The sequence below is a fragment of the Hemibagrus wyckioides genome, linkage group LG20 (assembly GCF_019097595.1).
Source record: "Hemibagrus wyckioides isolate EC202008001 linkage group LG20, SWU_Hwy_1.0, whole genome shotgun sequence".
NCBI lineage: Eukaryota > Metazoa > Chordata > Actinopteri > Siluriformes > Bagridae > Hemibagrus > Hemibagrus wyckioides.
Window position 1 is genome coordinate 14,710,740 of NC_080729.1, and position 72,089 is coordinate 14,782,828.

The 72,089-nt window shown below is 39.9% G+C and overlaps 3 protein-coding genes across 4 annotated transcripts; all 3 read left to right on the forward strand.

The window, feature by feature from the left end:
* Positions 1-4,609: 4,609 nt before the first annotated feature.
* ralbp1 (ralA binding protein 1) lies at positions 4,610-16,733 on the forward strand. 2 transcript variants are annotated; one of them, XM_058418848.1, is made up of 10 exons: positions 4,610-4,734; positions 6,474-6,809; positions 10,237-10,674; positions 11,248-11,597; positions 12,088-12,249; positions 12,617-12,748; positions 13,125-13,235; positions 13,467-13,588; positions 14,975-15,095; positions 15,247-16,733. In XM_058418848.1, the coding sequence occupies exons 2-10, from the start codon at positions 6,560-6,562 to the stop codon at positions 15,577-15,579; spliced, it is 2,019 nt and encodes a 672-aa protein (XP_058274831.1). In that variant the 5' UTR covers positions 4,610-4,734; positions 6,474-6,559; the 3' UTR covers positions 15,580-16,733. The 2 variants fall into 2 exon arrangements, with proteins under 2 accessions (XP_058274831.1, XP_058274832.1); XM_058418849.1 differs by having other exon boundaries at positions 4,669-4,734; positions 6,478-6,809.
* Positions 16,734-18,618: 1,885 nt separating this feature from the next.
* Positions 18,619-28,536, forward strand: rab31 (RAB31, member RAS oncogene family). Its single transcript, XM_058418652.1, has 7 exons — positions 18,619-18,835; positions 20,404-20,483; positions 22,477-22,558; positions 23,603-23,674; positions 24,680-24,786; positions 25,217-25,326; positions 25,554-28,536. Exons 1-7 carry the CDS (start codon positions 18,800-18,802, stop codon positions 25,649-25,651), a joined length of 585 nt encoding a protein of 194 aa, XP_058274635.1. The 5' UTR covers positions 18,619-18,799; the 3' UTR covers positions 25,652-28,536.
* Positions 28,537-42,758: 14,222 nt separating this feature from the next.
* LOC131370638 (C2 calcium-dependent domain-containing protein 4C) lies at positions 42,759-48,448 on the forward strand. Its single transcript, XM_058418023.1, has 2 exons — positions 42,759-42,926; positions 44,965-48,448. Exon 2 carries the CDS (start codon positions 45,001-45,003, stop codon positions 46,270-46,272), a length of 1,272 nt encoding a protein of 423 aa, XP_058274006.1. The 5' UTR covers positions 42,759-42,926; positions 44,965-45,000; the 3' UTR covers positions 46,273-48,448.
* The last annotated feature ends 23,641 nt before the right edge of the window (positions 48,449-72,089 follow it).

The window sequence follows — 72,089 nt, forward strand, 5'->3', positions numbered from 1 at the left end:
AGAATGGTGGTTACTGAGTTGATGGGAGATGAGGGAGGGACACAGATAGTTGTGAGTTGAGGAGTTGAACAGCCCTGGAAACACAGGTTGTTCTCCTTCGTCCTACAGCTGGGGCATCGTAGCCGTCGTCCTGATGGGAGCCACTCAAATGCATGGAACAGGACATGAGAGGAGTCCTGTAAGATCCTGCCAGCTGACCTCAGTGACTGCTGCTCACAGAGGGTGGAGAGGGCTCTGGCTGGTAGTCCAATATTTCCGGAACACACCTTATCTGTTTTCTGCAGACGAGTTCTATTTTGGAGACTAATACAATGACACCAACATACAGTATGAAAGAGAAGGTGAGTACACTTTCAATGAAGGAATAGTAGAATGTTTGGGGTATGGCCCTGCTGACTCCAAATGAGTCTAGTAGTGTAATGAGTTTAGTTTCCTCAGAAGATACTGCCGCTGTTGGCATTTCCTGAGGATCTCCCCTGGGTTGGAGGCGAATCGCAGCAGCTGTCTTGACGATCTCCATCGATCTTCCATGGATGGTTGTGGTGACTGCTGCAGCCAATTCCCACTGCTTTTTGGAAAACGTCACCACCATCTCTTTGATCTTTTCCATGTTTGTTTGCAAACAGCAGCTGTCACACCACTCCACAAACTCTTGCAGGGCTGAGCCATGGTGCTATATTGGTCCTGAAAGCAGAGACAGGAGAACCGTGTTGTCAGCAAACTTGACCAGGTGACAGTTTGTCTGGGAGCCTCTGCAGTCATCAGTGTAGAGAATGAAAAGCTGCGTTGAGAGGACACAGCCCTGTGGGGAGCCAGTTGAGGTGTGAAGGAGTCCAGAAAAGGTGTTATTGACCAAAACTCTCTGCGTTCGGTTGGTGAGAAAATCGATTATCCACAGGATGAGCTGGTCATCTAATTGGAAATGGCTGGAGAGATTCCGGGCCAGAATATGGGGCTGTAAAGTGTTAAATGCTGCAGAAAAATCTGCAAATAGAAGTCTAGCTGAAGTATTGGGGAGTTCCAGGTGCTTGTAAATGGTGTCTATGATGAATACCTTGACATCATCAACTCCCCTGCCAGTGCGATATGCAAACCGCAGAGGGTCAATCAGTGAGTCCATCATTACTGATGATGTGATTCTTGAGGACGCTCTCTATTGTCTTCATCACCAGAGAGGTGAGGGCCATGGGGCGGAGGTCATTCAGGGCTTTAATGGTACCACCTTTCTTTGGGATAACAGTGGAGTATTTCCACAGCTTGGGGACTGTATTGCAGGCCAAGATGGAACTATCAGAGATGGAATTGGACGGATTGTCTCATTTTACTTTGTACTGCATCAGCTATATATGGTTCAGCAACATCAGCAATAAAAGCTTCTTGACTTGACTTTTCTGGACACTTTGCATCTATTCTGCAAAGTTTTACTACACTGCTCTCCTACAGCCTCAAAAAGTTTTTTCTGCATCCCAGAGTCCTACAATGCTCAATGCATTTGCACAAACTGAAGCTTCGAGGTAATATCGAGGGCTTTTGATTTCCCCAAAATCTATTTTTTATGCTTTAAACTTCAAAAAAAAAATGGAGGCTTTCTTCAATTGAACATCAGACAGACTTTTGAATAGAATTTATGAGCCGAACTATAGATCTGAAGACGCTAAGACACCAATGGCTTTAGCCTTTAGATCATTTTTTTTTATCATTACAGCTGTAACAATAATAACAACAACAACAACAGCATTTAAATAGGGAGCTAGAAATATTCAGAATCCTGAATACTAAATACTCAGGACATTGGACTTTATGTTCATTATTACAGTTCTTTTTCCTGTTTATTTCCATTTTAAAATAGTTACCAGATTTTTACTGTGGTCTCAGACTTTTGGCCCTCTGTATATATATATATATATATATATATATATATATATATATTTGGAAATAAACAGGAAAAAGAACTGTGATAATGAACATAAAGTCCAATGTTCTGAATATTTCTATATTTCTAGCTCCCTATTTCAATGCTGTTGTTGTTGTTGTATATATATATATATATATATATATATATATATATATATATATATATATATATATTATTCATGGCAAATTTATGCTGGTATTAGAATCTGTGCATTCTACTGGAAATATGTATAATGAATAAATGAGTGAATAAATTCCTCTCTACAGTAGTGGTGTGTTCAAGCATTAAGCATAAAGCATAATAGCACAGTATGAGAGTAGCTCCAAGTTTTGTTCCACATCATGATATTATGATGGTTTCATAGTTGCTCTATATAAACGCATAGTAATAAGATATTAATGGGAAACACGACAGGGCTGTGCGATGGTGTTACTAATTGAAAGTTGAATATTTACATGTAATAAAATGCCCTGTAATATTTTATTTGATGCGACAATGCAAAAGTAGAGGTTGCAGGGAACCTGGAGTCAATCCCAGGGGTCTTGGGGGACAAGAAGGGGACACCCTGGAAGGGGTGCCAATCATCTCTCTCTCTCTCTCTCTCTCTCTCTCTCACACACACACACACTCACACACACACAGAATGGACAATTCAGGGATGGCAATCAGCCTACAGCACAATGTCTCTGAACTGGGAAAGGAAACCAGAGTAAACCCAATAACTTCCATCCCCAGAGGAATGAGGCAAACGTGATGAATATCATCACTGTGCCTCCACAATATTTTAATATTTATTAATTTATTAATTAAGGAGTAGCATCAACATTTTGGCCAGTTTATAGTTATGTTTAGCTTAGCTCTTGTTAGCATTACATTACATCAGCTCCAAGCAGACATCCTCTCAGTAGCCTTAAAGCTCTGGTTTAAATCTGTCTTACATCAAGATGATACTCAAGTTAAATATGCAGTGTTAAATATATAATTAAATTATATACTTATATAACCAAATATTCAGTTTTATCTTTTATCAATGCAGGTATGTCTAGACCCCTGTTGTTTTGTTGTAGTTGTTTTGTTTTTTGTTTTTTTGCACAGAAAATATACTTTCTTGACCCACTTTCTTCTTAGTTCATAAAGATATTTATGAACAGAATCTAGGTTAGGATGTTTTTCCCCAGACATGAATGAGTCTTCAGATCATGAGCCATTCAGTAGTTTGAGGTTCTGACTGCTGTACAGATATGTGGCTCAGTGCTTCCATCTGCTGGTTATGTGTGTAAGACCAGGTGACATATTATTCAGTCTTTAACTATACAGCTGGGGTGAACTTGTGTCTGTTGTGGTCTTCTGCTTTTGTAGCACATCCAACACAAGGTTTGACACATTGTGCATTCTGAGATACTTTACTGATTGGTTAATATAGAAGCTCAAACCGGTGTGGCCATTTTCCACTGACTGCTCTCATTAACAAGGCATTTCTGCCTGCAGATTGATGTGAAGAATGTTGGGCATGAAAATTCCAGAAGTTTCTGAAATACTCAAACCAGATTGTCTGGCACTGCCATCCATGCCATGGGGAAAGTCACTGAGATCACATTTTACTCTGTTCTGGTGTTTGATGTGGAACCAAGCTGAAGCTCTTGATCGGTATCTGCATGATACTGCATTATGCATTTCACTGCTGCCACATGATTGGCTAATTGAATAATTGCATGAGTGAACAGGTGCAAAGGTGTTCCTGATAAAAATGAATAAGACAAAAAAAAACAAATGCATCTTGTTATGTTAAACAGAAGTCTTCTTTCCTGTGGCAGTAAACAGTGACATTTACAATAGACTAACAGTGGAGACTATTAAATACAGTAAACATGTAAACTGTTAGAAGACTTAGTAGTAGTAGAACTACGAGGAGGAGAAAGAGTAGTAGTAGTAGTAGTAATATTAGTAGTAGTTGTTGTTGTTCAGGATAAGGGTGTGTGCCAAAAGCCATAAATGTAAATGTGGCTGGTATCCTTTAACTGCCATTTTTGCATTTACACTACATTGCCAAAAGTTTTGGGACACCCCTCCAAATCTTTGAATTCAAGGTGTTTTTCAGGGGTTGGGCTTTTTCATGTTAAGTCAGTCTAAGTTTCAGACATACACTATATTGGCAAACGTTTTGGGACACCCCTCTAAATCATTGAGTTCAGAGGTTCGGCCTGGCCAATTAGCTCCAGTGAAAGGAACACTTAATGTGTTCTATCAGGTTAAGGTCAGGACTCTGTGCAGGCCAGTCAAGTTCCTCCACACCAAATTCGCTCATCCAGGTCTTTATGGACCTTGCTTTGTGCACTGGTGTGCAGTCATGTTGGAACAGGAAGGGGTCATCCCCAAACTGTTCCCACAAAGTTGGGAGCATGAAATTGTCTGAAATGTCTTGGTATGCTGAAGCATTAAGAGTTTCTTTCACTGGAACTAAGGGGGCCAAGCCCAACCCCTGAAAAACAACACCTGAATGGAGGGGTGTCCCAAGACTTTTGGCAACATAGTGTATATGTTTATACGTGTGTGTGTGTGGGATCTGAGGTATTCAAGTATTACGATTTATTCAACATTACTGTCATGTACACATTTTTATTTTGCTTTTATCTGGATTTCCTCTTATGCCATAGACTGTTAAAAGCCGAGAAGATATTAGACGGATTTCAGAGGGCGAGCTGTAGCCATTACCTACATTACCCAGAGTTCAAAACAGACGCAAACTGCGCAAACTCGCGTCGGAGCTGGCACGAAAACACGGCAACAGGAAGCAGCTCTGTGAAAATGACTCCTAGCAGGTTGGTGCAGGAAATTAATTCAGGATCTTTCATTATGTTTGTGGACGGATCGTGCGCTTTATTTGCCCTTGTTTATGTGCGAGTTTTGGTCTCGTATTGGCTCTCAGAGCTGCCACTGGATATTTAACACACATCCTTCACAGGGCTTTGTGAACTAGCTCAGCTAACTGACCAACACTTAGCCAGTTAGCATAGAGGGCTAGCTGTGTAGCAAAGAAAAATAACACATTAGAAATGGTGCTGAGACTGTAAAAGGTCATTTGGAATATTTCTGTATTATCTCAAAAGCTCATTAAGAATGTAACCCTGATTAACTTGGCACCTAAAGTCAATGAGAGCGTTATATCGCTTCACTTCCTTCGTGTCTGCTTGTTATAATGACATGTATGGTATTTGATTATATACATTAGCGAGAATAGCGTTCTCATTAGCGTTATTATAGTCGTTTAACGTAAACATGATTGTCTTCGATCTGTTGTATTTAATTTATTTGGTCCAGTTCATGACAAAGAGACTTGACAGGTCTGTTAACTGCCCAGTCGTGCGGAAATGATGTACAGAGTTCGCCAAGTGTTTCCAGGCGAAAGTGGCTAATGCACGCTAATAAAAGGCGCTGGACATCGCTGGATGACGTTATAGACTCATTTGCATATTCAAATGAGTCAAATCATCTTTATCAAGAATGCAGACACAAAAAAGGTAGTGGTAGTGAATAGTAAATAAATAGACATGGAAAAAGATGGAATAACATGCTTTTATTTCTTATAGATACAGACAAGTGAAGAACAATTAATTGTGTAGGCGGGACAGACAGTGGGGATCGGTGATTGGTTGTTGTAAATAATGGTGGTCAGTGATTGGTTGTAGGGAACAGTGGTGTTCAGGGATAAGTCATTGAGGAACAATGTTAATTAGGGATTGGTTTTTGGGCAGACTCGTGTGCAGCGATGGCTTGTTGGGAACAATGTTGGCTTAGGGCAGGGGTGTCCAATCTTATCCGCAAAGGGCCGGTGTGGGTGCAGGTTTTCATTCCAACTGAGCAGAAGCCACACCTGAGTCCACTGAAAGCCAAGATCAGTTGATGAGCCAGTTGGAATCAGGTGTAGCTTCTGCTTAGTTGGAATGAAAGCCTGCACCCACACCGGCCCTTTCTGGATAAGATTGGACACCCCTGGCTTAGGGGATGTGGAAGTGTTTAGGGTGTTGGACTACTTGTTGGAAGGTCGTCAGTTCAGATCCCAGGTTCACCAAGCTGCCACTCATGGGCCCTTGAGCAAGGCCCTTAACTCTCAATTGCTCAGTTTATGTATATTAAATGTGATTAATAATTTCAGTATATGAAATGTGGTAGCTTAGTGGTTAAGGCATTGGGCTAGTAAACAGAAGGTTATGATTTTGAATCCCGGGTACATTAAGCTGCCACTGCTGGGCCCCTGGGCCCCTGAGCAAGGCCATTAACCCTCAATTGTTCAGATGGATTAAAAAAGTGAGAGAAAGTCAATCTGGATAAGGGCCAAATGCCTGAAATGTAATGTTGTACCACACCCACACATTGGGTACAGTTGTGATTAATGATTGGCCATGTACTTTGTTTTTTTTTGGTTTTTTTTAAATAAGTTGCTGCAAGTTTGAAACTTTGTTCTCTGTCCGGTGATATAAATATTATCATTAAACTGAAATATTATCATAACATTTCATATGCATAAAATTGATTCTTCATGTTCAATTTACTGTTTCAGATAGTATGGAGAGGTAACCCGTCTTCAGAGTGCCACCGAGAGCAGGGCAGCGTGCCGTGATCAGCCAATAGGAAAGCGGCAGGGCGATGACGGAGTGCTTCCTTCCACCCAATAGCAGCCCTGCAGAGCAGCGGCGAGGGGCGGAGCATCAGAGTGGCGTGCCTCGGACCCCCAGCTCAGAGGAAATCAGCCCCACTAAATTCCCAGGACTGTACCGTACGGGAGAGCCGTCGCCACCGCATGACGGACACCACCATGAGCCACCTGACGCCGCCTCTGATGATGATAAGGAGCACGGCAAGAAGAAGAACAAGTTTAAGAAAAAGGAGAAACGAAGTACGAGATTTTTTTTTCTTATTTCTGTCTTTGCTGGTTTTCTTGTAAGTTGATATTTAAAAAGAAGCCAAAAGAGTAGATATCACTGGCACTCAGACATAAAGGTACTTGATGGTATTTTCCATTGCTAGGATGGTACCAGTAAAATGTGTACATGTTTTCTACCCTTAGAATGGATCTTTTTTTTTACCAGGGAAGACTTTTAATTACCTTTAAAGTTATATCAGTGGTACTAAAAGGATCTTAAATTATTTTAAGTATAACGTTATCACTTTCAGTAAAAAAAGAAAACATAAGTAAAGATACAAATGATGTCTTCTTGTTATCACCCCAGGAAAACTGCTCAGTACCTTTATTTGTGAGAGTGAAGATGGAGCTTAGCACTAGTAATGAGACTAGATTTTAAAAAATATTATTTTACATTTATTTTATTGCTTTTAAATGCTTTGATTTTTTAATGATATGATTTTTAATCATGCTAATATTATAATATTAGTTTATTATAATAAATTTTTATTATAGTTTATTATAATAATAGTTTATTTATAAAACTAATATAAATATTAGTTCATTACATATTTAAATATGTACACCGATCAGGCATAACATTATGAGCAGTGACAGGTGAAGTGAATAACACTGATGATCTCCTCATCATGGCACCTGTTAGTGGGTGGGATATATTAGGCAGCAAGTGAACATTTTGTCCTCAAAGTTGATGTGCTAGAAGCAGGAGAAATGGGCAAGCGTAAGGATTTGAGCGAGTTTGATGAAGGGCCAAATTGTGATGGCTAGACCACTGGATCAGAGCATCTCCAGAACTGCAGCTCTTGCGGGGTGTTCCCGGTCTGCAGTGGTCAGTATCTATCAAAAGTGGTCCTAGGAAGGAACAGTGGTGAACTGGCGATGCACATGGCTGGCACGTGTGATCCGATCCAACAGACGAGCTACTGTTACTCAAATTGCTGAAGAAGTTAATGCTGGTTCTGATAGAAAGGTGTCAGAATACACAGTATATAAGGGTCAGGGCTGTCTTGGCAGCAAAACGGACACCAACACAATATTAGACAGGTGGTCATAATGTTATACCTGGTCAGTGTATATATTTTTGTGTCCTCCCCTCCCCTGATTTCTGCACTGGTCAGGATGTTATTATGTGTGAGAGTTCACACCTCAGCACACTCACATGTTTCCTGTTGGGCACAATTTTCCACACTAAACTAGAGATTATGTGAACACTTGTATGGGAAAAACAAAACCTGAAATGAGTTCACAGCTGCTTTTCGTTTTATTTCAGTTAGCCAGCTTCCCCCACATAGCAATCAGCTAGTGCTTTCAGCTAATACTATTTAGCTACCTAGCTAAATCTATTTCCCCTTCAGCGGTAGTTATTTAAATTTTAGCTGCTAGCCAAGCGATATACTTAGATTCTTACTTAGATAAGAATTTTATAATTGAAGGTAAACCAAACAGTACACGCTAGCTAAGATGAAGTGAACTATTCTATTGTCTAAACTAATAGCCTGGTTTCCGAAGTAAGAAACGGAACTAAAAATGAACAATTCTTTAGAGGTTTCCTTTCCTTGTAATAGTTTTCTCTTGCTCATTACATTTCTGAGGAAAACAATACACTTTCCGCTCATATTATCTAACACTACATCAGTGCATTCTGTCTAAAATTGTGAAATTTTTGTTAGCCATAAGCATAGCTTCAAGCATTCAAGCATAGCGTTCATAGCTTCAAGCAGCTGATAAATGATTGACAAATCTATAAATCTGAGGACTTTTTACATATTATTTAATATATATCATTATACAACCATATCATTATGTTTTAGGCAGTTTGGATCATAACAGATAGATAGTTATTAGCAATGCAAATTTGTTTCGTCAGTTATCTTTTACTGGATTTAGCTTTAGCGTTCATTGGTGAAAGGTTACTACTGTGTGTGATTTTGGGGTTGTACATCTCTTTCTTTCTTTTTTAAACTCTTTTCATACCTCTCCTTTTATGCTTTAAGTAAATTTAATAGTTTGTGTTTTATGTACTTTATCTCAAGTAAAGATTTTTTTACCACAGTACTTTTGAGAAGAATGTTTTCTTTAACCTCAGTCAAGGTTATTAGCAAGCTAGCTTTATGACAATATGATACCCATTATTTAGCCTCGTGGGCTGTTAGATTTTTTAGTAAACCTGCAATCAGCAAGCTACGTAGCATCAGGCTATTGCAAAACTAAGACAAGGTTGCAAATGAGCTAGCTAATTTTAGGCTCTTATGTTAAACTGCAGCCAAGCTAGCAGGCTAGGTAAAATTGGATTGCAATTTTGGGATTAAAGCCTCCTTTAGCTTTAGCTTCCCCAGTATAGGAGGTTGTTAAAAAACTAGCAATCATTAAACTAGGTATAATCAGGTTTTCTAGCAAGTGTTAGCGTTCACACTCCATTTTACCATTATGTGAGAGGAATACAGGGTGGGGATTCATTTCATGTGTCACACGCAGATCATATGCAAACCTTGGCCTTCTGCCTTTTTGTGGTATTGAATGTGAATAATGATCACAGTGTAGGTTATGATATTAATATTATAATTGTGGAGCGGAACTTGAGTAAGCCTAAAGTTTAGCTCTTAATCTTGACACAGAATTAGCTTATTAATGCAGACTAAAGTTAGTCAGATTCTCAGATTTTAAGTGTCCGGTTCTCTTTCTGCTTTGGATCAGTTCAGCGATTCCCTAACAGCTATCATCCTTTGTAATTGTATTTCACAGAATAAGAACATTTGATGTGTGATGTACTCCACATTGTGTGTCAGATTTTACTCTACAGCTCTGGAGAGAGTACACTGTTTTCCATCCACTAGCTATATTTAGCCAGCCTATTGCAGGGAAGCAGGAAGTGATGGACAGTTTGAGGATGCACCCTGTCAGTCCCTGTCCTCTGTGGGTGTGTATCTGTGGCAGAGCAACGCCTCTGTTTGACTCTAAAGCTCTCTAAGGAGACCGGCTCATAAGTGCTAGCTGATGGGCTCTGATCGCTGTTATGAGCGCAGTTACTGAGAGTACACTCTGCAAAGTAGGTGTCATGGCTCCATAGATGGAGTGCTAAATAGAGAGCGGGTACAGTAGTCTCCCAGGGAATAGTGCTAAATTGTGAGCTGACCTCATTTAAGCGTGTGTTTTTTTTTTTTTATCATCTCCCCTCCATCCTTTCTTTCTTTCTTTCTTTCTTTCTTTCTTTTTTTGGTCATGGCTAACCTTGAGGAAGATTGGCTGGAGGAGAGAGAGGAGGTGGCATGGGATATTTTTCACAGTTTTTTTTATAATCTGCTGGATTGCTTATTGTGGTATCAGGTCTGTAGAGGAGAATGTGAGTTTTGACTCTCTTTCTCTTCTTTCATTTGCTTTCCTTTTGCTTTTCTTTTTCTAGCTGAGGGCTACGCCGCCTTCCAGGAGGATAGCTCAGCTGACGAAGCCGAGAGCCCGTCCAAGATGAAGCGCTCCAAAGGCATCCACGTGTTCAAGAAGCCCAGCTTCTCCAAGAAGAAGGAGAAGGACTTTAAAGTGAAGGAAAAAGGCCCCAAAGAGGAGAAGGCCAAGGACAAGAAGTCCAAGGACTTGACCGCAGCTGATGTGGTCAAGCAGTGGAAGGAGAAGAAGAAGAAGAAAAAGCCAAGCACTGCAGAACCAGAGCCCGTTGCAGTGGAGACTCCAGCTACAGTCAGACCCATTTTTGGTGCACCGTTAGCTGAAGCAGTGAGGAGGACTGCTCTGTACGACGGAATCCAGCTGCCGGCCGTTTTCCGCGAGTGTATTGACTACATCGAGAACTACGGCATGAAGTGTGAAGGCATCTACCGTGTCTCTGGTAAGCTGCATCTATTCATGGAAGCATAATTAGCAACAAGCAGACTTTAATTCCTGAAAGCAGTTTCTCAATATTGCTGATAAGTTAACAAATACAACTGAGCAGCTTTAGTCAAATCCTCAGACTAATTTTATACTGTAGGTCATCCGACATTTGTTAGAGCGTAAATATTAAATATTAGAGTTTAAAATGCATATTAGTTCTCGAGTGGTGCAACAGAATCCCGTGTACACTATCATTAGGGCTTGACATGTTTGAATTCCTACAATGTCATAGCCACCCATGTCCAGGAGTCTTAAGAATTACAGCTGGTCATGCTTTCTAGGTGTGAGGCATGGCCATTACTCTCTCTCATGCCCATGTATGTGTAAGAGGGCAGATAGCGCTTTCCTCGAAGACGTAGCTTTGCGTGTCTCTGAGAAAGCATACAAATGCCTTTACTCTTCCTGTTCAGTAGCTGTTGCGAGTCTAGAGAAGAGCTAGCTTGTTTAGCGAACTAGTGCCAACTCATGTACTATGTTTATGTTAAGCAACGTCTGCTAGAAATCTTGACCCTTTTCACTTTCTGAGCAGGAATGAAGTCGAAAGTGGACGAGCTGAAGGCGGCATATGACCGGGAGGAGTGCCCGTGCCTGGAGGAGTACGAGCCACACACTGTGGCCAGCCTAATGAAGCAGTACCTGCGAGAGCTGCCCGACAACCTCCTAGGCCGAGATCTGGCACCGCGATTCGAGGATGCTTGCGGACGCTCCAGCGAGGCAGAGAAGCTGCACGAGTTCCAGCGGCTGCTGGCTGAGGTTCCTGACGGAAGCAGGCTGCTCTTGTCATGGCTCATCACTCATATGGACCACGTGATCGCCCGTGAGGCAGACACCAAGATGAACATCCAGAACATCTCCATTGTCCTCAATCCCACTGTGCAGGTTAGAGTTAACAACTGATGTTTTAAAAATCATTTTTAAAAAAAGTTATTTTCTACACTTATAATTATCATGAAGATATCTTCCATGGCTTAAACACGGGGCCAGGGTCAGATATTTCTCTTCTAACAAAGCTAGTTTTACTCCTGAATCTGCACTTGTATAGACTTGCATGTTGTCATTTAATATGTTTTCATGCAAGAAAAAATCCCTGTCAGTGCATCTTGTTATCATGAGAAACACATCTCGTTATTACGTAGATAAAATATCTTGTTACTTAGGAGGTTTATCAGTGTGTGAAACAAGGATCTTCTTTAACTTAACTTCTTTGACAGATTGTTCTGTTATAAGAGGAATGAAGCCCTTTGGGACATGATATTATTGGAAATAATAGAAGTTTTTGGGTGGTGACTGTCATATTTTTCTCCTTACATACTGCATCTTCCTACTGCCAAACACTTGTAATGAAAACTCTCCTTCCTCCTGTTTACAGATAGGGAACCGGGTGCTCTATGTCTTCTTCACCCACGTGCGTGAGCTATTCGGAGACGTGGTTCTGAAACCGGTGGTGCATCCTCTGCGCTGGTCCAACGTAGCCACCATGCCAGCCTTGCCTGACACCCAGGAGAGCATTAAAGAGGAGATCCGGAGACAGGTACAGCTTAGAATTATTATTTCAACATTTATGCAACACTTTGGTTTTCTATTCTTATTATACTGTATGCTTGAAACTTCTTTTCAGCATTTAAAGAGAAACCTATTTTTAGGCTTGCCTGACTAGCAAAGGGAAGTGGAGTTTATTTTTGACACATTTGCATATTTTCTAAAAGGAACTTTTGTACATTCCAAAGGAACGTATGATAGACTTATGAGTCTAGATGTTTCAGTTCTGTCATTGATTTGCAATGCAAAGGTCTGTGCTAGGAATAATAATCAGCCGATACTCAGTAATGATCAGTGGCTGACTGGTGCAACGAAAAGCAGTGTTTTGTGTAATAACTAGCGTGTGTGTTTCTCTGCAGGAGTTCCTTCTGAACCGCCTGCACAGAGACCTGCAGGCTGGGATAAAGGACCTGTCCAAAGAGGAGCGCCTGTGGGAGGTCCAGCGTATCCTCACTGCTCTCAAACGCAAACTGCGCGAGGCCAAGAGACAGGCAATGGCGCACACACACACACACACACACCCCATCACTCTGAACATTTTTACCAGTGATGCAGCTTAATCAGCATGCAGAAGAGCATGCTTCTCTCAGACTTCAGCAGAACACTGCAGCCATTCTTTGTCTTTGTAAGTTCTTCACATTGATAAAACCACACGTATTACGTATATAAACTAAGTCTATAATTTAGTATTGGACATAATATCCTGCTAATAATAGTAAGTTGCCCTTGTCTCAGCTGCCCCCATTTTCAAATACTAGGACAGAGGGTACACATTCTGATAGATTTAGGACATTGGCATTTTTGTTTCATCTTTCTTTCACCTTTTCCCCCTCCCACCTTCTTCTTTTTTTTTTTGCATGCACACAGGAGTGTGAGAGTAAAATAGCACAAGAGATCGCCAGCCTGTCTAAAGAAGATGTGTCCAAAGAGGAGATGTCTGAGAATGAAGAGGAGGTCCTTAACATTCTCCTGGCTCAGGTGAGATTAAAGTGGTATGCTGGATTCAGAGAAAATCAGCATGACTATAAGGAAGCCTTGTTGGACATCCCGTGAGGTACATCGTGTTTTCAGGGACTAATGGATGTAAGCTATAGATATCCCATCGATCTATACAGAGAAACGCAATCCCTTGTTACATTTCCAGCTCACACAGAACAATAGGGCTAAATGTGCAGAAGTAAAAACGTCTGCCTCCGACTCGTCCTGTAGGAGAACGAGATACTGACCGAGCAGGAGGAGCTGATCGCTTTGGAGCAGGTCCTGCGCAGACAGATCGCCACGGAGAAGGAGGAGATCGAACGACTGCGTGCTGAGATTGCTGATATACAGAGGTCAGAGTTAAGATGGAATCGTTTTAACAGAGTCTTACACAATAAAGCCACATCAAATATTTATTTCTGGTATCTAATGATTGAATTGGCTATAATGGAGCTAATTCTGTATCCCGCTTCATGATCTCAATCTTGGAGAAGTAGCTTCCACATTTTGTTCTTGTTCTATTTCTCTCGGTAACTTTACATCAACAGAAAATCATGCATTTAGCCCCACATTGGTACTACTACAAAAGTTACCTGAACTGTTTAGCACTAGTACTTCTCCATGTTTTCATTTTCAATTTATAGTTACGACTAATCTTTCTAATTGATGATTTGTAATTGCTTTGGAGTAGTAGTGACTCCAAACTTACATGTGTCCCACAGGAGCGCAGAGAATGTTGTCTACATGACCATTCCTTTAAGCGCTATATACACCGACCAGGCATAACGTTATGACCACCTGCTTGATATTGTGACTGTCCCCTTTTTGCTGCTAAAACAGCCCTGGCCCGTCATACACGGTGTATTCTGATATCTTTCTATCAGAACCAGCATTAACTTCCTCAGCAATTTGAGCAACAGTAGCTCGTCTGTTGGATCGGATCACACGGACCATCCTTTGCACCCCACGTGCATCAATGAGCCTTGGCCACCCATGACCCTGTCTCCGGTTCACCGCTGTTCCTTCCTTGACCACTTTTAATAGATATTGACCACTGCAGACCGGGAACACCCCACAAGAGCTGCAGTTTTGGAGATAACTCTAGCCATCACAATTTGGCCCTTGTCAAACTCGCTCAAATCCTTACACTTGCTCATTTTTCCTGCTTCTAACACATCAACTTTGAGGACAAAATGTTCACTTGCTGCCTAATATATCCCACCCACTAACAGGTGCCATGATGAGGAGATCATCAGTGTTATTCACTTCACCTGTCAGTGCTCATAATGTTATGCCTGATCGGTGTATAATCTGTTTCCTGTTCGTGTGTGTGTGGTTTTTGTCTTTTTTTTTTTCCCTCCGCATGTTATCAGAAATAGGAAAGCTGAAAAAACAGCATCCACATTTGTTCTCGATCTATTTCTCTTGGTAACGTTACAGTCTTTCTCTTTTGTGCTGTATTTCTCCATGTTTCCATTTCTAAGCTGGAAGTGTAACAGTAACATAACTAACAACAGGGATGAAAACATAACATGACCAACACGAAATGCATTTTTGCAATTATTTTAATTTGTCCATTTCTCCAATTTAGGCATATCGTAGACTTACTTTGATTGTCCTGTGCCCCAGATATTCCCAGGTTTTTGACCGTTTTAGGGCAAGTAGTTTGAGTACAGTTGGAATATAAATCATTGGGAAACGCTGACCTAACCACTATGTCTTTTTATACACACAAACAGCCGGCAGCAGGGCCGAAGTGAAACAGAAGAGTACTCTTCAGACAGTGAGAGTGAGAGCGAGGATGAGGAGGAGCTGCAGATTATTCTGGAAGACCTACAGAAACAGAACGAGGAGCTGGAGGTGAGAGAAAAGGGGAGATGATGAAGATTTGTCAATAATAACACATTGCTATATTATGATATTTTGGTATTATTTTGCTACATATTATTATTATTATTATTATTATTATTATTACTCAGTAGCTGAAGTGCTTTGTGGTTTCTGTCTGCAGAACAAGAACACTCATCTGAACCAGGCCATCCACGAGGAGCAAGAAGCTATTTTGGAGCTCCGTGTTCAGCTCCGCCTCCTTCAGAGCCAAAAGCTGCAGCAGGAGCACACAGCTCCTCCCACAGCAGAGCAGGCCCCACCCACACAGCCCAGCCCAGAGGAACGATCCAGAGCAGAGGAGCCGATTAAACGCAACGTACCCGTATCCATGGCTACCCCAAGTGATGCCAACGTCGCCGCTTCCACTACTCCAGCCAATGGGAAGCCGGGAAAGGACGCTTTAAAAGCTTCCCCTAGCAAAACATACGCTGTTAATCAAAATCCACCAATATAGATCAAACACGTGATCGGTTTGTGGCCAGTGAGGTGACGTTTTAAAGATCAGCGCGTGCAATCACTCATAGGTTTGAACACTCAGACCACAACTGTGATAAAAAGATGAATAAATAGCTGAAGGTGAAGGGATTGAACCACAGGGGGTGTGGAAGAGGTGTCATGGTTGTTGGTGGGTTTGTTTTTGTTTTTTTGGAGTGGTGTCATAAACTAAATTAAAATATATCTAATATCTAAAATTCTATCTGTAATAAAACAAAGAGCTTCAACATAAATTTGGTTAGGATTTAATTTTTCTGTTCCAGGTATTGCTGGTTCCAGGATACTGATCTCTCTTGTTCAATTCTGGGAAATTCTAAATATTATTAAGCTCCTTGCTAGAAAAAGGTTCAAATTTCTAACATTGGTCTCTTCATTTCTCTCTAGATCTTTTTGTTTGTTTGTTTGTTTGTTTGTTGTTTTGTTGTTGTTGGGGGGTGGTTGTTAGGGTCCAGACCCAGGATTATGATCGAAGAAGTCTGCAAAGTTATTTCCGAAGGTGTGTGTGTGTGTTTTTGTGCTTGAGTGTGCGAGAGAGATACAACCACTGCGGCATAGGTGAATGACTACAACCGGACCGAAGTTTTACACTGAAGAAATAAAACAGATCAGACGAAGAAGTTCAGATGCTCTGATTTTATATATTTACGTTATTTAAATATCTGTTGTTTTGATTATATATAGTGTTCATGCTAAAGTGAAAATGTTCAATGAATAGAGATCTGGTCAGAATCAGCTGATGGTCACATTGTCAACATGTTGTTTAGGTTTTAAAAAGATTTTGCATCGTGTTTCCACTTTTGTGTTAAGAATATGATGACCTGATTAAATTGTTTGCCAGTAATTTATCACACAGTTATCTAATAATTCTCCAATTTTTTTTTTATTATTATTATTGTTATGACTAAGTTGTCTTTCTAATTGATTGATTATTTGTTGATTGATTATTGCTTTGGAGTAGTAATGACTCCAGACGTACTTATGTGTTCCACAGGAGCCCAGAGAATGTTGTCTAAATGACCTTTCCTTAAAGCGCTATATATATTCTGCTTCCTCTTTGTGTTTGTGTGTGTGGTTTTTGCCCCCCCCCCCCCCCCTCCACTCATGTTATCAGAACTAGAAAATCTGCTTGAATGACTAAATACTGTTTCGGTCCCTATTTTTCTTCTTTGTTGGTTCTAATATGACGTTTTGTGAAGATGACGCTCTTGCATCTTCTTACCATTTAATGTTTTTGTAGCGCCTTGTCTTTACTAGCAGACATATGCTACGAAATACAATAAATATATTATGTCTGAAGCAAGCATTCCAGTTACTGTAATGTTAATATTATGATTGTTTCGGGTGAAGGGTTATTCTAGTTTTACTGCAGAAAGAACAGAGAACCTGTAAGGGTTTGACTACAGCCCTATATCGACTTATTACTTAGTGAATAAGTAAATAACCGGAAGGCTCCAATAACTTCTCAGAAAAGTGTCAACTTGTTGAACCTTGAGGTGGATGAGCTGAAAACGTAGAAAACCCCACATCAGATTCAGCACCTGTCAGCCAAGACTAACTGTCAGTTATGACAACATAGATTGGCTGTTTCTGTACAGTATATTGCCAGAAGTGAATTGCCTAATTCAATTTAGGGGTTGGGCTTGGCCCCTTAGTTCCAATGAAAGGAACCCTTAATGTTTCAGCTTCATACCAAGACATTTTGGACAATTTCATGCTCCCAAATTTGTGGGAACAGTTTGGGGATGACCCCTTCTGACTGAGCACCAGTGCACAAAGCAAGGTCCATAAAGACATGGATGAGCGAGTTTGGTGTGGAGGAACTTGACTGGCCTGCACAAATACCTTTGGGATGAATTAGAGCGGAGACTGTGAGCCAGGCCAAAACTGGGACGTCTGCCCTTACATGCACATGAATTTAATATGGAGTTGTCCCGCCCTTTGCAACTATAACAGCTTCAAATCTTCTGGGAAGGCTTTCCACAAGGTTTAGGAGTGTGTTTATGGGAATTCTTGACCATTCCTCTAGAAGCGCATTTGTTAGGTCAGACACTGATGTTGGATGAGAAGGTCTGGCTCTCAATTTCCGTTGTAATTCATCCCAAAGGTGTTCTGTCAGGTTGAGGTCAGGCCTTGTGCAGGTCAGTCAAGTTCATCCACACCAAACTCACTCATCCATGTCTTTATGGACCTTGCTTTGTGCACTGGTGCACAGTCATGTTGGAACAGGAAGGGGCCAGCTCCAAACTGTTCTCACAAAGTTGGGAGCATGAAATTGTCCAAAATGTCTTGGTATGCTGAAGCATTAAGAGATCCTTTCACTGGAACTAAGAGGCCGAGCCCAAACACCTGAAAAACAACACCTGCATTCAATAATTTGGAGGGGTGTCCCAAAACTTTTGGCAATGTAGTGTATGAGTGTGTTCAACTGTATTTTTATGCAAAAAAAAAAAACAACGTTATAATTTACGTAATACGTTTGGGAGAACAGACTTTATTTTATTATCTATTAATAAAAATGAAAAAAATAAATAAATGTTATATTATATTAATGTTATATTAAGTATATTAACGCTTCTCCACCGCAAAATTTTTATGTGAAACACCGCCCCCTAGTGTTCAACAAGACACAACTAATCGATTGCACATCTTTATCATGCCTAAACTAATTGATCGCAGATTAACCAAAAAAAAATTTGCATTTTATAAACATTTTTGAAACATATCCAAAAGAGCACGAACCTACATTATTTTCATTGTCTCACAGATTCATAACTCTTGTTAATTTCAATTTATCTGTCACAAAAGCACATCACTGTTATGTAAAAATGATCAGATTGAAATACAGCTTGGTTTGCGAGGAGGGGAAAAGCTTAGAAAATGTAGAAAACTTTTAGGAAAAAAGAAAGTTTTAAATCCAAAATAAACGTGTTTACATAGCTGCATGTTTTGCTTCTCGCGCTGACGTCATGCGCAACAGGAGGGTCACGTGACCCGACCGACTACGCATGGGTGAGTTTCCGTTAGCTGCGGGCAGAAGATGGTCAGTGCAGGCCGTGGCCACGGAGTGTGTTGTGTGGAAGGAAAAGTCGCTTAAAGTACGGAGGAAGAGAGACTGAGAGAGAGAGAGATAGAGAGAGACGGGAAATAATGCCTCAGATGTTGTAGGGGTTTTTACTGAAATGGCCATTAGGGAGCTGAAAGTGTGTCTTCTGGGGGTAAGTGGAAAAAACTTCCTCAGCATTCTTCTGCCTGGATACTGAGAAATCCAGCGCGCTGTTTTTCACTCGTCTCCTGGATTATAGACAACTCTAATTAGTTAGAATATAAGGTTTGATTTGATTATATAAAACTATATTCCCCCCCCCCCGGAGCCGCTTTACACTTTAATGAAAACTTGCTTCCAGAAGTAAGTAGCTAACATGCTAACGTAACCTCCGTCTAATGATGCCAAGCTGTTTTCAGGGGAAACTATAGCTGTGGTCTCTAACGCTTTAAAGAGAGGCTTAGAAGACGCCGGATGACGTCATGGCGTAACGTGCATAGTTATCGAGATACTCAGTGAGGAGGTGTTTTGGGGGAGGTTTGTTTGTTTGTTTGTTTGTTTGTTTGTTTGTTTGTTAAGCTTGCCAGGAACTCAACTGATGTAGCATGAAGAACTTTCCAGTACCTTAAATTCACACATTCCCACCTATTAAATCCGAATCAGAGTCAACTTTATGCTTTCGCATTTGGTTTCATTGCAAATAGTTCAACAAACCAGGAAAACACTCGGTTTGGGGAGCATGGAGGGCTGAAAATGCACCAATCTTCTTCATTCGCTGGTCAGAGATATGATGACGGGGTGGAGGGGTAAACAAAATGCTGGCAAGTATGTGTAGAAATCATTCGAATAGTAATGACTGCTTTTAAAACAGTATCTTTGGACAGTTCTTTTCCATCATCCGGTCCGTTTTTTTCCCAAGTCACACATCAGCTATTTGCATGTAGGGTTGTTGAGATCTTTGGTACATTTCTGTCATTTGACAAGACGCCCCCTTATCCGGGGCAACTTCCATTTTATACAACTGAGCAATTAAGGGCTTGCTCAAGGGCCCAGTAGTGACACCTTAGTGGACCTGGGATTTGAACTCACAACCTTTCTATCAGCTGTCCAACACCTTAACCACTAAGCTACCACCTCCCTCATTACAGTAACACGTCTCACATTCATCTTCGTAACTGTGGCACTGTGTGATCCCTCACTGAGATGCTCTCTGACCACTCGATTTGGTTCTGACCCGAATCTGAATGCTGTTTTTTCACCTGCAACTGAAGAGGAAGACCCTCGGTTGATTCGAACGGACGAAACGCTGCATAATGTGAAGCATCCTTTCTAATACATGCTCAGAAATCACTAGCCTTCTTTCTTTCCGCCAGATCTAGCAAGGAATTCACTCAAGTTAGCAACACTGCCGCATTTTCAGCAGAAAATCACATTTCGGGAACGCCCACAGTCAACACATACCAGTCGTTACATCATCATCATCATCATCATCTGTCTTACTTGAGCCTGAGAACACACAGACTTCTTCCATTAACTCAATACCAAAGTACCTACATCTACTAAATAGTGCTTAATACGTCAGTATTCTTTTGGGGACGTGGTCACATATTTGTGGTTGTGCTATGCTTAAAAAAAAAAAAAGATGAAAAACATTTTTGCTTCTTATAAGTGGTCCAAGAGAGGAAAAAAAAAAAAAGGTTTCCGTTTTCTTTCTTTCTTTTCTTTTTTTTGCAAACGCAGGACACAGGAGTGGGGAAATCAAGTATCGTTTGCAGATTTGTCCAGGATCATTTCGATCACAACATAAGCCCAACTATTGGGTGAGTACATACTTTATATATACGAATTCCTATATTGTTCCCAGCGTTAGACCCTGGTGTGTCTTTAAAGGTCTGCGATTCCTGATTATCCGTTGAAATGTGCTCATGAGCTGGATTTATGAGCGGCAAAACCAGCCTCATCTTGTCTCCTTCGCTGCTGGAATGCGTGCAGTCTCGGTTGTTTTTCGTGACTCAGCCCAGTAAAGCTGAGCAAGGAACTTTTTATGTCTCGAAGTTGTTTAGATAAGCACTTTAGAATTTACTGCTCCCAAACAAGCCACTAAAATAAATCCCTGTAGGTATTGCATGAACATATAACACATCAGCTGTGTGCATGGAGGGTTGCTGAGACTGTAAACTCCAGTACATCCCCAGAATCTCACAGTTATCTTGTTCTTTTTTTTTTTAATGTGCCACTGTCTTGTTTTCACATTTATTTAATTCAATTATATGTACATTTTTCTCCTGTATGGGTCTGGAAATAAAAGCAGCCTGCCTGTATGCTGGGTTGAATAAATCACTAAATGAGTTTTTCTTTCAGTAGCCTGTTAGAAAGCTTTTCACACCTCCACTCTGTAGTGTGAAGTACTCTTCCAAATCCCAACACCTGCTGCCCTTCACATGTGCACCGAAGATGTGGTCTGGCCGTTGGAAGGAAATAATTTATTACACGTACTAATTACCTCAAACAGATGCTAGAAACAGTCAAGCACAATCCTGCACTCTCGCCAGACTTAATGTTTTTATGTAACACTGTAGCTCATAGCCAAATTTTTTTTTCCCTTTTTTTGAAAGGCACTATATCAGAAGAAGATCAAGGTACATTAATATGCATACACTATATTGCCAAAAGCTTGACCATCACATCTGTATGCAACTGTTGCTGCACACAATTGTCTATTATGATTTCTTTTCACTATCGCTAACGAGCCCGAAACTGTTCCACCATCACAATGCCCCTGTGCATAAAGTAAGCACCGTGATTTTCCAATGTTGGAGTGTTCTCTTCATGTTAAGTCAGTCTGAGTTTCAGACATACACTATATTGGCAAAAGTTTTGGGACACCCCTCTAAATCATTGAATTCAGGGGTTGGGCTTGGTCCCTTAGTTCCGGTGAAAGGAACTCTTAATGCTTCAGCTTCATACCAAGACATTTTGGATAATTTCATGCTCCCAACTTTGTGGGAACAGTTTAGGGATGATCCCTTCCTCTTCCAACATGACTGCACACCAGTGCACAAAGCAAGGTCCATAAAGACATGGATGAGCGAGTTTGGTGTGGAGGAACTTCAGAGTCCTGACCTCAACCTGATAGAACACCTTTGGGATGAATTAGAGCGGAGACTGTGAACCAGACCTTCTCTTCCAACATCGGTGACTGACCTCACAAATGCGCGTCTAGAGGAATGGTCAAAAATTCCCATAAACACACTCCTAAACCTTGTGGAAAACCTTCCCAGAAGAGTTGAAGCTGTTATAGCTGCAAAGGGCGGGACAACTCCATATTACATTCATGTGCATGTAAAGGCCGACTTCACAGTTTTGGCCTGGTAATATAGCATGTTACTGATAGTGGAGATGAAACAGTGGGATTGAAATTGGGAAGTGTACAATGGGTGTTTTCTAATTTGCATTTCACATGGTCTGTGTAGGTCTGTGAGTTGTTAATGAGTGTAAAGAAGGTATACCTAGTTTAGCTTTAGTACAATAATTATATTTTGAAATGTAATTACACATCATCTTTGTGTATGAGTGCAGACACGGAGATTAGTGTGTGGGAAAAACGCCATTATAATTTATGAATATAGAGAATATGTATAGTTGACTGTGCTGAACTGTGTTATTTAAAATGGAGTGAGAATATAAGAGTGTACTTCCCTCTCATTCCAGACTAATATCAATAACAAAAGAGGTTCCTCCTGTTCTCATCCCCACTGTATCGTATGCGCCACGCTGTTTCCATAACTGCTCGTTGTTTTCTGTTTGTGTCAGCGCATCGTTTTTAACCAAGACTGTCCCCTGCGGCAATGAGCTTCACAAGTTCCTGATCTGGGACACAGCAGGGCAGGAGAGGGTGAGCAGCTCATCGTTCTACATTCAGTACACCTAGCAGTCAGCATCGGTACATATGTGTGTGAGGCTGGTTTAAAACGAATCCTGATTCTTATGGGACATTCAGACCTAGATGAGATTGTGGAGGACTATTTCTCTCCTCTCTCGATAATCAGATTTTCGTAATAGCTACTTATTCAAATGTGTATTTATGAGAATAATAACACCCACATTGGGGTTAGAGAGCACTGTGTAGGGAGATGCATCCATCTCAGGAATATAGATCGCTGATGACTAATAAAATTCCAGCGTGTATTATGTAATGGTCCAAAGATGAATCCTGGTATAAACGACTGTTTTGTTATTGTCTGTCTTAGCCACGTAGCTAGGGAGCAAGCTGATGTTTTTCGAGAAAAATTCTGAACTTCAAATTCACTGCTCTGTTAATCCACTGTCAATTTTTGTAAGCAAATGAGATCCAAATAGGTGCCAAATTAAAAGAAAAACATGAATAAATGACGCTTGCATTGTTTGCATAAATGCAGATACTTGTAACACAAGCCTCTAAAATCTCTTTCTGAATGTTCAGGGGATAATAGTTAGGTATAATGTAAGGGCTCTATTTTATTCCCACAATTGCATGTCTATTCTCATTCATCCAGCAGTGTTTTAACAGAAATGGTATGACCACACACTCACTGACCACATGCTCTTAGTTTTGCATGCTTGAGATCAGACGTCTGTCTCTGTCTGACTTATTTACTGATTTCGATGGAAGTCTGGGGGTGTTTGGAAAATGCTGAGCGTGTATATTGTACATGACATCACTAGAAACCATCAAACGTGCACTTCCTCTTGGTGATGTATTTCCTCAACTCCTGGACTGGACAACTGTCTGATGTCCTCATCATAATTATATATAGAACAGGGAACAAAAACTCTTTTCAGACAGACCAAAAATTAATATTGGGTTTTAATTTTATTCTTTGAATTTTATGAACATGGTAAAAGATTTTTTAGTAACCACTTTAAAAAAAAAAAACGTATCTGTTTTGCTTTGCCACAGTTTCACTCTCTGGCCCCGATGTACTACAGAGGGTCTGCTGCTGCTGTCATTGTGTATGACATCACCAAACAGGTAAGCTCCTCTACACAGTTTTACACTTGTACAGATAAGTAACATGTGGTTTCTTTAGCTTTACAGTATGTCTGTCTTTGGACAATTTTGCTTATTTACTTCCAGTGCAAATTTATACACACTTGAAGTGCTTCAGTTACATACAGTATATACACCGATCAGGCATAACATTATGAGCAGTGAGAGGTGAAGTGAATAAAACTGATGATCTCCTCATCATGGCACCTGTTAGTGGGTGGGATATATTAGGCAGCAAGTGAACATTTTGTCCTCAAAGTTGATGTGTTAGAAGCAGGAAAAATGGACAAGCATAAGGAATTGAGCGAGTTTGACAAGGGCCAAATTGTGATGACTAGACCACTGGATCAGAGCATCTCCAAAACTGCAGCTCTTGTGGGGTGTTCCCGGTCTGCAGTGGTCAGTATCACCAAGGCTCATTGATGCATGTTGGATCAAAGGCTGGCCCTTGTGATCTGATCCAACAGACAAGCTGCTCAAATTACTGAAGAAGTTAATGCTGGTTCTGATAGAAAGGTGCCAGAATACACAGTGCATCACAGTTTGTTGTGTATGGAGCTCCGTAGCTGTAGACCAGTCAGGGTGCCCATGCTGACCCTGTGCCCTGCCAGAATTGCTAACAATGGGCACGTGAGCATCAGAACTGGACCACGGAGCAAAGGAAAAAGATGGCCTGGTCTGATGAATCACATTTTGTGGATGACCGGGTGCGTGTGCGTCACTTGCCTGGGGAACACATGGCACAGGTGCCACGATGAAGTAAATAACACTGGTTATCTTCTCATCTGTCACTGGCCGTAATGTTATGCCTGATCAGTATACATATAAATTTAGTTGTGGATATATGCACTGATCATCACACTTCATACTTATTTTGTCCTTCTGTTCATTTGTTGTAATAGATTTATTTGCCATACTTGCTGCAAATATATTTGTCACATACATTACTGTCACTTTGGAGAATTGGAGAGTCTCTTCTCTCTGCAGGACTCCTTTCAGACCTTGAAAAAGTGGGTGAAGGAGCTAAAGGAGCATGGCCCAGAGGATATTGTGGTGGCAATTGCAGGAAATAAGAATGACCTGGGTGATATACGGTGAGCATCTCTTGCAGCCTGAGCTGCGCTGGCTCTTTGTCTGCAGTCCAGAATAATTTTAGATATGAAAAAGTTGTACTATGTGGTATCAGTAAGTCCTCAGACCCAATGGTGGAATTGTAAAAAATTCTTCAAGGGGTTTGGGTGATTCAAACAATATGGGAACTAAACCAGTCCTACCCAGGTGAATATTAAAATCAGGCGATGCAGAAACAACACACATGAACCATTTAGTTGGCTGGCTATCCTTGAATATACTTCTTTATTAACTTTGGATCTTTTTCTTATTCTTATTTTTTTAAAAATTGTTCTTGTATATGGATTGGCTTTCCCTTTACTTTTTTTTTTGCTTTGTATTTCCTGTCAAACTGAGTAGAGTTTGATATCTTTGGAGTTGCATCGCTGACCCAGTTATGTTGCATTTTTGCAGGGAAGTTCCCACAAAAGACGCCAAGGAATTTGCTGAGTCAATCGCAGCCATATTCATTGAAACCAGTGCTAGGAATGCTGTCAATGTTGAGGAACTCTTTCAAAGTATAAGTAAGTGTCGCTCGAATCTGTCCTAATAACCTCCTGTATGAAATATTTGCCTGTCCTAATATTATTATTATTTTATGAAAAGCTTCCTGATTGCTGGCAATTCTCGATCATGCAAATACGCTAAAACTGTAGAAACCATTAAAAAATAAAGAAAACCTCTCTATGAGTAAGCAGACAGAGGAGAGGTTGGAACGCGTTAATCAGTTATCCCAATGTTTGCTCTGCAGGTCGGCAGATCCCCCCTCTGGAGAACACGGACGTGGACAGCAATGAATCATTCAAAATCACACGCCAGCCGCTTCCATCATCTAGACGCTGCTGTTAGAGGAGTGAGAACTTTGGCTTCCTCATAGCTGGATATTTAATTTAGCTTTATAACCACCATAACCTATAACCTTAAAGCTAGCCTGACTTTAGTGCTGAAGTACGAAAGAGTATAGATTCAGCAGTTTTAAGCATATAGTAGTTTATAACGAGTTTACAAAAGGACACAAAGCAAGATTCAACATTTCCAGTGTTTAGTGCGAGGCAATGGAGCAGGGTTAGCTGGCTAACTCTGTAAGATTCACTTCATCAGGTGTAGAGCCATAGAGCTTATAGCATTGGTGTCAGAATCCAGTGCTGTAACTCTATAGTCCCGAACACGACCGTGAAGACACACCGTAAAGCCCGATCGTGCTGTTTTAAAGTCTTCGTTTAATGCTGAGCCAGTATCAGCTCACCATGTTTTAAAAAAACGCTCAGACTGTTTACATGTACCTTTTATAATCAGGTACTTTACCAACTGACCGCTATAATATCCACAATATGTAGAATATAATCACAGCATATCTTGTCAATTTAAAGGCAGATTCCACATCAGAGCAAAATGCATCTATTTGATTTAGTTTGTTTTCACACTGCACAAAATTAAAAGCCTTTAAGATCGAAAAGTTCTGCACAAAGAACTCCCGCAAATCAGAGAGGGCGATAATCGAGGATCGATAAATGATTCGATAATTATATTAATAACTAAACTATTTGTTTAGTTCATCTCTCATTCAAATACCTTTTTCACACTGCAGGAGCAAAGACGCTGCCCAAGTGAAAGCGCCATAAGAGGTGAAATTTAATAAGAAACCAAGTTAACTAATTAAATATGAACCACATAGGAAGTAACCACTGCTCCGTGCTCAGTCACAGGTAGACGGTTAAGGATATAAAAGAGTCCCGGCATCTAATGAGTTTTAAAAAAGCCGCACGTTATATCTGAGATTTACAATTTTATTATTCCTCTCTGAATCCAGTCTAAGCACTAATGTCATTTTAACAGGAGACATTCCAAGGTGAATGATGACCGATTGTGACCGATCTCTCCTCATTCTTCATTGTCTTTGGCCCGTTTAACGTCATATCGAGCTTGAACACATGGCCAAATGTCAGCAGAATACATTTATAGGGAATGTACAGTTTGTCAGAAGCGAGTGTGGTGTTCAGGTGTGATTTTTAAATAGTTCATGCAATTTGTCACCAATTTATCATTTTGTCGCCAATAACTTGTACAGAATGCTCAATTATCCAAAATACTTGGAACGATTACTAATCCATGAAGTGTCTTAAAAGCGTGATACTGTGAGAGATGAAGATGCTAACAACTTGTAGTAATTAGCACTGTCTGTTGAATGTGCATGCCATCCAAGTGCCTTAAGTATTTAGCTGTAAAAGTCGATATTGTTTAATATGTTGGTTTTAGCAATCAGACATTGATGTATTTATCATGTACTCTAGGAACTGAAACTGTAAACTAATCATTGTCCGTAATGGCCCTAAAATTGTCTTTTATATTACGTTACATGTTATGTAGTGTTACAGTCAAGTGCAGATGTTTGCACCCTCACGTTTTTTTGTTTTTTTTTTTTGCATAAGGGAAAAGTGTATGTTAAAATCACCTGCAAAATAAATTCGGGCAGATGCCACCTCACAGCTGTTCAATCCTCGTTCCCATGCTCTCCTCCATGTCCGGCTTCTCTAGGTTTCCTCCATGCCAGCAGGTGGATTGGAGATGCTAAACTGCCACCAAGTGTGAGTGTAACTGCTGTTGCACTGCTAACCCATCCATGCAGTGGTGCTAATATTGATTTATTCCAAATCTTTTGATTCAGTTTACCAAAAAGATTCATTCAGTAATCAGTACATAATTTTTGGATTTCTGAATCTCCAGTATTATGTTATGTGACATCCTCCAGATTCACAGTAACCCTGACCAGAATAAAGCACTTAGTGACGACGAATGAATGACTAAAAATAATTTCGAGAAATAATTAAATGTCTGTGTCTTCTAAACATAATTCAGAAAAATAATTGATCATGTCAAGGTTTTGCCAAGATCCAGTCAGACTCCCGAGGTGGTATAAAGAAAAAGTCATGTTTAATAATTGAGTTAAAACATCATAAAAAAAACACTCATCATGCAGTTAGACAGTTGCTTATAAAACATTTTGTCCCAAGTGGGTGTAAACATTTGCATGTGGCTATAAATGTGGTTATTATTTTGATAATTAAAGCCAGAAACACCGTTTCTAGTTAAAGACTGTGATGAGTGAACATCCACCAGGGGGCAGTGTGAGTTTAAATCCTAAAACAATGCTGGGTCTCTCTCTTTAGATGTGAAGTCTTGTTCCCCCCAGTGCCTTTATTGTGTCCCTGATTCGTGTTGTTGTTGCTTCGTCATAAGAAACGTGCATTAATATTTCCAGCTTGCAGATTCAGTGAATCATGAGGAGATCAGAGTCTCAAACTGAAGTCACTTTCAGTCGAAACAGCAGGTTCGTGTTACTAAGCCACGTCACAGGTCTCGTAATTGTGTTAACCACTAAGAGTGGGAAAATTAGATCTGAAATAGTTACAGCGTTAAGGATGGCGTGTGTCAGGATTTAATAAAACAGGGTTTACTTCTACAGAACAAACCCAGAGGAAAACCTTTTAACACATAAATCCTAATTCTGTCTGTTATTTGATATCAGTCTTCTCCATCTCTTATCTGCTACAACAGAACGACTAAGGCAAAAAAAAATGTCTTTGCTTGATGTATGCCTAAGCATTAATTACCATACTGCCTATACTAGTGATGAGCAACAATGCCCTTATTATTTACATAAATTATTTACATCTGAATGCTGATCAGATTTTGTAATATGCAGTTTGTTAATAAATATGCACAGTAACTTGTAACCTTGCTATTTTTTTTGTATTTAATTCTATAGAGAATATTGAAAAATATAAAGATACAGTATGTAATTCACCTTCCAGGAGATACGGTAATTGGGGGGGAGTGGGGGTCTAGAGATACGTCTCTAGAGATTGGTTAGAGGTCGGTTGCACAGTTTCCTGTTTAATGAACCTGAGGTGCTAAGAGACCTGAGATTATTCTTCCAAAAAAACAGATTTACAAATATGTTTTAAAAATGACAGATCAGCGCATCAACATGTTTACACCGATCAGACATAACATTATGACCACCTGCCTTATATTGTGTTGATCCCTCTTTTGCTGCCAATACAGCCCTGACCCGTCATGCACTGTGTATACTGACACCTTTCTATCAGAACCAGCATTACCAGCATGAACATTGGCCGCCCATGACCCTGTCGTCGGTTCACCTCTGTTCCTTCCTTGGTCCACTTTTGATAGATACTGACCACTGCAGACCGGGAACACCCCACAAGAGCTGCACTTTTGGAGATGCTCTGATCCAGTGGTCTAGCCATCATGATTTGGCCCTTTGTTAAACTCGCTCAAATCCTTACACTTGTCCATTTTTCCTGCTTCTAACACATCAACATTGAGGACAAAATGTTCACCTGCTGCCTAATATATCCCACCCACTAACAGGTGCCATGATGAGGAGATCATCATTGTTATTCACAGCACCTGTCAGTAGTCATAATGTTATGCCTGATCAGTGTATCTTGAATGACTGACAGTTGCACAGGGGTTGGGACGCTCAGAAATGTCTTGGAAGCCCTGCCTCTGGCCCACCATCTCACATTAGTGATATTTTGGGTTCTTATTTTGGATATGAAAACAATGATGCAGTGACATCTCTTTATGATAAGATAAAAGAAAAATGTTTAAATTCATTAATATGAAAACTTGAGTTGTTTGAATTATTTTATAATATTTGGTATTACCCTCGTCATTGTGTTATAATTAGCATTATATTAAAAAAAATTTAAATAACAGGTTACCAAAATTTCATCCATTCAAAAAAGGCCAAAATTCTTCTCCTGATTTTCACCTGAAAGTGGAAAATTAAAAATAAAACAGAATAGACCTACATTATTAACAAATTTTCATGATAATGATTATTAGAGGTACAGTAGTGGTACAGTTTATTAGTAAGTACAGCTTTAATGAACTGAATCTCTAAAAGTCTGATATAAGGACACGTCTTTAATTTCTTTTTTGTGGAACTTCCTGACCCGGTCCCCAAAAAGAAGAAGGTGTTACGCTTATTGTAGTAACACTTATTAGAAGTATGATTGTGCATTTATCAGTGTCTTTTCCTATCCTTCAAGGAAATCCATGCACGGCGTAGTGGGAATAATGGGAGGTAATTGTCTTGTGCTCATGGTCTGATGAAGGTCATTTGCAAGTAAATGGCCGTCTTGATTAAATTGGTTTTGCTTGTGTTGCCGAGGAAGTGTTGAAACTCCTGACTCCGTCTCAGACAGATGTTTCTCTCGTACAGCATCTCGTGGACGGTGAGTCACGGCTCGTTTCAGACGTCGTAGATTTTCCTTTAGGCTTCACATCTGTGATGCTCAGACAAAGTGATGACTAAAATCTGTTCCTAAATGCTCGCTCGAGTCTCCTAAACCTTTCCGAATCCAATCCTGGACCTGATCGAGTGCGTGAAGGAATTTATGTGAGCCTCGAAGATCATCCTGACAGAGTCATTGAAGAACATTAGAGGAAGCTTGTGTGGAGTGGGAGTTACTGTCCCTGTAGTAATAAGCGTTTTGTTGGGTGTAGATAACTCATCTGTGTGAGTTAACACTCCCTCTGACCTCCTGGCTCTTCTCTCATCTCAGGCCTGTCTCTGTAATAGCCGAAGGTGCCTCGGGTTAATTTTAAGCGTGTTTGTTTGCGAATATGTGTGTGACAGGTCTGCAAGGGGGAGTATTATGGCGTTTTTCTTCACTTTCCTCTCAGCTGCTGGTCACTCGTCTGGACTACTTAATGCAAGAAGCGTGGAACTGGACAAATGCAAAGGGTGGGGAAAAAAGGACCGATTACTAAATGTCAGGAAAACGTGTAGCACGTCACCATGGGAACGTTCACATGAAGATGGTGCAAGAATCAGGTTCCTTCACTTCAACCACAGGGTTTCTGAAGCTGCCTGATGGAGATGCAGTACGTCGGGCTCATTCCTTCTGCTTTCTAACTAAATGGTACAAGTAGCATTTTCATGTTCCATGTAAATCTGAATGTAGTGTAACACACGCATTGCTGTCCTCTGTTATTAAAAAAAAAAAAAAAAAAAAGGAAGTGACATGTTCACTGTAACCAGATTTTTCTTACCACAGTAGTAACCCAGTGTCTGTCTAGAGCAGTATCTTTACTATACAGTGTACCTCTGCCATTTTGTAGTGGTGTCTGAAAACACTCAGGAATATATCCGTTTAATCCCATAATGCACTGCGCAGTTTAAATTTGTGTGCACTGGCACCAAGGAATACAGTGAGCTAAGAAGCCAGTCCACCTTCAGTGTAAATCTCAAACATACACACACCAGCCATAACATTATGACCACCTGCTTAATACTGTGTTGGTCCCTCTTTTGCTGCCAAAACAGCCCTGACCCGTCATGCACTGTGTATTCTGACACCTTTCTATCAGAACCAGCATTAACTTCTTCAGCAATTTGAGCAACAGTAGCTCGTCTGTTGGATCGGATCACACGGACCAGCCTTTGCTTCCCACATGCATCAATGAGCCTTGGCCGTCCATGACCCTGTCACCGGTTCACCACTGTTCCTTCCTTGGACCACTTTTGATAGATACTGACCACTGCAGACTGGGAACACCCCACAAGAGCTGCAGTTTTGGAGATGCTCTGATCCAGTGGTCTAGCCATCACAATTTGTCCCTTGTCAAACTCGCTCAAATCCTTCTGGGCTTCCTTTAGTGGTAGATCATCTGTTTTGCTGATCTATCTATCTATCTATCTATCTATCTATCTATCTATCTATCTATCTATCTATCTATCTATCTATCTATCTATCTATCTATCTATCTATCTATCTATCTATCTATCGATCGATCGATCGATCGATCGATACAATAAATATATAAAATATAAGGTGGTATTTAAATACAGTGATTGGATCTGAATCTGAATTATTATTCCTTTTTGAAGGACTTCACCAGAATAGAAATTGGCCCTAACAGAGAAGCCATAAGGCAGATTAAATCTGGCTCTGGGTCACATTTGGCCCTCAGGCTGTGCTTTGACCACCCCTGCTACAGTATATATCAGCTGTAGATTATTGCAGAAAAAAATTTTAAATCAATTTTCTTACCAAATAAGTTGTACACCTTTTTTGTGAATGCTGTTTCAGAGATTATGCTAGACAAAAATGATGTGTGTGTGGTGTTTGTTCAGAGCATTACGTTAACATTGTTATTCTCCTCAGTATCCTCACTGATGTCCAGGAATTAAGCTGCATCTGTCCGCTTGGTTCTCCTCTCGCAAAAATAAATAAATAAATTACCGAAGATTTTTTGCAGATTTGGTTCGAGACATGTTGTGTGAGGTCACTACTACACACATTCAGCCTACACCCTCCTCCATTCACGTGTCGAACATGAGTACATCTACCATAGAAAGTAATTACTAATAAAAGGTGTCTTCACTGGGAAGAGTTTCAAAGAAGAATCCTGTGCTTGTAGTTTCTCTAATTTAAAAGAAACAAAAGCTCCACAAGTGGCATCACAAATTAAAAATAATAAAATAATAAAATGCAAAAAAAATCAAGAACTTTTGGCCAGAAAAATCACAAAAATATCCTGGAGGAACTGAGTAGTGAAGCCACAAGCCACACATCTGTCCACAGGTCACATTTGTCCCCAGGGCCTTCGGAATCTGTTATTTATTTATTTATTTATTTATTTTCTTAAATTTTATTTAATTAATTTGTTTGTTTATTTATTTATTTATTTTTTTACGAGGTCGTGCTAAAATTATGATAGTTACAATGATCCAGTCTAACTTTTGTTGGATTATTAGATGTATTAGATTATCGGATCAGAACATTCTTGTGTTAATAAATGTACACAAAAAAACTCATTTTTCAATTAAAAAGAGTTCAGGGTTTATTCATTCGTACGCTTGTTGTTCTTTGTTCTTCTCTTATTATTATTGCTGGTGTTATTGTAGAGAGCCTCTTCAAGGTTTCCAGAAAAAGAAGTGCAAAAGAAAATGAATTATGTGATTTTTTTTTTAATCCATTCATACACCATGATGTGCTGATCCTTTAAACAGGAATCAGGATCAGCACGTTTCCAGTTTTGATTACAGATCCGCACTGGCTTGTGAGCAGCTTCTCCCGCCTCGAGGAGCTCGTCAGTGGAAGTGGTTAAGGCTCTGGGTTGTCGCTGGAGTGTGTGTGTGTGTGTGTGTCATGCATGAGCTCAGGATCTTTTGTTCTTGATTTCGAAGTTCTTTTTACTCCAAAAGCATCCAGGTGATCTTGCTGGCAAGTGTCAGGTGGATTTTCTTGACTAGGGGTAGTATGTAATCATCTGCAGTGAGAGAGAGAGAGAGAGAGAGAGTGAGGTGTGGGAGAGAACGCGAGACAATAGACCTGGAGCTCAGGCTCTGTCAATGCACTAATATTAGTGGTAATAAATAGTAGCCGAAGCAAGAGGAGGTGAAAGCAGGAGACATAATGACAAAGTCTGAAAAAAGTGGACTGTGATAGTGTAGTGATTAAGGCCATGGACTAATGATTGCAAGGGTTTGAGTCCAAGGTCTGCCAAGCTGCCACATCTGGGCCCCTGAACAAAGCCTTTAACCCTCAGTTGTATAAATTTTAAGTCACCTTAGATAAAGGTGTATGCCATAAATGTTGAAAATGTCTCGACAGCTGGTACAATATCCAATGAGGGAACTGTCCACAGAGGCAGGTGTCTCGATAGCTGGGACAGTGTCCACTGAAGTAGCTGTCTCGACAGCTTGGGTGTTCTCCATGCAGCAGAGAGGCAACAGGTTGGCATGCTCAACATCCTCTGTATGTTCTGACAGGTAAGTATTATGGTCCTCTCTGCGTTGAGCCATGACCATGTACACCGGCTTCCTTCCAGTCATCTCTTTCTTGGCGTTCATGGCTTCCTAGGAAGATGTGTAGCACATGAAGCCAAAACTCCTGGAGCGTCCTTTCTCCATAATCACCTGTAGGATGCAGGATCATGAGCACTGAGGAAGTTTTTAGCATCAGTAAGGGGAAGTGGATACAGATTAGTGGGGATAAAATGGAGGGATTATTACTTGTGACTTGCACGTATGATGGTCCCAAACTGTGCAAACATTATGCACAGACACTCATCATCAATGCTGTAGTCAGCGTTCTTGATGAAGAGGTTACGGGCCTGGTGTTGGGAGATGGCATGCGCCTCAGCCTCACGCTGCTCAATGTTGCTGTAACATAACAGAGACGCTGCTATTAGATTCAGATGTTGGCTGAAAAACCCTCATAAGACCAAACAACCTCGGTTTCAACAATATAAAGTGACAAACTTCACTTATCTAGTTAATTAGGTCAACGTTTCATCTGGAAATAGGAAACAGGAAGCTGTACCAAACCTAACAGAAAAAAAGACAAAGGGCCTTAACTATCATCCTATCTAGTTTGCATCAACATGTCCCATTTCATATCAGCTGCAATCCATTTACTTTGTTTTTAATAGTGAAGGCTGTGCAATCTGACTTTAATGGAAGGCTTTTATGCAAGAAACTGATTCTAGCTGAGCATAAAAGGGTCATGTCAGCTTCTCTGTTGAGCTCAAGTGGAAGTGAAGGACGTTCATTCACTGCAGTTATTAGCTCCTTCTGTTTACTCTAGATCTCTGATGCGAAAGTTCAGTGGAAATACCACATCCCCCCCTCCCCACCCTTCGGTTTCTTTCAGAGCATTTTTATGAAATATAAGCACAGCACCAGGTACAATATATTGCTGAGAGTCTACTGCACCATTTTCTGTGTGTATTACAGGGAGGAAAATAGAGAAACCCGCAGGAAACCCAGACGCATACGGGGAGACCAGGCGAAACTCGGCACATGGCCGAGGACGAGGATCAAACGGGAAACTCTGGAGCTGTAAAGCAGACTCTGACCATGTTACCCATAATGTCATTTAATGCTGAGTTTCCGAAAGCAATGTAACCACTTATTTCTTCATTCAGACAAGATAGCACTGTCTCTTTTCACTTTGGACAGAAATGGCACATCACAGCAGAGGACTGTCGAAGCTTGAGAGCTGTACTGTGCAAATCCTGACACATGAATAGGGAGTAACTGTAGTCTAGTTAGGAAACACCAGGCAGCAGTCATTTCTGGCGATTTCTACCCACAGCCATTGTGTTAATCACACTGGAGTTGTACATGACCAAATGGAGGTTTTTTTCTCTAACACACAGCTCCTATTTTCATCCGCTTACAAAACGGCTCTCCTCTCATGCGGCGTGTCTGAATGGTAAATATAGAATGGAGAAAAAAAGCAAGCCGGTATAGAATAATAAATTAGCCTTTACACTGGCCATTAGCTGTTCTCGTGCACTTGATGAACCCTGCATGGCTATATTAAGTTCCCATTGTTGACGTTGCACTATAACATTTAAGAGGTATTTTATTCCTTGACAAAGGCAGCTTTATTATATTTCTTAATGACTGAGCTGGGCAAATTTTCTTATATATTAATTTTATTAGGTTCTGAATTGAGTGGAGAGTAAAAAAAAAAATTGTTGAGATTACACAGTAACGTGGTACCTGCTAGCTAGCTAGTTAACTGGCTAATAGAGATGAACGATTATTTATTATTTATTAGTACATTTCTGGCATCTTTGGCTGTTGTTGAATTAATTTACTTATTAAATTATGATAACTGAAACCAGACTCATGATAAATGCAGTTTATAAACAAGCTAGTTTACCTATTAGTACGACAAGGAGGTTGTTTGCTAATAGCATATTAATATATACCTTTTACAGTGAAGGTAAGGATTTTATTTTGTCTAGGTTTGGGTATTAAATTTGATTATTTCTAATGGCTTCACGTGGCTTGTAAGTGTTAATGAGTGCATAAATCGCATGAAGCTTTTGGTACTGTGGCGCGATGGAGTCACGCAGTCACCCGCCCTACACCGACACTTCCACACCTGCATGTAGCACCTGCGAGCGACTCTGTTTGAACTGACAGAACATGCGTAGGCCATAACCACGAACGTTGTCGTCTTCTGACAACTCTCCAGACACACGAGCCATCGTCTACTCACTACAAACTGCTCCAGAGACCAGTACTTCTCATTATGTCCTGCCAGTCAAACCTGTGCTCGAATTTACCTGTTGAGCAGATCACAGCTGTTAAATGTCATCCTTAAGTGCAAAATCTGAGATCAGTCTGGGCAAGAGTTTTATAAAAACGGACATGGCAGAAAGAATAAAATCAAATATTTCCATATTATTTTTTGTTAGGTTTCATGTATAAGTACAAAAGTCAAAGTGATTTACACCGATCAGGCATAACATTATGAGCAGTGAGAGGTGAAGTGAATAAGACTGATGATCTCCTCATCATGGCACCTGTTAGTGGGTGGGATATATTAGGCAGCAAGTGAACATTTTGTCCTCAAAGTTGATGTTAGAAGCAGGAAAAATGGACAAGTGTAAGGAATTGAGAGAGTTTGACAAGGGCCAAATTGTGATGGCTAGACCACTGGATCAGAGCATCTCCGAAACTGCGAAACTGTGGGGTGTTCCCGGTCTGCAGTGGTCAGTGGTCCAAGAAAGGAACAGTGGTGAACCAGCAACAGGATCATGGTGGGCCAAGCCTCATTGATGCATGTGGGGAGTGAAGGCTGGTCCGTGTGGTCCGATCTAACAGATGAGCTACTGTTGCTTAAATTGCTGAAGAAGTTAATGCTGGTTCTGATAGAAAGGTGTCAGAATACACAGTGCATGCTGACCCCTGTGCACCATCAGAAACGGCAACAAGGTGCTTGTGAGCATCAGAACTGGACCATGGAGCAATGGAAGTAGGTGGTCTGGTCTGGTGAATCCTGTTTTTTTACATGTGGATGGCCAGGTGAGTGTGTGTCACAGCTGGGAAACACCATGATGCACTATGGGAAGAAGGCAATCCAGCGGAGGCAGTGTCATGCTTTGGGCAATGTTCAGATGAGAAACCTTGGGTCTTGCCATCCATGTGAATGTTACTTTGACACGTACCACCTACATAAGCATTGTTGCAGACCATGTACACCCTTTCATAGAAACGGTATTCCCTGACGGCTGTGGCCTCTTTCAGCAGGATAATGCAGCGTGCCACAAAGCAAAAATGGTTTGATGAGCACAATTAGCTAGCTAATTTATTGTAATTTGGCCATAACTATCGATTACGGCACGTTAGGGGAGAAACATCCTCGTGTTATGTTTACTAAATGTTATTTTAACACTTCCCATTATTGCAAACAACATTCACTCTGGATGTCGTGTCACACCACTTTCTGTCCAGTTTTATTTTAATTTACTCTGTTGTCGGGTTTCTGAATGTTCTGAGGCGATTCAACAGAATCGACACATTCAGATCCTCAAATCGACTCCAGATGACTCGCTCCTTTACACTTCCATTGTTTTTACATAGTTTCTAACTCTTTCTCATTTGTACTGATTCACACCTATTCACACGTGTTCAAACCCCCCATGTTTAAACCAAATCTACACCCGTATATAAATAACATATAAACAGTTGTGGTTGACTTCATAACCTCCAAGCTTTTTTTGAGTCTTTTTACCAGTGTCAGATGTCATACACTGCCTTCTTTTAATCAGGAGACTGAGAGTGTCTTGTAGATAAAGTGTCAGCGTCTCATGTTATTCTTCCAAAAAAAAAAAAAAAATCTTTTGGACTGCATCCTTGTAAGCAAAATCTTATGTGTATTTGTCGCAACTACGCCTCGGTGCTTTTCAAATCACGCTGGACCGAACAGAAGCGTTATGTAACAGACGCATGGTGCGTTCGTTTATGGATAGCATATTTATGGATACTACTACACAGCACATGATTATACAGTTTACTAGCCTGATAAGGTTTTCACTCTGTTGCACACAGGTAGCACTGCCGCAAGCAAAATTACGACTAAATGCTAAAAGCTATCAGGAGTTGAAAGATAGACCATATGCTGTTGTCTGCCAAGAATGAAAAACATTGCATTGCTATTTTATTGCATTTTATAGTTTTTAAAGGGATCTTTCACCTGAGATGTTTTAAGGTGCCTATAGCCGTCCAGTGAAACACAGCTCCTCTGGGCTTCTGTGGCAGATTGAACCACAGCTTGTTTCAATTAAAGCACTCATTAACGCAAGCAGGCTTGTAATGCATTATTTTGGGTCCTGTCTCAAATGGAATGGCCATAGATGTGAATGAGTATGAGAATGTAGGTGTGCATCATGTTCTGGCACACACACACACACACGTAATATGTCTCCTCCAATGCCCAGTATTCCTTGATCACAGTATAATGTTTCCAGTGTTCCCTGTTCCCATGACAACGTTCCTGCCTCACACTTATTCCTCCAGGACAGTGCCTTTAATGTTCATTGTTCCCACATTATTTGTGTCCAGTGTTCTTGTCTCATGTCTAGAGTTCCTGGGACACGGTTCCCTGAGTCAGCTGGTAAGTACAGAGAACTGATAATGATGAATAGATCATATAAAAGCCGATTTTCCACTCATACAGGTGTCGATTGTGCAGAGAAAAGCGCATCAAATGCATTATGCCTATAATCATTAGACTGGCTACCGGGCAAACTGCCATTGTCACAGGTTGGAAACATTCAGCTCCCATCAATCTCAGCCTTCAGCATCAGTCAAAATTTGCAAAGCAGCAATTCTCTCACCTGCCTCTTATCAACGTAATAGAAATTCTTGGAGCACGGATAATAAACAGCGAGCCAGACTGATTGTAATAATAGCCGTGCACCAGCTATTTTAAAATGGTTTCTGTATATGGTGGCTTGGAGAGTGCATGTGGGTGGCAGCAGCACTCTGCCATGTTTACCAGTTTTAGGGGGTTGAGAGGTAGCCAGGGGAAATTAGAATAGATATGCTCATCACAGCACCTCCACTGCAGTAATGCCACAGTCCTCTCTAGGCAATTAGTTAATCGCATTATAATGTTAAGCCCATAGCAACAGATGAGAGCACTCTCTTCTGCCAGGGTTAATGTTCATCACACACGCAGACACACACACACACACACACATTATATATAACTCCTAAACCCGAAACAGATCTACCATATTTTTCAACCTCTATGGTGATATGTGGCAATAAACTTCCTCTGCACTGCTGGGATTTTCCATAACTGTTCCCTTATTGCCCTGACCAAGTCATTTATTGCGGCTGATGTTCCCTTGGTGATGTGAGCTAAGTGCCGCACGCTTTCACCCTCCGTGTCTTTGAGTCAACCTTTTTTTTTTTTTTCATGCAGTACATGAAAATCATGCGATTGTCCATCCATTAATTTTAATGCGTCCTCGCTTCACTTACATTACTTTAAGGAGCTTTTGCCTCTTTTACAAGCGGAAGGAGTGGGTTACCATAGCTCTCGCCAAGTTTCCAAGGAAACAGATTGGGCCAGGTCGAACCAATTTCACATCCAGTAATTATGACGCAATAGCACATACGTGAGGACCTGGTCTGTGGAATAACAAGGTTAGGGGCGTGGCCTCATAGGTGACACTCAGATGGGCCTTTTTAGGAAATAAGCCTTGCCACTCCAATCAGACCTCAGGACAAATCTCGAACAGGTCTTTCACTCTGATGCGTTTCATAAGAATCCCTCGGCACGTTCTAGGCATTTTAACCAAAGGTTTCCCTAAAGGGGAAAATAACACTTTTTTAGTAAAATTTTACATACTTACTCTATATACATATTTTTTCCATATAGCCTTTAAGAATACCTTTGAGAAAGACGAACATATTGAAATTGGGAAGTTGTAGAAGATTTTGCTTAAAAAGTGTGACATTCCTCTATGTATGGAGACATTTGGTACACGCTGTATTGTTATTTTCATAAGCTAGTCTTATCATTAGGTCCACGATATGAACTAGCTGACATTAGTCTGTTTTTGTAATAGGTATACTTCAATCAATGAGCGGTCATTTCGGAATTTGACTTGAGCTAAGCATGTTACCGAAATATACACTGACCAGGCATAACATTATGACCACCTGCCTAATATTGTGTTGGTCTCCCTTTTGCTGGCAAAACAGCCCTGACCCTTATGCACTGTGTATTCTGACACCGTTCTATCAGAACCAGTATTAACTTCTTCAACAATTTGAGTAACAGTAGCTCGTCTGTTTTGGATCGGATCTCACGGGCCAGCCTTCGCTCCCCATGCGCATCAGTGAGACTTGGCCGCCCATGACCCTGTCACCGGTTCACCACTGTTCCATCCTTGGACCACTTTTCATAGATACTGACCACTGCAGACCAGGAAAACCCCACAAATTGTCAAATGTTAATTTTAGTATTTCTAAAACTGAAAGCAAAGTGCCAAGGCTGCCAAGGGACTCGAGAAGACACAAATTAGCTATCATATGCTTCCTCAGGTCAGGATTAAGTTCTGTAAAACTAAAAGACCTGGGACGTTGCTTTGAGTACAATGATGTACACATTCTGGAGAGGATTCAAATCAAACCAGACCTTATAACCATCTCTGAACAGAAGGGAAGGTCTGCAGCTCCTAATAACTACCTACACCATCAAGGTGACATGTTTACCCCAGTGGTTTGCTCTGAGTCGCTTCTCTGGACACTTGGGGGTCATGTGAGTTTCATGATGCCACAGGTGTGAGTCACGCACTGAGGTAGAACTGAAGAAGCATCTTATAACAAGTCCAGTCCTCAAAACTCTCCCCTTAGAGAACTGTAATGCCTTGTTCTTCACTTAGTACTCGCAGGTGAAGACTTCAGATATTATACCTGGTTTTGTTCAGGAGTCCTCAGATTCATGTTTATAACTGAGAAGACTGAAACCCACATGATAGACTGACTGGAAAATTGCCTGAATGAACACGTTCCTAATAAAGTGAGGAATGAGCTTACAGAGCTTACGCTTTAAAATGTTTTCATTAAAAGATGAAATGCTTCAGTTGGTTGTGGCTTATCATATTAACCGGCTTATAGAACTCGGATTTTGTAGCCAACTTATTGGCTAAAACAAATCAATCGATGGCTAACATTTAAATTCATTCCAGAAAAGCAAAATCAAATCAATGGTTTTTACCATTTTTTTATTCTAATTCATCTGGGTGATCGCTTATAAGCTGAACAATCTTGGTCATAATGAAGCAATAACCGAACACTGTATGGACAAATAAAATTGTGTGTTTGTTATATCAGTATATGACACAGCACTCGGTTACAAAAATTTACATTTGCATTCAGAGAATAGAAACTACAGAACAAGTACTCTTTTAGAAAAAGGAGAGAAAAACATTCCTTCCTGCTATAATGCTTTACTCTATAATTATGGCCAATTATGTACATTAAATCTTTTTTTAAGGCTTCCAGGTAAAATATATATATATTAGAGGCACAAAATATAAAAAGCACCACAACAGTGACAGTTTTTTGTGTGTATACACTATATTGCCAAAAGTTTTGGGACATCTGTCTTTACATGCACATGAATGTAATATGGAGTTGGCCCGCCCTTTGCAGCTATAACAGCTTCAACTCTTCTGGGAAGGCTTTCCACAAGGTTTAGGAGTGTGTTTATGGGAAAGTTTGACCATTCCTCTAGAAGCGCATTTGTGAGGTCAGGCACTTATGTTGGACAAGAACATCTGGCTCACAGTCTCCGTTGTAATTCATCCCAAAGGTGTTCTATCAGGTTGAGGTCAGGACTCTGTGCAGGACAGTCAAGTTCATCCACGCCAAACTCACTCATCCATGTCTTTATGGACCTTGCTTTGTGCACTGGTGTGCAGGAAGGGGTCATCCCCAAACTGTTCCCACAAAGTTGGGAGCATGAAATTGTCTTGCATTAAGAGTTTTAAGATCATTAAGAGTTCCTTTCACTGTCCCAAAACTTTTGGCAATATAAGTGCATGGAGCAATTCCATATAGAAGTGATTCTCATTGTAGTTTGATATTCTATGACTCCAGTTCATGATCAATGATCAATATTAGAACTAAACACAATCACAAAAAATCAACTGTTATACATCAGAGAGGTGAAACTAGTACTTTTTTTTGCATTTTTATTGCACTGATCATTGACTGCACGAGCTTATAACTGCAGGTGCTCTGTGCTCACAGCGTATAATGAGTGGACTGGTCCAAACCGAGCGTCTCATCTCATGTGTTCTCTCTCGCTGTTCCTTCCTTGGACCACTTTTCATAGATACTGACCACCCACCCCACAAGAGCTGCAGTTTTGGAGATGCCCTGATCCAGTGGTCTAGCCATCACAATTTGGCTCTTGTCAAACTCGCTCAAATCCTTACGCTTGTCCATTTTTCCTGCTTCTAACACATCAACTTTGAGGACAAAATGTTCACTTGCTGCCTAATATATCCCACCCACTAACAGGTGCCATGATGAGGAGATCATCAGTCTTATTCACTTCACCTGTCACTGCTCATAATGTTATGCCTGATCGGTGTATACAATGAAAAGTATGTGCATGTTCTATAATGGAATCACAATCGGGCATAAGAAAAGTATTTGGTATTGCATTTGCAAGCAGATGAGTTTAATAAGATTTTCACAAATAACTTTCACAAAGTTTTGGAATTATAATCGTCGCCAGAGCGCGCGCTGTTTCAGTAAACGTCAGATTGAAATATAGGTTAATAGTGTAAATTATAGCATAAATATGATTTTTTGAAACTAGAACCGTGTCGTGAAAAAGTGTAAACCCTTTTAAAAACCAGAGTACCAGTTACTGGGGGGGTTTTGCTTATATCTCCGACTTGCATGGAGCTTGCACGTGCATTGCATGGAGCTTGCACGGGCATTCCATCTAGCTGCTTTGATGAAGTACCTGATGAGGTGAATTCCGCGCAATTCCGAAGAGCTCGCGTGCGCCCACGCGCTGCTCCGATTGGCTGCCCTAAGCGCGCGCTGTAGTCTGTGCAGAGATAAAAGCGCGGAGCTGGCGCGCGGTGCGGCATTTAGACCGTGCGCCGGATTAACACGCCGCATAAAGTCCAGTAAACACCGCGCACTTCGCATGGACAAAAGGACACGCAGACACCCGTGATTTCCTATACCTGATACCAAGACGCCGCAGTAGTTCGCAGTAAGTTCCCCGAAGCTGATCAACAGGTAGGCTATATGATCAAAGCTGCGTGATGCAACATAACGCATGAGCAAAATAATACAGAACAATGATATAACTTTAGACTTAAGGTCTGAGGATGCATCTAAAGCTGCATGACATAAAAAAGTGTATTCCACACACTCGGTTTTTATATTTGTGGAATGGATCAAAGCTTGTTAAAAAAAAAAAAAAATATATATATATATATATATATATATATATATATATATATATATATATTATTTTAATGGTCAAATGTTGTTTCTGATAGTCATCTGTGGATTAAATTTTAAAAAGTTTCATTTGGTTTAGAGATTGAAAAAGAGAGAGATGATGATTAAGAGCATTTAAGTACTCTGATCATGAAGATTTGAGGATTCATAAAGAAAAATATGAGGGTTCAGTTTTACAGGGGTCTTACTCCTTAAGGCACTTTTACAGGGTTGAATGGTGTGTAGTTGGAAGTGTTTATTGTAAAAGATTCCTAGATAATATTAAAACACCACCAGAGACGCACAGAAATGAACTGCTGCATGAATATTTATTTGCCTGTCTGACTGATTATCAGGGGTCCATGAGGCAGTTCTTTTTTTTTTTTTTTTGCATTATTTAGACATTATTCTGGATCCTATCAGTTTTCTCTTACGATTCAAAAACTTAGACATGCCTCTAGGAATCTTTGTGGATGATTAGAATAAATAAATAAATAAATAAATAAATAAATAAATAAATAAACAAACAAACAAACAAATAAACAAACTAACATACACGTACATACATGATTCTCTCAGAAGTATTTATACCCTTAGCATGGATGGATTGATAGAGAGAGAGAGAGAGAGAGAGAGAGAGAGAAGCAGACAGACAAAAATAATAAATACTCTTAAAAGTAAAAGGTTTGGATTTTCCTTTAGATTTTCTAAGCATTCAATCCCTTAAAAGTGTCTTCAGGAAGCTTCTTGTTTAATTAGACCTGTGGATGGATGGATGGATGGATGGATAGATAGATAGATAGATAGATAGATAGATAGATAGATAGATAGATAGATAGATAGATAGATAGATAGATAGATAGATAGACAGACAGATAGGCACACAGACAGATAGGCAGACAGACAGATAGATAGGCAGACAGACAGATACGATAGATAGATAGATAGATAGATAGATAGATAGATAGATAGATAGATAGATAGATAGATAGATAGATAGATAGATAGATAGATAGATAGATAGATAGATAGATAGACAGCCAGGAAGGCAGACAGACAGACAGATAGATAGGCAGACAGACAGATACGATAGATAGATAGATAGATAGATAGATAGATAGATAGATAGATAGATAGATAGATAGATAGATAGATAGACAGACAGATAGATGATTTTACAAACAAAGGGTTCTAGGTCATCCCTTAAAGAATCCTAAGGTCTAAACTATCCCTAGATTGTGCCAAAATATTAGGTACATTTCAACACCCCCTAAATCACTTCCCCATCCAAATACCCTTTCATCATTTATGTAAAACAGATGACCATCCGAAACAGTGAAATAATTATTATTAATAATTGTTGTGGTTTGTAAATCATAAAAATCACACACAAAATATCCTTTGAGGAAAAAAAGAAAATGAAAAAGAGGGATAGTATAAAACGTTAGATACCTATTGTTATAACACTACTGATATTGTGGGAGAAGTTCAGATGCAGTTCAACAAGAAGATCCTATGTCAGTGCATTGCATCATGGAAGTTCTCAGAATGCACAACAAAATTGGTTTAATTTCCACCAGGTTTCAGGCTTCAGATTAGATTGCAGGAGTGTGGGAGTACTGGAGCCAGTTTGTGTTAGTATATAGCAACATGAAAATACACTGCCAAAGTAAAGTACAACAAAGTATGTGTCAGTTGGAATTGCTGTAGCTGGACAGTGTGTCTGAAATAGATGAAGATAAAAGTATTTTGTCAATATTTTCATTAAAAGATGTAATTTCATGATCTTCGGCAGCGAATTTTAGTAATATTTCCCTGTGTGCATATGCAGGGTTTGTTTCCTCCTACCACTCCTTCCCAAGAGAGTATGTGGCTCCTGGAGAAGATCCGTGGCTCTGTGGAAGGCAACGTTCTTCGTCATCGCGACTCGGGCGACAACCAGTCCAAAGGGCCTACCCACAGCAATGTGCTCACGCCTGATAAGATCCCTGACTTCTTCATCCCACCCAAGTTGGTTTGCTGCCCCCCAGAGGCAGATTCCCCAGAGATGAAGCCCAAGAATGGGCTGCACTCCTCCACATCCGAGCAGACCATCTGTAGCAAGACGCCTCAGGGAGGCTCGCGCAGCCCACGCCTCATCTGCAAGCTCACCGGGGACACCAAGAACCTGCTCAGGGCTGCCAACCGCCACATTATACAGATTGAGAGTGCCGATGACTTAGCAGCGGGTGACGTTGGCGACCTCACCACCAATGCTGACCCTCAGTCACAAACTGCCATGTCCTTGCCCTATGTACCCAAAGCGCAGACCTCGTATGGTTTCACCACGTTGATGGAGAGCCCTCACACCCGTCGCAAGGAGTCACTATTCCACAGTGATCCAACCAGTCCACTTACGTCCCCCAATTCTCAGCGCAAGACACAAGGCACCAGCAACCACCTCAACCCAGGTGACTGCAATACCTCACATTCCAATCCATATCGTTACTTCAGTGGCGGCGAGAGCGACACATGCTCCTCAGCAGAGTCATCACCGTTCGGTTCGCCCTTGCTCTCAAGGTCGGCCTCACTTCTCAGAATGTTCACCCATGAGACACAGGCTAAAGTTTCACGTGCTAAGCGCTCGTTCGCTCGCCACAGCTCTCTCTCGACAGACGACTGCAGCTCGGTGGAGTCCAGCCCAAACATCCAGCGGCGCTTCAGATGTCCACCGTCGCCTGCCTTCGGAGGCCGCAAAGCGGGTGCCAACATTGAACGGCTCACCCAGCACACAGTCAAATTGCACAAAGGAGGGACTTTGCGTCTATGTACGGACTACGACACCGAGGCGGCGCGGCTCCGGGTGCGCGTGCTCGCCGCTGAAGACCTTTACGATAAGCAGGTTGACGTGAAGAGCATCAATTGCTGTGTGTCTCTCTACCTGAACCCTGGCAAGCTGCAGAAGCAGAGAAGCAACATCATCAAAAACAGTCGCAATCCCGTCTTCAACGAGGACTTCTTCTTCGACTCCTTGCCCGCCGCACAGGTCAAGAACCTGGCGATAAAGATGAAAGTGGTGAACAAAGGCACCAGCCTGAAAAGGGACACTTTGCTTGGGGAAAGGGAGGTGGCCCTAAAAGATCTGCTGCCTGGCTTTTAGTGCCAACCGCAACAGACTCCACCGAACAGGACGTACACTCAGCCTGGACTGAATCCACAGTAAACAAAGTGTCCACTGTAATATTTTTCCTTCCGTTATCTTGCTGCAAGAGGTGACCTTTCCTGTTTGAAGACTGAGAGTGTGTTATTGACAGGGATTCTGTTTGTGCACATGTACTGAGTGTATGTTTGGGGCGTGTCAGTATTTGAACTGTACATAAAGCTCGCTGTAAGTGTCCTTTCAGAAGTGTGTGTGTGTCTGGCTCACTATGGCAACTCATGTCTAAAGCCAGCGAACATCTGTATGGCTGGTGATGCAGCTGCTCTGCACTGTGCACATGTACAAAGAGGCTTTGAAGTGCCACAATGGCAAATGCAAATGCATGCTTCATATCTGGTCTGAAATTCTACAACTTCTGTGCGTGAAAAAAGACTTTTGTATTTCGCTATCACTGTAGTGCCAGACTTTCCCTGTAACCCTTTTCTTCAACCTTATCACTGGAGCATGTGAGTGATCCTCATGTCGAATTGTTCTTGCTTATATCCCTATTGGTTCTTTAGCTTATTTTCACTGAGGAGTTTTTGTGGGACGAATTCACCCTCCAGCCTTACAAACCAGAAAAGCTGCACATCGCGAAACGGAAACCTGTTCATCGTTATTGCTGTAAATAACTGCCTATCCGTGTTGTACGTGTGTATGACAGACCTACATTATACTTGAGTATTTGCACAAATGTCTTGGCATGTTTGTTGAAATTTACGTGCACACCTGAGACAAACTTGCACAGATCAATGCATAAGCTTTTTCCTTACCACTTGTTAAACACGTTGGCTGGAACGGATCAGCCAATCGTTAACAATTCTATACAGCAGTGCCAATATTTATGGATTTGGGATTTATACTTTTTTTAGTGTAGCTAATTATAATTCCTTATTATAAATCATCTTAATAGCATCAGTGTAATGGGCTGAAAATGGCCATGGGACCTTGTAAGCCTTCTTATTTTTCATTTACAGAGCCTTGAGAGCTCTGTAATCTAATTAGCATTTAGGAGTCTCTGCAGTATAGCGCAAATGAAGGGGCTAAAGCTGCTGCTGGCAGAAACTGTGGTCATCCAGTAGGGAACAGCACTTCTGGGCTTTTTTGTTTGTTGTTTATTCTTTAAATATTAAAAATTGAATATATAACAAACAACCCAATTTAAGCTTGCCAGCTAGAACTTATGAGGGTAGGAGCTGTTGGAGAGATGTTGTTGGTGGTAGAGGTGTTGTTACTGGCATGAGAGAGAGAGAGAGAGAGAGAGAGAGAGAGAGAGAAAGAGTCCGTCATTCATCCATTGTCAGCCTGTATTTTACATAAAGCTCAATAATTACACTCTATAGACCAGGGACCAGACCATTTTAAATCCATTTCCTGGGTTTTCTGCCGAAACGTTTCTTACGTCGCCTGAACGAATCCTACATTTCTAGCTCTATTTTGAGCCCTCATTTGCAAGAGTAAAATTGCAGGTATTAGATTCCCTATTAGCTTTACTTCAATGGCAGGGACTGTGATTCTCTACACGAACAGCAGAAGTACAATTATCCAAGAGGGCAATGACTTCTGACTGCTTGAAATCTCACAAATTAAAATGGCTGAAAGAAGACCCTGGACTCTTTTGGTAGAAGTGAAAGGACTTAGCGAGGGCATTCGATTGCTATTCATTTCACTATCCGTGTTCCTGTAGATGAGATACAACTGTCTGGCGCTTGTGTTTAGAAGCCGAATATAAAATATGAAGTGCCTATCCACTGAACTTGATGCCTGTCCTTCGGTCTGTCCAGACGTAGGCCTCTGTGTGCGACCGTCCTCTTCCCTTATTACTGTGTGCAGATGCGTTATCAACACTACCTTTATTTACCAAGTCCAAATAGACGTACTGTAATATTGTACCTCCCAGTTCTATAGTGTGGGTGTTTCTATATTTTCTGATGCCGAAGGTGGATATTGTTGGTGTTGAGTGGATGCGTTTCGTCATCGTGGGCTTTTATTGTTTATTCTACCAGCCAAGATTTCCAGCAGTGACTTTATCCTTTCGCCCAACTCTGTTTTCTGAAACAACTTCCCTTATTCATTTCTTCAATTTTATATTGATCCTCCAAATCCAAAGTGAAACATGGTATTGACCTGTCTATTTTGGTGCCTCGTTCAATAAAAGTTGTGTAGATGTGATTTTTCTTGCTGTCTTTTCTTTCGCCTACACACTACAGAGAGCAGCATGTCACAGTCTCCGTATCCTCAGATATAGACACAGATTTGAAATTGATACAAAAGAATAAATGGATGAGCAAAGCTTAGTGTAAATACTGTGTATGTGAATTTCTGTGTGAATTATGTAAATAAATTTGGGTTTATAGAATTTCTGTAGTCATACACTCTTAAAAGGAAGGGTTCTATATAGAACCTAAAATATTTCTTTCACTAGCTTCATATATGGAGCCTGTAGGGAACCTCAAAATGTTTTTATATAGAATTTTGAAGGGTTTAATGAAAAGAACAAAAATGATTCTTTGAATTGAAGTAAGATGATTTTAGGGATTAGGGATTTATTATTATTATTATTATTATTATTATTATTAATAATAATATCTAAATAAATAATCAAAATATTATTATTATTATGATATTTATTATTATAAACATATAAACAAGAAAATACAGCAAATTCGAACCTAGTATAAATTTATTGGTCCCCCTTTTGCTGTCAAAACAGCCCTGACTCGTCGAGGCATGGACTCCACTAGATCCCCGAAGGTGTGCTGTGGTATCTGGCACCAAGATGTTAACAGCAGATCTTAACCCAGGTAAGTGACGCACACGCTCCCGGCCATCCACGTGACTTAAAAGAAAATGTGATTCATAAAATCAGGCCATCTTCTTCCATCGCTCTGTGGTCCAGTTCTGATGCTCACATGCCCATTGTTGCCGGTGCCACTTTTGACGGTTCACAGGGGTTAGTGTGGGCACCCTGACTGGTGTGCGGCGATGCAGCCCCATACGCAAAAACTGTGATGCACTGTGTATTCTGACACCTTTCTATCAGAACCAGCATTAACTTCTTCAGCAAATTGAGCAACAGTAGCTCGTCTGTTGATTACATGGGCCAGCCTTTGCTCCGCATGTGCATCAATGAGCCTTGGCCGCCCATGACCCTCTCGCCGGTTGTTCCTTCCTTGGACCACTTTTGATAGATACTGACCACTGCAGACTGGGAACACCCCACAAGAGCTGCAGTTTTGGAGATGCTCTGATCCAGTGGTCTAGCCATCACAATTTGGCACTTATCAAACTCGCTCAAATCCTTTCACTTGCCCATTTTTCCTGCTTCTAACACATCAACTTTGAGGACAAAATGTTCACCTGCTGCCTAATATATCCCACCCACTAACTAACATCCCATGATGAGGAGATAATCAGTGTTATTGACTTCACCTCTCAGTGCTTTTAATGTAATTCTTGATCGATGAATCTTGGTCCAAAAACATCTGTGGAAAATCTGTGATTTTGCAAAATTCCCTGTTCCTCCTTATATTAGTGTTTGCTTTATTTTGCGTTAATTTCCATTATCACAACATCGCAGAATCCTGCAGGAACTGGCTTATCATGCAATATACGCTAAAAATCACCAAGTAAAAGTAAAATTCCACCCTGAAACACATTAAATATGTTTATATTAAAATATAATTTTGTCTACGCTCTGACATCACAAGTGCAGTTACAGTGGAGAAAATCTGTCAACAATCCCAAATATAAAGGATTACCGTCCGGTCTCAGCGTTTGCTCCTAAAGCTCCATATGATGCATTTCCACTGAGTTACAGCAGCAGCTCAGCTAGTTAGCGATGATGGTGTCCATAGCGGAGTTAATATGAAATGTAAAGCTTCGGAAGCTGTTCTGTTTGAACAGAGTTTATGGGTGAGGAAGTGAGACCGCTGTATAGATTAAATGAATAATTAAAACGCGGCCGAATCGCTATCTTTAGGTGGAGGAATAAATCCCAAGGCAAAATGATTAGCAAGCAAACAGCAATGTGGGTGAAGTAGGAAATCGTTAACCAAACTAAAGTTAACGGAGAAAAGCAGTGCAAAATGCTAAAAAAAATTTAATTTTTCCCTGTAAAATGTAAACACTACCAAAAAGCTGTACATTTAAAACGTAAACAAAAGACACATGTAATGGAGCACATGTAATGGACATAAATGTTTCACTTACAGATGTCAGAGATGTTTGTTGTTTAGCAACAAACCGCTAAAGATTCCTATTGAAATCTATTCCTTTGCTGTCATAAATACACAGTATATAAATTTAACTCCGGACCTCTGGACCTCTCTCGCAAGCTCTTGTGATAAATAGCGGCTAGTTGTTAACCATAGATCAACAACTCATCAACCCATTAAGACAGATCAAATGAACCACAGCGCAGATGTCCCACTCTGTCCTGCAGACTAATCACGCTCACGTTTCCTTATAGAGCAAAACAGCACTCTAAAAACAACACTTTAGCATTTTAGCTCATATATCCAGGTGCAGCTTTGACTAGCATGCTCTTTTCACTATAATGTCTTGGTGAGGCGTCACATTAGCAGGAAAAATGCTTTGGTATTAAGTGGTTAATCGTACCAACCAATAAAGTCAGCGTTGTCTTGAAATTTTAGCACCTAAATTTTACCTCAGGATTTTAGCAAGCTAGCTTGTAGCAAGCTGGGAATCTGATGAGATCAGGTGAAATGTTACTGTGATATTATCTTTCATTTTGTATAATTAAGTGAGTTTTTACATAACTACACTGAAGAGGAACCGGCAACACACCCCGAAGATAAGAAGAATTAAATGTCAGCTCTGAAAACGAGGTTTGTTGGAACAAATACTCCTGAAAACATTTTGAATTCATTATCCTTATTTAAATTATCTACATTTATTGTAATAAAACCTCGACATCGCATAAGATAACCGGTAATTAGATGCCAGTGTTGTCCTTGCTGCAGAATAAGGAAGACTTTTATACTTTTACATATTACATTAAGGACTCGGGGTTTTGTCTGGAGTTTCCATGGTAACAATGGCTAAGATATATAGTCCGGTTTGGCCTCCAGTTGGTAAGATATGCATTTAGCAGTCCTTTAAACAGTCTATTTTTTTCTTTTTTTCATCTAATCTTCTCTATAACATGCCAGGACCTAATATCCTTGAGGGCAAAGGCTGCAGCACTTCTTCTTCTGCTTTTTATACAGCCCATGAAACCTGCAATATATCTTGCAGTCACACAGATTCGCTAAAGGCTTATTGGAGGATAATAACTTTCTGACGTTCCTCTACCCAGACCCGAGGACCTCTTTCTCAGCAGTTTTTGTGTTTAACAAATTTGACCTGATTCCTGGTACTTTTCATATGAAGATTTTGTTTAGACTTGAAATTAAAGACGCATGAAAATGTGAATAATTCAACTGGTTAATGGAACTGTATTCACGGTGATCACACTGAAGCTCGCAGTGGCTTTCCTGTTCAGCGCTTAATAGCTTAATAGGTGCAATTTTATAGTTCTATGATGGTTGCAATAAAGTTTTGTAATAAAGATTTGCACATTCATGTTCAATGAATGTTTCCATTCATAAGGAACAATATACGTAAGCCCCACGTCAGCTGTGCCTCCGTCAAACGATGCTGGTTGGTCTGCAACATTTCCTGTTTTCGAGATTGTGTTTCCTGTTAAAACCCTTTTATCAGTAAACCGGTGTTCTGGAAATCGTCTTATCAGACACCAGTATAAACAAATTAATTATCACTGCAAGTCTGATATAAAATGAGTCTGTTGGCTTTCAGTGTGAGATGTGTGTTTTTTCTCTCTGTTGGAGAACCTTTCACTGAATTTTAGTGTTTGAAGAAACACCTTCAAGTTTTAGATGTTTATGAACAAACACTTGGGGCATCCCAGAGAGCAGAAATGGGTTTGATAAAAGCATTTACTTTGTAGATAGAAACATTTGTGTGAAAACAATTGAATATATTTCATCTATTAGGCTAGGTACAAACAGAGATACTTATGAAAAACTACACATTCTTAAAGCCCAAAGTGTCTGAGCTTTATAATAAACACCACTGTGTAGTGTAACATGAAAAAGAAATTCAGTGCTAAACATGGACATAACAAAACAGGCCTTTGATGAAAAGTTTTTGGCCTCTGATAAAAAGTGTCCATTGCAGCCTTGTGACAGCTTCCCAATTTAGCCATGAGAATGATTTCAATGTTCGTTCGAGGTTCTTCTTTTGTAAAAGGCATTCCTAAAGGCTACCTTTAGAGAAAGAAAATAATGCATAAAACTAAATAATTTCTCCTACAAATGGAGACTTTTAGGACTCTCCGTATAATTTGCATGCATTTCCATAAAGATTCACTAGTTGCTACCGGACATTATTTTCCAAAGGACAAGCAGTTAGCTTAAATTGATAGAAAAACCAAAATATCAATATGTAGTGGCATGAAAGGTCTTAGAATTGGCTTGTATTTCAATTATAATTTATTATTTAATATTCTACAGTATGTGTAACACTTTTAACAGTTAATCAAAGAAATAGAAATCTGGATGTAATTTTAGATCCTTAAAGAGAAAAGCAGAAGTAACACTCACTGAGACGACAAGAAACCTTAAGAGGAACCAAACAGTGAGACTGATCAGCCATAACATTATGAGCAGTGACAGGTGAAGTGAATAACATCATGGCACCTGTTAGTGGGTGGGATATATTAGGCAGCAAGTGAACGTTATGTCCTCAAAGTTGATGTGTTAGAAGCAGGAAAAATGGGCAAGCGTAAGGATTTGAGCGAGTTTGACGAAGGGCCAAATTGTGATGGCTAGACGACTGGATCAGAGCATCTCCAAAACTGCAGCTCTTGTGGGGTGTTCCCGGTCTGCAGTGGTCAGTATCTATCAAAAGTGGTCCAAGGAAGGAACAGTGGTGAACAGGATAATGGGTGACCAAGGCTCATTGATGCACATGGGGAGTGAAAGCTGGCCCGTGTGATCTGATCCAACAGACGAGCTACTGTTGCTCAAACTAGTGAAGAAGTTATGAATGCTGGTTCTGATAGAAAGGTGTCAGAATACACAGTGCATGACGGGTCAGGGCAGGGTCAAGGGGGACCAACAAAATATTAGGCAGGTGGTCATAATGTTATGTCTGATCATTGTATTGTATATTGTTAAGAGACTAGGAATTAAACAAAACAAGTCTTAGCACCGGATTTTGTCCACGGTAGAATGCAGATTCATTTCTAGAGCAGGATTTTATCACTATTTGGGAACAGGAACCCCAAGAATTGTTCAAAAGTATTTGAAAATATACAAAAAACAGCACCAAAGTATTCAATTCTGGTGCATTTACTGTATGCGTCAGATTTATTTTCATTTGTTTGTCCGCAATAGCATTTTTGTTTCTTTCCCTAAATGAATAAATCTCTTCAATAACGATGACTAAATCACGCTGTTTATGACAGAATGTCATACTAGAAGAACTTTTTTAGCAGGTATTAAGCTAGCATTATCAAATCTATTCCAAGTAAATTCGATCTGGAAAACAGACATCCTCATTCAACTAACTCACATTCTGTACATTACCACAGTAATGAGTGCTGACCTGGTAGTTACCTCTCCTCAGTCCTCAGTCCTCAGCTAGAATGTTATATCAGGAATAATTGTCTGACTGCAAGTCAAGGTTTTTACTGGGGAAAAAAATCGAAGGTGGGAATAAAAGCCTACCAATGCAAAATCTAAACATGTACAACACAATGCTATATCGAGAAAAATAGAAAAAACGAAACTGGATAAAACAAGCAAAATGATTAAAAATTCATTTTGCCTGGAGACCTGCTCATCTGATAATTCTAGTCAGATAAATTGGGCACTTGATGAATCTCCTTATTTAAAATTGTTATTATTTGACTTGAAAGTCAAGTAAAATTTTCTGTAATTACTGTTACCTCTGAAATGTTATTAAGAGATCTAAAATTATTGATCCTGGCGGCTTTGACTCCTCGAAACCAAATGGCAAATGTTGCTATAGCAACTCGGGCACCATTGTCTTATGATGAAAAGGATAAATATGGGGTTGCACTAGTTAAGTGGGGAATATTATTTCAGATTTGAGGCACAAACAGCTAAGGAGGAATTGACTTACAGCGCTGTCAAATTATCCGTACTGATGGCGCAAGATTCCAGAAGGTTCCCCATATGGTAGCCTTTAGGCTACGACCCCTCCTATGTGATTACTTATCTAGCATTTCTCTTCCATGGGGGATATCTGCTTCGAGAAGAACACTTTCAGGGAAGGTTTTAAGGCAGAATTGCTTCGAGAAAACAAGACTGCAGCTGAATTGTGCTAGCTTGTTCGGGATTATTGCTAATTAATATGGGACCAAAGATGTGCTGAATATGAAGATATGATGAATATATTTGTTTTCTGAACACTGATTGCTAGTCATTTCACTGATTGGTACTAATCACGCAAAGAACGCAATCTCAATCAAAAGTCAGTGGAATTTTAATTCTAAAAGTACAGTGTGTGGTTTTTGTTGGATCTCAGACAAATGATGTTATGATGGTTGCTTAGTAGCACGTTTGCCTCATACCTCCAGGGTTGGGAAGGTTTGATTCCCATTTCTGCCTTGTGTGTGAGGAGTTTCATGTTCCCCTGTGCTTTAGGGGTTTTATATACACAGGTTTCCTGCCCTAGTCCAGACACGTGAGAGAGACTCGCATCTCTAAATGGTCTGTAATGCATGAATGTGAGTGTGTGTGTCTCCTACCTTGTCCCCTGAGTCCCTTGGGATAGGCTCCAGTTCAGAAAATATTAATAAATCTAAATCATAACATGTTAAATAAAAAAAAAAACATTTTTTTACAAATCAGTGCACATAATACATTGTATAAAATTAACTTATTTGGAAGAATTTACAAAATATTGTCAAATCAATAAAAAATTTGACTTCTTAATTGGTCAATTGGCATAGCTTGCAGAAAACAAATCATTTGTGCTTAGCTGGATTCCTAGTTGCTACAAGCAACAAACTAAATCTTACAGCTTCACTTTAATGCCCAAAGTATGACACTGCCTCCGTCGGCTTGTCTTCTTCCAGTAGTGTATCCTGGTGCCATGTGTTCTCATTGTTGGGATCCCATTCCCACGTGCCCATTGTTGGCACTTTCGGCAGTGCACAGGGGTCACCATGGGCACCCTGACTGGTCTGCGGCTATGCAGCCCCATAGACAACAAACTGCGATGCACTGTGTATGAGCCTTGGCCGCCCATGACTCTGTCGCCGGTTCACCACTGTTCCTTCCTTGGACCACTTTTGATAGATACTGACCGCTGCAGACCAGGAACACCTCCACAAGAGCTGCAGTTTTGGAGATGCTCTGATCCAGTGGTCTAGCCATCACAATTTGGCCCTTGTCAAACTCAAGCTCAAATCCTTACTTTTGCCCATTTTTCCTGCTTCTAACATCAACTTTGAGGACAAAATGTTCACTTGCTGTCTAGGTGCCAGATGCCATGATGAGGAGATAATCAGTCTTATTCACGTCACCTCTCAGTGCTCATAATGTTATGGCTGATCGGTGTATGAATTAAACATATCGATAACATTCCAGAATGTAATGGCACTGATTTTACCTTACACACTTTCTGACTCATACAAATATACTTAGATAAAAGTTTAATTGCTCACCAAGGATTCTACATACAACCAATATTTGGGGAAAAGGTTCAATCGGACAAGTACAGAACCTAGTACATAGAATAAAGAGGGTATGATTAACATAAATGCTCCACAGCATGTCTTCCCTATTAAGAGATCTGAATGAAATATAGCAGACACTGTGCAAAATTTTACAGCCGGATAGTCTACTTTGATGTGGAACAGGAAAGGAACTGTATTGAAAATAAAAAAAAGTGGACAGGGTAATCATTTGCCCTGTGCCTTTATTCAGCATAGAGTGGCAAGCGGTGTGGCTTTGGAAGTCTGGATTGATTGGTGTGTGTCCGCTCCTGAGAAGCCTTTGAGAATGTAGATGAAAGACGTTGGGTTGTTAATTCAGAGTCTGCTTCAGTGAATTTCAGCTTGCTTTGTTTTTAAGCCAGGTTTATGAACACAATAAAAAACAATTTGTTCCAGGGTTACTGTAACACTTTGTTTATAGTCTTTTCATCTCTCTCTCTCTCTCTTTTTGGGATCAGGTGTTGCATGATTTATTAATTTTCCTCTGGAGATGAAGTAATCATAAAGCAGAAGTAATCAATCATCTCCAAAGTGCTTTCAAATGATGTTCATGCTGAACTTCTTTGCTAGCTGATTGTTTAGTTATAGCCATATACAGAATATAGATATCATATCTTGCATCTACATTATTATAGCAAATACACTGTCTATATTATGTATTATGCTCTATGGATGTGTGTGTATGAAAGTAATGATACAGAGGACATAATAAGGATATAAATCCCACTTTATTATTATTATTATTATTTTTTTTTTGTCCTGACATACAGCCCAGTCAGTAAGCAATCTCTAAACATGCTTTTGCTTTTGTGTTGCTGCCATAGCAACATGCAAAACTAACTATGACTGTTTTATTTCCAATTTGGGCTCGCTAAACTCCCTAAATTGGCACCTTAGGAAAGCATCACAGGCACAGCAACAAGATCTTGGCTCTGCAAAATTAAGAGACATCGGGGGAGACCTTTTTTCTTTCTCAAAGGTATCGATTGAAAAAAGGAAAAGGTGGAATTTTCTGGGAGCATAAAATTGCCAGCCTTCATGAATATTTCAATGGAACAGTGCTTTAATTCCCTAGAAAACACTGTGTGGAAGAAGGCGCATCGCTTGTACACTCATTTTCCTGTTGCTTTCTTGCTTTCTATTACAAAGTCACACAGGTTCATGTTTTTACTGATTTACACAAAGTATAGTGGTGTGTGGGTGGCCAGTACTGGGCAGTGTGTTTCTCCACATTTCTTATTCTGTCAGCTATCTGTGTGCTGCTGAGGTCAGTCCATGGAACACATCAGACCGAAATACACAACGTGAGTAAGGATGATTATATTCAGCCTGAAACACCACCTTCATTTTTACTCTATTTCAGTTTCTATCATATAAGTGTCATCTAATCAGTGATCTGGTTGTGGGGTGAAATGGAGGTGAATCAAAAACCATATGGAGGTCCAAAAGAGTGGGACTGGTACCTTCAGTCTAGATGGGAGTTCCACAAGGCTCTATTCTCCGTCCTACTTTGTTCTTTCTTATTTAAAAATAGCAGATAGCTATTAATGTGCTTGTCCTAGCACATACTTGTTTCTATAGCAACAGCGAATTTACAGGTGAATCATATGGTAGTCCTTATCATCTCAGGCGCCATTCTATCTCTGCACAAACTAGATAAAATTGTGTTATTTAGAGTATAGAGGTTTATTTAACATTCATGGAAGGAATCTCCAGTGTCAGTTCTTAGTAGCTGTTAGTACATTTTCCATTATTTCCATTATTTTCTTCAAAAAGAGAAGAATTCTGGTACGTGAGGGGCCGAATGTTTAGATCAGTTTATAAACGACACTTTTTTCCAGATCATCAAATATAAGAATAAACTATAAGCAGACACATGACCATGTCATTGATTGTTTTCCTGTAACAGCGTACCCCATCTTTGTTTACTCCCCATATGTAAAATGCTACATAGTCAGGTTTAATACCATCTGAAACGTGAAATGAAATGTTTTAAGACTACAGATCAATGGAATCAATGCACCTGCAATTAAAACAAATATCTTCCTTTAAATTAATGTAACCTATAAGGCTGCAAATTCAAATGTAATATTTAATAAAAACGAGATCCTTAATAGGTTTCTTTCTATTAAAAAAAAAGTCAAATTTTAATATTAAATAAATATGCTAAAATTATATAAACTTTATTAATTCTAAATATTAATTTTTATAATATACATTTTAATTATTATATACTATATATAGTATATATTATAGTAATTATTATTTGAAGAATCCCTTTAAATCGACACCTGTGAATCAGGTAAACCTGTTGCAGTGACTTAAAAAATAAGATATTTAGATTTATTCATATTCATATTCCCTAAAAAGTATTTTTTTTGTACTAAAATGTACACAAAACTTGTGGATAATTGCTTAATTATAATACATAGGCTATTAACTTTCACTGTTGTATAGCCTCTTTGAAAATACTTGAACATTTTAAGTGCATTAAGAATTGAAATGGAGTGGCAGGAAGAGATTTACGACATGCAAAATGAAGTTCTTTAAGCACCATGATTCCCACCCCCCTCTATTTGCCCTTTCAAAAAGACATTTAAACCTGGAATTAGAGGAAGTTTAATTACTGGGGCTCTGGTATAAAGCTAATACCCTTTATGCTGATAAATATGAATATTTCCAGTTGGTAAATTAGGTTTGTTGGGAATAGATTTATTGCCTTATTTTTAGGGCTTCGGCACGACTTCTTGAGAGAACCTTTAATCTGCGAGTCTGTTGAAATTTCTCGCTCCATGTGAAATGTGTCTGAAAGGAAGTTAATCTGATGAATTGGAAAGGAAAAGGCACTGAAATCTCTTTATCTCTGGGGACGATCTTAAAGAAAAGGTTTATCCTGCTCTACACCTTGCTTTAGTTGTGAGAAAGAAATGAGGAGGTTTCTGATCTAAGCCTCCGATGAGAACTCGGAGAAGGGCTGTTTGTCTGAAAGAAGGCGAAGGGAAATTTCTGAAATATACCGAAATTTTTAGAAAAGCTTATTTGGACGTATACGTAAAAAGAGAGCGGGATTCCATTTTTTGTTGTCATGGCAACATGCAGAAGTAAACAGCTGCGAACAGTGATTAGAAGGTGGCAGGGCGCTGAACAGGAAATGCTTTAATTAGAGGAAAAAAGTGGGAGAGCCGAACAGGACTCGGCACTGTGTTACTTCAACCCCAATTAACGCACACACCATCTATCCAAAAGAATTAGCTCCCAGCTCAAAATCCCCCTCATTGTCGAGAGAGAAAGTCATTTGGCTGTGCAAGATGACTGCCTTTTCTGCACGAGCTTCACTCCTAAGTGCTTGTCTGTGCTGATTGCCGGTTTCACGTGTAGCCGCGGATCTTCGTTTGCATTGTGAGCTTTGGATACACACACTGTCATAGCTGTAATAACAATGACTTCCCACCTTCGCTTTAGGTGTTAACAGTTTCGAAAGCTTACTGGAAGTGAATGGCAATTCATGTGCCATCTTGTGATTATGGACTGTTTAGACAGGCACTTCATTCAAAAAATTTCCCAGAAGTTGTAGCACTGACTTTCATTATAGTAGCTGTATAGCTGGTTTAACTGTTTTTACCAGTGCACTGCAGTTCTATTCATGCCAGTTGAAGGGACATCGACTTGTCAGCCATTTTCAGTATATCAGTATAAACAAATGAATTATTTTATGGCCACAAGTCTGATATAAAATGAGTCTGTTGGCTTTCAGTGTGAGACGTGTGTTTTTCCCTCTGTTGGATAACCTTACGCTGAATTTTAGTGGTTGAAGAAGCACCTTCAAATTTTTGATGCTTATGAACAAGCACTTAGAGAGCGGAAATGGGTTTGATATCAGCTTTTACTTTGAAGATTTGAAGTGTGAAAAAATAAACAAATCATTTTCTGTTTCTTGGAACTCTCCTATGAACATGTTACAAATTCTTAAAGCACTGAGTGTCTCCTTTCATATGAGCTTCATATTAACCACCACTGTGGAGCGTGAGATGACAGAAACATTCAATCCTGAACATGGACACAACAAAACAAGAGCAAATTCCATTGTTTGGCCTCTGATAAAAAAAAAAAAAAAAAGTCTTAAATGTGTTTCCTCTGAATACTAAACATGGTAAATAAAAAAGTTTCATTTAAGCAATCAAAGCTGTCATCTGTGCTTCTGTATAATTTGTGCTCTGATTGGACAATCTGTGCTTTTAGTCTCTCCTCCGATGGCACCCCATCATTCACATTCATTACACCCGTGACTGTGTGCTGTTGTAATCACTGCTCCTGATGATGGTGTTTTATGGATGTGTCAGCGACATGGCCTGTGAGGCCAAATGCACATGATGTGTTTCATTTTGAGTAATCACCTTACATGACTGTCACAGAGTGTCAGCATGAATCTACAGTTCGGGCTAGAAAGAAATCAGTCCCAGCATCACCATATTCTGTGTTTATTTTACTTTTCCATTGTTAATAAAACCACAAACAATTTCATGTATATGAAAAGAATTAAATATATAATAATGGTTAGCAAGATTGCCTTGATCATCCAAGGGTTGTGGGATCATGTGTCTCTCCTATCTGCACCCAGTGGAGTTTGTATGGGTGGAGTTTGTATGCTCTCAGGGTTTCCTCCACCCAGTTCAAAGACATTCATTGACACATGATGATACATATATATATATATATATATATACACTATATTGCCAAAAGTATTCGCTCACCCATCCAAATAATCAGAATCAGGTGTTCCAATCACTTCCATGGCCACAGGTGTATAAAATCAAGCACCTAGGCATGCAGACTGTTTTTACAAACATTTGTGAAAGAATGGGTCGCTCTCAGGAGCTCAGTGAATTCCAGCGTGGAACTGTGATAGGATGCCACCTGTGCAACAAATCCAGTCGTGAAATTTCCTCGCTCCTAAATATTCCACAGTCAACTGTCAGCTGTATTATAAGAACGTGGAAGTGTTTGGGAACGACAGCAACTCAGCCACGAAGTGGTAGGCCACGTAAACTGACAGAGCGGGGTCAGCGGATGCTGAGGCGCATAGTGTGAAGAGGTCGCCAACTTTCTGCAGAGTCAATCGCTACAGACCTCCAAACTTCATGTGGCCTTCAGATTAGCTCAAGAACAGTGCGCAGAGAGCTTCATGGAATGGGTTTCCATGGCCGAGCAGCTGCATCCAAGCCATACATCACCAAGTGCAATGCAAAGCGTCGGATGCAGTGGTGTAAAGCACGCCGCCACTGGACTCTAGAGCAGTGGAGACGCGTTCTCTGGAGTGACGAATCGCGCTTCTCCATCTGGCAATCTGATGGACGAGTCTGGGTTTGGCGGTTGCCAGGAGAACGGTACTTGTCTGACTGCATTGTGCCAAGTGTAAAGTTTGGTGGAGGGGGGATTATGGTGTGGGGTTGTTTTTCAGGAGCTGGGCTTGGCCCCTTAGTTCCAGTGAAAGGAACTCTGAATGCTTCAGCATACCAAGACATTTTGGACAATTCCATGCTCCCAACTTTGTGGGAACAGTTTGGAGCTGGCCCCTTCCTCTTCCAACATGACTGTGCACCAGTGCACAAAGCAAGGTCCATAAAGACATGGATGACAGAGTCTGGTGTGGATGAACTTGACTGGCCTGTACAGAGTCCTGACCTCAACCCAATAGAACACCTTTGGGATGAATTAGAGCGGAGACTGAGAGCCAGACCTTCTCGTCCAACATCAGTGTGTGACCTCACAAATGCGCTTCTGGAAGAATGGTCAAAAATTCCCATAAACACACTCCTAAACCTTGTGGACAGCCTTCCCAGAAGAGTTGAAGCTGTTATAGCTGCAAAGGGTGGACCGACGTCATATTGAACCCTATGGATTAGGAATGGGATGTCACTTAAGTTCATATGCGAGTCAAGGCAGGTGAGCGAATACTTTTGGCAATATAGTGTATATATATATATATATATATATATATATATATATATGTATAGACTGGAGACTTTTAATATAGATTTTATTTTATAGAATTTATATGATAAATTTCCCTACAGAGTGTTTCATTTTAGCAACAAGAAAACTGATATGGAATGCTAAGTTGCCCCACCCACTGATAAACATTGTTACTATGGCGACCAGTAGTAGGAATGTCTACTGACGGCTGCATAGTACACCGACTTGCATCAATAAAATCACTGTATGTGTGAACGTAGTCTTATTGTTTAGCCAGATTAAAACCAATCCTTTGTTTTCTACGTTTCTAAGTTTCTACGTGCCTCAGTTTTATACTCATTCGATATGTTATCACAATCAGAATTAGAATCAGAAAAAGTTTTATTGCCAGGTAAAGCAAAGGGTCAGCAAGGAGCACTTTACAGTACTAGGAATTTGTCTTGGTCTCAGGTGCAAACATATACAGAGGTAAATAAGATAAATAAATACTGTATAAGGTGTCTTGTATGAAAATTAGTGCAATAGAAAAATTTAAAAGGTGAAAGTGACTGTCCAAACATATATACAGATATGAGGTATGTACACAATGTAAAATGATATAAGTATTGCATACAAAATGACCAGTACTATGGACTTTGATTCTTGGATTTGCCCAAATATAGTTATTCACTTATTGTCCTGTCTCTAACCATCGAAACTTTCCATAAGTCAAGACTTTCCAATGCAATATTTTGATTTCTACACAATTTCTATACTAGTTTTACCTCAGAAGAATGAGCTACACAGCGCAGGTTTGAAGGCAATGGAGCACATTTTGTCAGAATGTGACTTAAGCGTGTGATCATCAGTGTCTGATGGAGTACATGCTGCACTTACGGCGAGTGACTCGTCCGCTCAGACGAGCGATGAATCAACCTGACAAACGCACATGCATGTCCTCCCTCACAGCACTTCTGTTCGAAGTGTGCATCATGTGGACCCTACAATTGCTCTTTTCCTCTGAGTAGATTATGCTGTCTGCCAGTGACAGAGCTGTCTGTCTGAAAAACAACGCGTCTGCAAGCTGTTCCGATAAAACCCGAGACAAACTGCATTCATCTCACATATTTTCTATAGGAGAATGTGTATACATCTGATTATTCAAGCAGTGAATAATCATTTTACAGTTCCACAGTCAAAACACAAGTAAAGTACTGTAAGAAGTAACACATAAAGAGGCATGCTGTTATAGGAAAATAATCAGTGTGTGGGTATTGTGGTGTGGACAGAAAACCATCCTGAAGTTGACTATCTTCCACTAACTGCATGAGTTTTGTTCCACCTCCCCAGCACTTCACCAATGCTCACATTATATTATTTAATTGTTTATTATTGTTATATTTAATATTATGAAATGCCTGTGTTCATTTTAGAAGCTACAAATGGCCTCTATTTCATAACCTTACAAAACATTTAACTGAAACCTGTCTGTCTTGAAGACTTGTCTGTATCTGAAAAAATAACCAGCTTTCACACATCCTCTGTCTGTTACCAAACACTGATACTGGAGACTCCTTACAAAATGTAAAAAAAAAGAAAAAAGATCTAACAGAAAATGTCACTATAACCGCAATTATTTGTTTTTAGCATTTGCTTATATTGAGCATCATATAATTTCCTGTATAAGTTGCTGGTGTTGAAACAGTGACCTTTTAATGTAAACCTCACCTTTAACCTGATTTGTGCCACCACTTTCTAACCTGATTTGTGACACCACATTCTAAATGATTTGTGACACCACATTCTAAATGATTTGTGACACCACATTCTAAATGATTTGTGACACCCCTTTCTAACCTGATTTGTGACACCACATTCTAAATGATTTGTGACACCACATTCTAAATGATTTGTGACACCACATTCTAAATGATTTGTGACACCACATTCTAAATGATTTATGCCACCACTTTCTAACCTGATTTGTGACACCACATTCTAAATGATTTGTGACATCACATTCTAAATGATTTGTGCCACCACTTTCTAACCTGATTTGTGACACCACATTCGAAATGATTTATGCTACCACTTTCTAACCTGATTTGTGACACCACATTCTAAATGATTTGTGCCACCACTTTCTAACCTGATTTGTGACACCACATTCTAAATGATTTGTGACACCACATTCTAAATGATTTGTGACACCACTTTCTAACCTGATTTGTGACACCACATTCTAAATGATTTGTGACACCACATTCTAAATGATTTGTGCCACCACTTTCTAACCTGATTTGTGACACCACATTCTAAATGATTTGTGACACCACATTCTAAATGATTTGTGCCACCACTTTCTAACCTGATTTGTGACACCACATTCTAAATGATTTGTGACATCACATTCTAAATGATTTGTGCCACCACTTTCTAACCTGATTTGTGACACCACATTCGAAATGATTTATGCTACCACTTTCTAACCTGATTTGTGACACCACATTCTAAATGATTTGTGCCACCACTTTCTAACCTGATTTGTGACACCACATTCTAAATGATTTGTGACACCACATTCTAAATGATTTGTGCCACCACTTTCTAACCTGATTTGTGACACCACATTCTAAATGATTTGTGACACCACATTCTAAATGATTTGTGCCACCACTTTCTAACCTGATTTGTGACACCACATTCTAAATGATTTGACACCACATTCTAAATGATTTGTGACACCACTTTCTAACCTGATTTGTGACACCACATTCTAAATGATTTGTGCCACCACTTTCTAACCTGATTTGTGACACCACATTCTAAATGATTTGTGACACCCCTTTCTAACCTGATTTGTGACACCACTTTCTAACCTGATTTGTGACACCACATTCTAAATGATTTGACACCCCTTTCTAACCTGATTTGTGACACCCCTTTCTAACCTGATTTGTGACACCACATTCTAAATGATTTGTGACACCACATTCTAAATGATTTGTGACACCCCTTTCTAACCTGATTTGTGACACCACATTCTAAATGATTTGTGACACCACATTCTAAATGATTTGTGACACCACTTTCTAACCTGATTTGTGACACCACATTCTAAATGATTTGTGACACCACATTCTAAATGATTTGTGCCACCACTTTCTAACCTGATTTGTGACACCACATTCTAAATGATTTGTGACACCACATTCTAAATGATTTGTGACACCCCTTTCTAACCTGATTTGTGACACCACATTCTAAATGATTTGTGACACCACTTTCTAACCTGATTTGTGACACCACATTCTAAATGATTTGTGAAACCACTTTCTAACCTGATTTGTGACACCATATTCTAAATGATTTGTGCCACCACTTTCTAACCTGATTTGTGACACCATATTCTAACCTGATTTGTGACACCATATTCTAAATGATTTGTGCCACCACTTTCAAACCTGATTTCCACCACCACCAAAACCACATTCTAACCTGATTTATGCCACCACTTACTAACCTGATTTGTGACACCACTTTCTAACCTGATTTGTGACACCATATTCTAAATGATTTGTGCCACCACTTTCTAACTTGATTTCCAACATCACCAAAACCACATTCTAACCTGATTTGTGACACCACAACACTTTCTGACCTGATTTGTGTCACCACCCTCTAACCTCATTGTAATTACAGCTAATGTCAGAACTGCTGTTAGTCAAAACAAACCAACAGCTTCTGACTAATGACATGAGAATTCACCAGCACTATGCTATACAACAGCATAATATAATCACTGATTATAAAAATAGTCTTTAAATCTAATTAAAAGTTGATTATTTATTCTGAAGAACTTCTAGAGAAGTAGTTACAGAGACAGGAAGAGACACAGAAGAGAGAGAGTAGAACAGTAGTTCCTTTGTGATTACATACTTATTAAACAGGTGTGAAATCTTTGGCTAAGAGACACATTTAAATTGTTTTCAAAAATGCAAATATGTACGTACATGTTGCTCACACATTATTGCAGTTATGCTAAATATAATGTAATGAGACTTTTTGCTATTAATATGCTAGAAGTAACTGAAATTAGAACAAGAGCATGTCTTAACTTCCCGAGACTCCTAAAGGCTAATTGACTGGTAAATCATATTACACCATATTGACAAAAAATAATCTTGTGTCCATATATGTGAGCATGAGGATGACCAGGATGATGAAGAACAAAACTGCTTCAAACCAAACTGTCTTTTAGCACTTTTCTTGCAGGAGTTCCCATTATGTGATAATAAGATAATAAGCATATCTAATATTCTCTCTCTCTCTCTCTCTCTCTCTCTCTCTCTCTCGCTCTCTCTCTGTCTCTCTCTGTCTGTTGCTGAGGATGGTTCCACACGGACAGCCTGGAAATACGTGAGATTTCTCTGGATGATACCACTTAGAAAGTATAAAGATGGTTTTGGACTGCGAACCATTTTTGCACTGAAGTTCCCATCAGTGAACAGTTGAAAATGTCAAGATAGACTTAATGACAAAAATAAATTTCCCCAGTTACACTGGATACACTCTTCCACCATATAGTAGACAGAAATAGAAGAAAAAGCATTTATAATCCGGTGTCACCCAGATGAGCATGGATTCTTCTCCAGGTTTCTTCCTCATGTCATCTCACCATCGTTTGTCCTCTTCACCATCACCTCTGGCTTGCTCATTAGGGATAAATATATCATTTATATCCTGAATTTATAGAATTGCTATAGAGCAGCCTTGTGACAATGTCCAATGACAGATGTGGTACACAAATAAAATGGACTGTGTTTGGGGTTTATTCAGGAAAATGTTTTAAAGAAAGGAACGTTATGAAGGGTTTAAAGGTCTCACCGAACCAGGCTCACAGTGGAACAACAAGAACGAGAAGCTGGACGCAAGCACAAGATCCCAAATCCGAATCCGTGTATAGGTATTGCTGGGTTGTTTTAGGTTTAGAACTCTTCTGAATTGTCTTTGATTTATTCATTGTATTTTTTCATTGTATTTACAAGAAGTAGTGAAGAAGTGGTTTTCTCAACAGTTCTGTGTACTCAACTTACTCAGAAAAACATTTCTGTTCATTGGGTCTTGCTGTTTATGTAAGTAGATTGATTGTATGCTGCAGTTACACACCTGTAGTGCATTGTATGCAGGATGGTAATTGAAATGGAAAACCTGCAGCACAAACCAACTCTCTTGCAACAAGCTATGATTTTAGATCAGTACCTGCATGTATATTTTCACTATTCGGATGCAATTGATCAGGTACACAATTTGTGTTGGATTGTTTATATCCAGCACACTGGATGTTTGATTAAAAGCTGAGTTTGTAGAAAGAAATCCTCCATACACCCTGAACCATATTAAATGTTTTTATATTTAAATGTCACAATAGGATTTTCATTATTCCTGTGAGAACTTTGCACAGATACAATGGCATTTAATATGAAAAAAAATGGTTAATGAGAAAAGGTGTCACCGGTAGCTCCTAAAAACAAAAAGAGCAAGAGCTCCTTCTTTACCCGCTCACCATTTTCCAGTGACATTTAACACCATAGTAATGAGAAATCCAGTGTAGAGCGTGGCAGTAGAGAAGGCAAACATTGGACTCGAAGTTCTGGGATTCAGTGCTAAGGTACAACGTGTTATTGCAGAGATTCAGCTGGGCTAGTTAGCGATCTACAAGATGACCCGCACAGTGATATTAGCATGAAAATTGAGGTTTCGGAAGCTGATTTGTTTGAGCAGAGTGTACAGACGGCGACATAAAGGACTAATGGCATTGCCAGTCCTGCTGCGCTACTATCACCATCAACTTACGCAACATTTAACATCTCATTGATTATAAATCATATAAAGTTATTCACGTTGGAGTTAAAGTTAGAGTTCCGTCGTTAATATTCTCTTCAGAATTCTCCCATAATTTTATCATTTGAAAGAGTGTTATCAGATATCAGGTTGAAATCTGTACTTAGCGTCTGCCTGCCATCTGCAAATCACAGGCTTTATCAGATATGCCAAAATGATGTGTCTGATGCATCAACCAATAAAAGCAATATCAATAATTTAGAGCGTTCAGTCTTCCGTCTTGTCATATTTTTATTAATACCCCATCGGGTAGCCTTTTTCTCAACAGCAGCAGAGTAATCTGTGACCTGTCTCTTAGCAAATGAAAGACACATTCAGAGTTTTTAAACTCTTTGGCCTTTTCAGCATGCAGCAAGTGAGTGAGTACCTGTAGACCTTTTTTTATTGACTTGATATGATGACTAAAAAAAGAGAGGGGGAGAAAAGGAAGCTGCAAAAATTAAACACTGTTGCTATGGCTGCTGCATATTGCCATATGTAAACTCTGCTACCTGGAAATCTAAAGATAACGATAACATCCGCTGTGGGCAAAAATAACTGATGGCAATATTCTGAGTAAATGTGGTACATGGGTGATGAAATGAATTGGTCAATAACGTTTATTCCCCCACCCCCATCAGCTCCACTCCCCTTCTCTCCTCTCCCAAAAATAGAATATTTCCATTACATCCCGTTATAGCAAAGCTTTAGGAAATAAATTAGGCACTTTATTTCTAATATGCAAGGCAACAGAGTTGCTCAATGAAATCCGGTGTTTAATATAAGAGTTTGATTCACATGAATGACTTCACAGAAAAGCATGATTAGTTTTCCCTGAAATGCTCTTATTGTTGAACCCAGGAAAGTTAATTAATGATTTAGAAGGCTTGAGGCTGCTATTTAGTTTGATGCTTTTGGAGAATTAAATGCAACCCAGTCTCACAGAAAGAAAGTGAAACAAATCACTGAATCAAGTGAATCAAGTAATTCAATAATTTTAAAGATTTATTATTATTATTATTATTATTATTATTATTATTATTTGTATGAACAGCCATTTTCAGTTCATGTACATCTGAGATCAACTTGGCCATTATACAGCATATATTTTCTTCTATTTTAATCCATTCTGCTGTTTGTTTGTTTTGTTCCTTGTTTGTTGTACATCACCCGGCTTCTATTATGTGTTTTGAATCATTCATTATACTAATGACTGCAAGTTGTCCAGCATCTGAAGCAGCAAATCATCCCCAAATCATGCTCCCTCCACTGTCCTCTGACATTTGTTTTGATTTGGGCATGGTTCTCACAAACACATACAGAGGCACTTACGAATCTGCGTGCCTTTTTATAGGACAATGTCTGACTCCAATTAGTCCCTGGAGAAGCTGTTGGACCTGAGGTTCTTGTACATTTTTAAAAACTGTAGCTGTTTGTTTATGTGTCTAATATTGTTGGACTTGGATGACGATCTGAGTAATTAGGTCTATTTGGACATGGGGTTGGGTTAAGACAGGTGTAGGTGAGCTATAGCTAGAGGGCAAACAAACGTACTGTATATACACAGACATTTATAAACCCTTTATTGTTGGAGATACACTGAACAGCCATAACATTATGAGCACTGAAGTGAATAACGTTATCTGATGATCTCCTCATCATGGCACCTGTTAGTGGGTGGGATATATTAGGCAGCAAGTGAACATTTTGTCCTCAAAGTTGATGTGTTAGAAGCAGGAAAAATGGGCAAGCGTAAGGATTTGAGCGAGTTTGACGAGGGCCAAATTGTGATGACTAGACGACTGGATCAGAGCATCTCCAAAACGGCAGCTCTTGTGGGGTGTTCCCGGTCTGCAGTGGTCAGTATCTATCAAAAGTGGTCCAAGGAAGGAACAGTGGTGAACCGGCGACAGGATCATGGGAGGTCAAGGATCATTGATGCATGTGGACTGATCCAGTAGACGGTCTCTCACTGACTGGTTTATTATTTACTTAATGCATACCGATCATATAGAATTAGCACAGTGGATATGGTTAAATTATGTCACATGAACAAAACATTAATATTCATTGTATATGAGTTCACATAAAGACACGTGTAGAAGAATCCCTTTTTTATGTATGTATAAGACCATTTGTACATCAGTGACTGGTTTCATCGCACTTTAAACTCTAAGAGATTAAATAGAACTAATCTGTTCGTACAAAACAAGGCACCTGGTTCTTTAGATAAAGGTTTGTTGGGCCTCCACAACGAGGATCGTTATTAATTAAAAGAGACAAACACCTGAAACATCAGACATACAAATCACCTCTCGGGTTGTCCACTTGTCTTCATCTGAAATCACAGGCACATTTGTGAATAGTGCCATTAATTACAACGCGACTGAAGCTTTCATCTAATTGACAGCTCTATGTGACCATCTTTGCATTCTGCAAACATTGACAGGTGGCAGATAAGTGCAGGTGTATTTACTGTGTAAATATAGAGAAACGTTGAATCATCACATCCCCAGCAAGACACAGTAACAGAATTGGTGTCAAAAAAGAAAGAAGAAACACAGAGTAAAGTAAAGCATCCAAAGCTCTTGTCTCTCACTGTACCTCTTCTCTCTTTCCCTCTCTCTGCCTCGAGCTCACTCTCTGAGGCAGTCGCTGGCTTTGGTTCCTTGTGCCCAGACTGAGTGTTTGCCTTGTGTGTTTGCTTATTTGAGCAGGGAGTTTGTGCCATGTTATATTAGACTATCAGAAGAATGACTTAATCACCAGGGAAGCAGGTTCTGTAAACCTTTCACTCACCCGTGTTTCTCCTGTAAGCACACTGTGTATCTGCGTTTCATCCACAACTAAGCCTTGCTGTTTGTTTCCATCAATCATAAATCACAGAGTGTGAGCTTACATAATGATTATTCGGTACTCTTTCATCACTCACGGAACACTTATCACATAGACACAATACCGTATTTTTCCGATTCACGGCAGTTAATGTTCCGTCATTATCTCAAGATACCTGTTGTATATTCCATACATCATAAAAATGCAATTAGGGCTCAGAAATCTCCTCGCTGTCATAATTTTTTCAATACAATGCAATATAATGCCTGTCATGCGCAGGACTCCATTTCCCATCAGCCCCATAAGATAAGATAGAACTTTGCCAGACTCTGCTTCAGATTACAGGAGAATTGATTATCAATGAAATATGCTAATTGTACAAAATGTGTACAAAAGCACTAAGACTGTATTGAACATGATATGATATTGCACATGGTATGATATTAACATACATATTGTAATTGTTGTGAAATTGGGGAAATGGGAGTGCAAATAGTAGCACAGTGATACTGTCAATGTTCACTGTGGCAGCTCTGCTCCCTGCTGAAAGGGGAGGAGTTATAGAGTTTGATAGTCACTGGTTAGAAAGACTTCCTGTGGTGTTCTGTGGTTGACTTCTAGTAGGACTCCAGTGTTTTATGTCACATCCTCACATGACTGCTTTGCACATGATTCACACTAATTCTTATTAATTCTCTGTGTCTAGCTTTTGTCTTACATTGTCTATATATATATCGGAGGTTCGGGATTCAAGCCCCAGCATCACCAAGATCCACTGTTGGGCAATTGAGCAAGGCTCTCAACCATCTCTGCTCCAGGGGTGCTGTATCATACCTGCCCCTGTGCTCTGATCCCAACTTCCTCAGCTGCGATGTGTGCAGAAAAGAATTCCACTGGGCTGAAATGTATGTGTGGCGATAATAATGGCTTCTTGCTCTCAGTTCTTCTTCTTTAGTTTTCTTTATGTCACTCTACTGTCAGTGTAGTGTCTTGTCTTTTGGTTATCAGACTGAACAGATTTCTGGTTTATATTCCTAATCATTACATGGTCCTTTTTTTTAGTTTCCTGCATTTCGCTAATCTAACTACCTCATATGTGTTTTCCTAGTATTCCAGTAGTATTCCTTATATTTTCTTTTCTTAAGCATTGCACTCTTTTCATGTTTTCCTTATTTCAAGTTAACACAACCTTTATTAATGAGCTCGATGTCATAAACCCAGTCAGTTCAAGCCTTATTCCCAGCATTGGTTAAATCGTGTTTACCTCAGTTACTCCAAAAAAAAATCAGCCCTTGATACGGACTTCCTTTCCAACTACAGGCCTGTCTCTAATCTC

Bases quoted from the DNA above. Each gene is read 5' to 3' on its own strand.
- ralbp1 (XM_058418848.1), top strand. From the start codon at position 6,560: ATGACGGAGTGCTTCCTTCCACCCAATAGCAGCCCTGCAGAGCAGCGG. The intron at 11,598-12,087 runs GTTAGAGTTAAC...TCCTGTTTACAG, and splicing joins TCCTCAATCCCACTGTGCAG to ATAGGGAACCGGGTGCTCTA. The intron at 12,749-13,124 runs GCAATGGCGCAC...GCATGCACACAG, and splicing joins TGCGCGAGGCCAAGAGACAG to GAGTGTGAGAGTAAAATAGC.
- rab31 (XM_058418652.1), top strand. From the start codon at position 18,800: ATGGCCATTAGGGAGCTGAAAGTGTGTCTTCTGGGG. The intron at 20,484-22,476 runs GTGAGTACATAC...TGTTTGTGTCAG, and splicing joins AACATAAGCCCAACTATTGG to CGCATCGTTTTTAACCAAGA. The intron at 24,787-25,216 runs GTGAGCATCTCT...GCATTTTTGCAG, and splicing joins AATGACCTGGGTGATATACG to GGAAGTTCCCACAAAAGACG.
- LOC131370638 (XM_058418023.1), top strand. From the start codon at position 45,001: ATGTGGCTCCTGGAGAAGATCCGTGGCTCTGTGGAAGGCAACGTTCTT.